We start from the raw sequence: 72,089 nt of genomic DNA, 5'->3' as shown, positions 1-72,089 counted from the left end.
AGCACAACGGCGTGGTGACGGTGTTGGTGAAGAACAATCTCTGCAGGGCTTCGCCTAAGCACCACGGAAACTATGACGAAGGATAAACTAGATGGGACGGGGTTGCCGGCACATGGCTTGGTGTTTCTTGATGTGTCTTTGGTGCTAGCCCTGCCCCTCTATTTATATGTTGAGCCTTGGGGTCGAAACTTGGAGTAAAAACCTCCACAAAGTCGGTTTCACCCAAAAGGCAAGAGTCCTTCTCGGACTCCAGGGCCAGACGCCAGGGTTCCCAGTGTCTGGACCCAGACGCTAGGGACCCTGGCGTCTGGCCTGTTGGGGATCGTAGCAGAAATTTAAAATTTTCTACGCATCACCAAGATCAATCTATGGAGTAATCTAGCAACGAGGGGAAGGGGAGTGCATCTACATACCCTTGTAGATCGCTAAGCGGAAGCGTTACAAGAACGCGAATGAAGGAGTCATACTCGTAGCGATTCAGATCGTGGTTGATTCCGATCTAAGCGCCGAACAACGGCGCCTCCGCGTTCAACACACGTGCAGCCCGATGACGTCTCCCGTGCCTTGATCTAGCAAGGGGAGAGGGAGAGGTTGGGGAAGACTTCGTCCAGCAGCAGCACGACAGCGTGGTGGTGGTGGAGGAGCATGGCACTCCAGCAGGGCTTCGCCAAGCACCGCAAGAGATGAGGAGGGAGAGGGGTAGGGCTGCGCCAAGAGGGAGATGTTCTCATGTGTATGGCAGCCCCAAACCCCCACTATATATAGGGGAAAGGGAGGGGCTGCGCCCCCACCTAGGTTTCCACCCCTAGGGGTGGCGGCCAGCCCTAGATCTGATCTAGGGGGGAGGCCAAGGGGGAGAGACGGGGGGCGCACCACTAGGTGGGCCTTAGGCCCATCTGAGCCTAGGGTTTCCCCCTTTTCCCTTCTCTCTTCGCCTTGGGCCCTGGTGGGGGGGGGGGTGCACCAGCCCACCTGGGGCTGGTCCCCTCCCACACTTGGCCCACGCAGCCCTCTGGGGCCGGTGGCCTCACCTGGTGGACCCCCGGGACCCTCCCGGTGGTCCCGGTACGTTACCGATAGCACCAGAAACTTTTCCGGTGACCAAAACATGACTTCCCATATATAAATCTTTACCGCAGGACCATTCCGGAACTCCTCGTGACGTCCAGGATCTCATCCGGGACTTTGAACAACATTCGGTAACCACGTATATCTATTCCCTATAACCCTAGCGTCATCGAACCTTAAGTGTGTAGACCCTACGGGTTCGGGAACCATGCAGACATGACCGAGACAACTTTCCGGCCAATAACCACCAGCGGGATCTGGATACCCATGTTGGCTCCCACATGTTCCACGATGATCTCATCGGATGAACCACGATGTCAAGGATTCAATCAATCCCGTATACAATTCCCTTTGTCTACCGGTATAGTACTTGCCCGAGATTTGATCGTCGGTATCCCGATAACTTGTTCAATCTCGTTACCGACAAGTCTCTTTACTCATTCCGTAACACATCATCCTGCGATCAACTCCTTGATCACATTGTGCACATTATGATGATGTCCTACCGAGTGGGCCCAGAGATACCTCTCCGTCACACGGAGTGACAAATCCCAGTCTCGATTCGTCCAACCCAATAGACACTTTCGGAGATACCCGTAGTGCACCTTTATAGCCACCCAGTTATGTTGTGACGTTTGGTACGCCCAAAGCATTCCTACGGTATCCGGGAGTTGCACAATCTCATGGTCTAAGGAAAAGATACTTGACATTTAGAAAAGCTTTAGCATACGAACTACACGATCTTGTGCTAGGCTTAGGATTGGGTCTTGTCCATCACATCATTCTCCTAATGATGTGATCCCGTTATCAACGACATCCAATGTCCATAGTCAGGAAACCGTAACCATCTATTGATCAACGAGCTAGTCAACTTGAGGCTTACTAGGGACATGGTGTTGTCTATGTATCCACACATGTATCTGAGTTTCCTATCAATACATTCTAGCATGGATAATAAACGATTATCATCAATAAGGAAATATAATAATAATAACTAATTTATTATTGCCTCTAGGGCATATTTCCAACAGTCTCCCACTTGCACTAGAGTCAATAATCTAGTTCACATCACCATGTGATTAACACTCATAGGTCACATCGCCATGTGACTAACATCCAAAGAGTTTACTAGAGTCAACAATCTAGTTCACATCACTATGTGATTAACACTCAATGAGTTCTGGGTTTCATCATGTTATGCTTGTGAGAGAGGCTGTAGTCAACGGGCCTGCAACATTCAGATCCCTATGTATTTCGCAAAACTTTATGTCATATCGTAGATGATGCTACCACGTTCCACTTGGAGCTATTCCAAATTGTTGCTCGATTATACGTATCCAGTATCTCTACTCAGAGCTATCCGGATAGGTGTTAAGCTTGCATCGATGTAACTCTTTACGTCGAACTCTTTATCACCTCCATAACCGAGAAACATTTCCTTATTCCTCGAAGGATAATTTTGACCGCTATCTAGTGATCCACTCCTGGATCACCTTTGTACCCTCTTGCCAGACATGTGACAAAAGCATATGGGACGACCTTCGTCCTTCCTCTTTCTTCTGCCGTGGTCAAGCTTTGAGTCTTACTCAACTTCACACCTTACAACTCAGGTAAGAATCCCTTCTTTGACTGATCTATTTTGAACTCCTTCAAAATCATGTCCAGGTGTGCGTTCTTTGAAAGTATCATCAGGCGTCTTGATCTATCTCTATAGATCTTGATGCCCAATATGTAAGTAGCTTTATCCAGGTGTTACTTTGAAAATAATTCTTCAAACAACCGTTTATGCTTTCCAGAAATTCTACATTATTTCGGATCAACAATATGTCATCCACATATACTTATCAGAAATGTTGTAGCGCTCCCACTCACTTTCTTGTAAATACAAGTTTCTAGCAAACATTGTATAAACCTAAAAGCTTTGATCACTCCATCAAAGCATATATTCCGACTCTGAGATGCTTGCTCTAGTCCATAGAAGGATCGCTGGAGCTAGCATACCTTTTAGCATCCTTAGGATCGACAAAACCTTTCTGATTATATCACATACAACCTTTCCTTATGAAAACTGGTAAGGAAACTTGTTTTGACATCCATCTGCCATATTTCATAAATGCAGCTAATGCCAGATTTCATAAATGCCAGATTTCATAAATACGAAAACTGGTAAGGAAACATGATTCCGACGGACTTAAGCATCGCTACGGATGAGAAAATCTCATCGTAGTCAACTCCTTGAACTTGTGAAAAACTCTTCGCCACAAGTTGAGCTTCATAGACAATGACATTACCGTCCACGTCCGTATTCTTCTTAAAGATCCATTTATCTCAATGGCTTGCCGATCATCGGGCAAGTCCACCAAAGTCCATACTTTGTTTTGATACATGGATCCTAACTCGCATTTCTCGAATTCTAACCATTTGTCAGATTACGGGCCCACCATCGCTTCTCCATAGTTCGTAGGTTCATTGTTGTCCAACAACATGACCTATAAGACAGGATCACCATACCACTCAGGAGTAGTACATATCCTTGTCGACCTACGAGGTTCGATAGCAACTTGATCCGAAGCTTCATGATCAATATCATTAGTTTCCTCTTCAACAATCGTAGGTTCCACAGAAACATCTTTCTGTGTTGCACTACTCTCCGGTTGAAGTGAGGGTTCGACAACCTCATCAAGTTCTATCTTCCTCCCACTCAATTCTTTCGAGAGAAACTCCTTCTCGAGAAAGGACCCGTTCTTAGCGACAAACACTTTGCCCTCGGATCTGAGATAGAAGGTATACCCAACTATTACCTTTGGTTATCCTATGAAGGTGTAATTGTCCGCTTTGGGTTCGAGCTTTTCCGGCTGAAGCCTTAAGCATCGCAACACCAAATATTAAGAAAACGACAACTTTGGTTTCTTGCCAAACCAATGTTCATACGACGTCGTCTCAACAGACTTAGATGGTGCCCTATCTAAAGTAAATGCAGCTGTCTCTAATGCATAACCTCAAAATAATAGCGGTAGATCGGCAAGAGACATCATAGATCGCACCATATCTCATAAGGTTCGATTACGACGTCCGGACACACCATTACGCTGTGGTCTTCCAGGTGGCTTCAACTGCGAAACAATTCCACAATGTCTTAAGTGATTGCCAAACTCATAACTCAGAAAATCTCCCCTTGATCAGATTGTAGGAACATGATCTTCTTGTTATGATGATTCTTAACTTCACTCTGAAATTGCTTGAACCTTTTCAAACGTTTCAGACTTTCGCTTCATTAAGTAAATATACCCATATCTACTCAAATCGTCAGTGAAGATGAGAAAATAACGATATCCACCACACGCCTTAATTCTCATTGGATCACACACATCAGCCTGTATGATTTCCAACAAGTCACTTGCCCATTTCATTGTACCTGAAAACAGGATCTTAGTCATCCTGCCCATCAGGCATGGCTCGCATATGTCAAGCGATTCAAAATCAAGTGACTCCAAACACCCATCAGCATGGAGTTTCTTCATGCATTTTATGCCAAAATGACCTAAGCGGCAGTGCCACAAGAAAGTGGTACTATTATTATCAACTCTACATCTTTTGGTGTTAATATTATTATCATGTGTATTACTATGATCGAGATTCAATAAACCATTGGGTGCATGACCATAAAGGTATTATTCATGTAAACAGAATAACCATTATTCTCTAACTTAAATGAATAACCGTATTGCAATGAACATGATCTAATCATATTCATGCTCAACGTAGACACCTGATAACATTTATCTAGGTTCAACACTAACCCCGAAGGTAGAGGGAGCGTGCGATGGTGATCTTATCAACCCTGGAAACACTTTCAGCACACATCGTCACCTCGCCCTTATCTAGTCTCCGTTTAGTCTGTAGCTTTTGCTTCAAGTCACTAATAATAGCAACTAAACCGGTATCCAATACCCAGGTACTACTAGGAGTACTAGTAAGGTACACATCAATAACACGTATATCAAATATACTTGCCAGCTTTCTTATCTACCATGTATTTGGGGTAGTTCCGCTACCATGTGACCGTTCCCCTTACAATAGAAGCACTTAGTCTCGAGGTTTGGGTTCAACCTTGGGTTCCTTCATTAGAGCGACAACTGGTTTGCCATTCATGAAGTTTCCCTTCTAGCCCTTGACCCTTTTGAAACCAGTGGTCTTGATAAACCATCAACACTTGATGCTCCTTCTTGATTTCTACTTTTGCGGTTTTAAGCACCGCTAATAGCTCCGGGATCATCTTCATCTCATAGTTCATCACGAAGTTCTAGTAGCTTGGTGATAGTGTCTAGAGAATTCCGTCAACCACTATCTCATCTGGAAGATTAACTCCCACTTGGTTCAAGTGATCTTAGCACCCAGACATTCTGAGCATGCTCACTAGTTGAGCTATTCTCCTCCATCTTGTAGGCAAAGAACTTGTCAGAGGTCTCATACCTCTCAACACGGGCATGAGCCTGGAATCCCAATTTCAGCTCTTGGAACATCTCATATGTTCTATGGCATTCAAAACGTCATTGGAATTCCGATTCTAAGCCGTAAAGTATGGTGCACTTAACTATCAAGTAGTCATCAGGACGTATCTGTCAGATGTTCATAACATCCACAGACGACGCTGGAGGGGTTGGCACACCGAGCGGTGCATCAAAGACATCTGTGTAGCAGTGAGGACACTCCTCGGACTAGGGACCCAGTCCGCATCATTGCTTACAATATCTTTCAACTTAGTCTTTCTCTACGAACGTATTGAAACAGGGAGCTATAACACGAGCTATTGATCTACAACCTATTTTGAAAAGACAACTTAGACTATTGTTCATGATAAATAAGTTCATCTAATCAAATTATATAATGAACTCCCACTCAGATAGACATCCCTCTAGTCATCTAAGTGATACATGATCCGAGTCAACTAGGCCATGTCCGATCATCACGTGAGACAGACTAGTTATCAACGGTGAACATCTTTATGTTGATCATATCTTCTATACGACTCATGTTCGACCTTTCCGTCTTCCGTGTTCCGAGGCCATGTCTGTACATGCTAGGCTCGTCAAGTCAACCTAAGTGTATTGCGTGTGTAAATCTGGCTTACACCCGTTGTATCCGAACATTAGAACCTATCACACCCGATCATCACGTGGTGCTTCGGAACAACGAACCGTAGCAATGGTGCACAGTTAGGGGAAACACAATTCTTGAAATTTTAGTGAGAGATCATCTTATTTACTACCGTCGTTCTAAGCAAATAAGATGTAAAACATGATAAACATCACATGCAATCGAATAGTGACATGATATGGCCAATATCATTCTGATCCTTCTGATCTTCATCTTCGGGACTCCATGATCATCATCGTCATCGGCATGACACCATAATCTCCATCATCGTGTCTTCATGAAGTCATCTCGCCAAACATTACTTCTACTACTATGGCTAACGGTTAGCAATAAAGTAAAGTAATTACATGGCGTTTTCAGTGACACGTAGGTCATACAATAAAATAAGACAACTCCTATGGCTCCTGCCGGTTGTCATACTCATCGACATGCAAGTCGTGATTCCTATTACAAGAACATGATCAATCTCATACATCACATATATATCATTCATCACATCCTTTTGGCCATATCATCTGACATGGCATATGCTGCAAAAACAAGTTAGGCGTCCTCTAATTGTTGTTGTAAATTTTTTACGTGGCTGCTATAGGTTTCTTAGCAAGAGCGTTTCTTACCTACGCCAAAACCACAACGTGATATGCCAATTTCTATTTACCCTTCATAAGGACCCTTTTCATCGAATCCGATCCGACTAAAGTGGGAGAGACAGACACCCGCTAGCCACCTTATGCAACTAGTGCATGTCAGTCGGTGGAACCTGTCTCATGTAAGAGTACGTGTAAGGTCGGTCCGGGCCGCTTCATCCCACGATGCCGCCGAATCAAGATAAGACTAGTAACGGCAAGTAAATTGACAAAATCGACGCCCACAACAACTTGTGTTCTACTCGTGCATAGAAACTACGCATAGACCTAGCTGTGATACCACTGTTGGGGATCGTAGCAGAAATTTAAAATTTTCTACGCATCACCAAGATCAATCTATGGAGTAATCTAGCACCGAGGGGAAGGGGAGTGCATCTACCTACCCTTGTAGATCGCTAAGCGGAAGCATTACAAGAACGCGGATGAAGGAGTCATACTCGTAGCGATTTAGATCGTGGTTGATTCCGATCTAAGCGCCGAACAACGGCGCCTCCGCGTTCAACACATGTGCAGCCCGATGACGTCTCCCGTGCCTTGATCCAGCAAGGGGAGAGGGAGAGGTTGGGGAAGACTCCGTCCAGCAGCAGCACGACGGCGTGGTGGTGGTGGAGGAGCGTGGCACTCCAGCAGGGCTTCGCCAAGCATCGCAAGAGACGAGGAGGGAGAGGGGTAGGGCTGCGCCAAGCAGGGCTTCACCACGATGTCAAGGATTCAATCAATCCCGTAGACAATTCCCTTTGTCTACCGGTATAGTACTTGCCCGAGATTCGATCGTCGGTATCCCGATACCTTGTTCAATCTCGTTACCGACAAGTCTCTTTACTCGTTCCGTAACACATCATTCCGTGATCAACTCCTTCATCACATTGTGCACATTATGATGATGTCCTACCGAGTGGGCCCAGAGATACCTCTCCGTCACACGGAGTGACAAATCCCAGTCTCGATTCGTGCCAACCCAACAGACACTTTCGGAGATACCCGTAGTGCACCTTATAGCCACCCAGTTACGTTGTGACGTTTGGTACACCCAAAGCATTCATACGGTATCCGGCAGTTGCATAATCTCATGGTCTAAGGAAAAGATACTTGACATTTAGAAAAGCTTTAGCATACGAACTACACGATCTTGTGCTAGGCTTAGGATTGGGTCTTGTCCATCACATCATTCTCCTAATGATGTGATCCTGTTATCAACGACATCCAATGTCCATGGTCAGGAAACTGTAACCATCTATTGATCAACGAGCTAGTCAACTAGAGGCTTACTAGGGACATGGTGTTGTCTATGTATCCCACATGTATCAGAGTTTCCTATCAATACAATTCTAGCATGGATAATAAACGATTATCATGAATAAGGAAATATGATAATAATAACTAATTTATTATTGCCTCTAGGGCATATTTCCAACATGGCCCGTGGACTCCACAAAACATCCTTTTGCGCTTTCCAAAAACCTTGTGGGCTTTCCCCTTTGGCCCAAATAATGTGTTCTCCGAAACATTTCGGGAAACATCCGGAACCCCTTCTGGTGAATTCCGGAACCCTTCCGGAGACCAAACCACATTATCCCATATATTAAACTTCATCTCCGGACCATTCCGGAGTTCCTCGTCATGTCCGTGCTCTCATTCGAGACTCTGAACAACATTCGGTCACCAACATACATAACTCATGTAATACTATATCGTCAATGAACGTTAAGCGTGCGGACCCTATGGGTTCGAGAACTATGTAGACATGACCGAGAAATTTATCTTGTCAATAACCAATAGCGGAACCTGGATGCCCATATTGGATCCTACATATTCTATGAAGATCTTTATCGTTCGAACCGCATAACAACATACATTTGTTCCCTTTATCATCGGTATGTTACTTGCCCGAGATTCGATCGTCGGTATCTCAATACCTAGTTCAATCTCGTTACTGGCAAGTCTCTTTACTCGTTATGTAATGCATCATCCCGCAACTAACTCATTAGTCACATTGCTTGCAAGGCTTATAGTGATGTGCATTACCGAGAGGGCCTAGAGATACCTCTCCGACAATCGGAGTGACAAATCCTAATCTTGAAATACGCCAACTCAACAAGTACCTTCAGAGACACCTGTAGAGAACCTTTATAATCACCCAGTTACGTTGTGACATTTGGTAGCACACAAAGTGTTCCTCCGGTAAACGGGAGTTGCATAATCTCATAGTCATAGGAACATGTATAAGTCATGAAGAAAGCAATAGCAACATACTAAACGATCAAGTGATAAGCTAACGGAATGGGTCAAGTCAATCACATCATTCTCCTAATGATGTGATCCCGTTAATCAAATGACAACTCATGTCTATGGCTAGGAAACTCAACCATCTTTGATCAACGAGCTAGTCAAGTAGAGGCATACTAGTGACATTATGTTTGTCTATGTATTCACACATGTATTACGTTTCCGGTTAATAAAATTCTAGCATGAATAATAAACATTTATCATGAAATAAGGAAATAAATAATAACTTTATTATTGCCTCCAGGGCATATTTCCTTCAGTCTCCCACTTGCACTAGAGTCAATAATCTAGTTCACATCACCATGTGATTTAACACCAATATTCACATTTGTATGTGATTAATACCCATAGTTCACATCATCATGTGATCAACACCCAAAGGGTTTACTAGAGTTAATAATCTAGTTCACATCATTATGTGATTAACACCCAAAGAGTACTAAGGTATGATCATGTTTTGCTCGTGAGAGAAGTTTAGTCAACGGGTCTGTTACATTCAAAGCCGTATGTATTTTGCAAATATTCTATGTCTACAATACTCTGCACGGAGCTACTCTAGCTAATTGCTCCCACTTTCAATATGTATCCAAATTGAGGCTTAGAGTCATCTGTATCGGTCTTGCACCGATGTAACTCTTTACGACGGGCTCTTTTATCCCCTCCATAATAGAGAAATATTTCCTTAGTCCTCACTAAGGATATTCTTGACCGCTGTCCAGTGATCTACTCTTAGATCAAAATTGTACTCCCTTGGCAAACTCAGAACAAAGTATACAATAGGTTTGGTACACAACATAGCATACTTTATAGAACCTATGACTGTGGCATAGGGAATGACTTTTCATTCTCTTTCTATTTTCTGCCATGGTCAGGTTTTGAGTCTTACTCAACTTCACACATTGCAACACAGGAAAGAACTCCTTCTTTGACTTTTCCATTTTGAACTACTTCAAAAACTTATCAAGATATGTACTGATTGAAAAATCTTATCAAGCGTCTTGATCTATCTCTATAGATCTTGATGCTCAATGTGTAAGCAGCTTCACCGAGGTCTTTCATTGAAAAACTTTTATTCAAGTATCCTTTTATGCTATCCAGAAATTCTATATCATTTCCAATAAACAATATGTCGTCCAGATATAATATCAGAAATGCTACAGAGCTCCCACTCACTTTCTTGTAATTACAGGCTTCTCCAGAAGTCTGTATAAAACCATATGCTTATCAAAGCGTTTATTCCAACTCTGAGAGGCTTGCATCAGTCCATAAATGGATCGCTGGAGCTTGCACACTTTCTTAGCACCTTTAGGATCGACAAAACCTTCTGGTTGCATCATATACAACTCTTCTTCCAGAACTCCATTCAGGAATGCAGTTTTGACATCCATTTGCCAAATTTCATAATCATAAAATGCGGCAATTGCTAACATGATTCAGATAGACTTAAGCATCGCTACGGGTGATAAGGTCTCATCGTAGTCAACCCCTTGAACTTGTCGAAAACCTTTCGCAACAAGTCTAGCTTTGTATATAGTAACACTACTATCAGTGTTCGTCTTCCTCTTGAAGATCCATTTGTTCTCTATGGCTTACCGATCATCGGGCAAGTCCACCAAAGTCCACACTTTGTTCTCATACATGGATCCCATCTCAGATTTCATGGCCTCAAACCATTTCATGGAATCTGGGCTCAACATCGCTTCCGCATAGTTCGTAGGTTTATCATGGTCTAGTAACATGACTTCCAGAATAGGATTACTGTAGCACTCTGGTGCGGATAGTAACTTGATTTGAAGTTTCATGATCATCATCATTAGCTTCCTCACTAATTGGTGTAGGCATCACTGGAACTGATTTCAGTGATAAACTATTTTCCAATTCGGGAGAAGGTACTATTACCTCATCAAGTTCTACTTTTCTCCCACTCACTTCTTTCGAGAGAAACTCCTTATCTAGAAAGGATCCATTAGCAACAAATATACTGCCTTCGGATCTGTGATTAGAAGGTGTACCCAACAGTCTCCTTTGGGTACCCTATGAAGATGCGTTTCTCCGATTTGGGTTTGAGCTTATCAGGTTGAAACTTTTTCACATAAGCATCGCAACTCCAAACTTTAAGAAACGACAGCTTAGGTTTATTGCTAAACCATAGTTCATACGGTGTCGTCTCAACGGATTTAGATGGTGCCCTATTTAACGTGAATGCAACTATCTCTAATGCATAACCCCAAAACGATATTGGTAAATCGGTAAGAGACATCATTGATCGCACCATATCAAATAAAGTGCAGTTATGACGTTCGGACACACTGTTACACTGTGGTGTTCCAGGTGGCATGAGTTTGTGAAACTATTCCACATTATTTTAACTGAAGGCCAAACTCATAACTCAAATATTCATCTCCACGATCAGATTGCAGAAACTTTATTTTCTTGTTACAATGATTTTCCACTTCACTCTGAAATTCTTTGAACCTTTCAACTGTTTCAGACTTATGTTTCATCAAGTACATATACCCATATCTGCTCAAATCATCTGTGAAGGTCAGAAAATAATGATACCCGCCACGAGCCTTAATACTCATTGGTCTGCATACATCAGCATGTATTATTTCCAACAAGTCAGTAGCTCATTCCATTGTTCCAGAGAACGGAGTTTTAGTCATCTAGCCCAAAAGGCACGGTTCGCAAGCATCAAATGATTCATAACCAAGTGATTCTGAAAATCAATCTTTATGGAGTTTCTTCATGCGCTTTACACCGATATGACCTAAACGGCAGTTCCAAAAATGAGTTGCACTATCATTATTAACTCTGCATCTTTTGGCATCAACATTATGAATGTGTGTATAACTACGATCGAGATCCAACAAACTATTTTCATTGGGTGTATGACCATTGAAGGTTTTATTCACGTAAACAGAACACCAATTATTCTCTGACTTTAAATGAATAACCATATTGCAATAAACATGATCAAATCATATTCATGCTCAACGCAAGCGCCAAATAACATTTATTTAGGTTTAACACTAATCCCGAAAGTATAGGGAGTGTCTGATAATGATCATATCAATCTTGGAACTACTTCCAACACTCATCGTCACTTCCCCCTCAACTAGTCTCTGTTTATTCTGTAACTCATGCTTCGAGTTACTAAGCTTAGCAACCGAACAAGTATCAAATACTCAGGGGCTACTATAAACACTAGTAAGGCACACATCAATAATCAAATATACCCTTGTTCACATTGCCATCCTTCTTATCAACCAAATATTCAGGGCATTTTCGCTTCCAGTGACCATTTCCTTTGCAGTGTAAGCACTAAGTTTCAGGCTTTGGTACAGCTTTGGTCTTCTTCGCGGGAGTGACAACTTGCTTGTCATTCTACTTGAAGTTCCCTTTCTTTCCCTTTGCCCTTTTCTTGAAACTAGTGGTCTTGCCAATCATCAACCCTTGATGTTCTTTTCTTGATTTCTACCTTCGTTGATTTTAACTTCATGAAGAGCTCGGGAATCGTTTTCGTCATCCCTTGCATACTATAGTTCTAGTAACTTGGTGATGGTGACTAGAGAACTCTGTCAATCACTATCTTATCTGGATGATTAACTCCCACTTGATTCAAGCGATTGTAGTACCCAGACAATCTGAGCACATGCTCACTAGTTGAGCAATTCTCGTCCATCTTTTAGCTATAGAACTTGTTGGAGACTTCATATCTCTCAACTCGGGTATTTTCTTGAAATATTAACTTCAACTTTTGGAACATCTCATATGGTCCATGACGTTCAAAACGCCTTTGAAGTTCCGATTCTAAGCCGTTAAGCATGGTGCACTAAACTATCAAGTAGTCATCATATTGAGCCAGCCAAACGTTCATAACGTCTGCATCTGCTCCTGCAATAGGTCTATCACCTAGCGGTGCATCAATGACATAATTCTTTTGTGCAACAATGAGGATAAACCTCAGATCACGGATCTAATCCACATCATTGCTACTAACATCTTTCAACATAGTTTTTCTCTAGGAACATATCAAAAATAAACATAGGGAAGCAACAACGCGAGCTATTGATCTACAACATAATTTGCAAAATACTATCAAGACTAAGTTCATGATAAATTAAAGTTCAATTAATCATATTACTTAAGAAATCCCACTTAGATAGACATCCATCTAATCATCTAAGTGATCACGTGATCCAAATCAACTAAACCATGTCCGATCATCACGTGAGATGGAGTAGTTTTCAATGGTGAACATAACTATGTTGATCATATCTACTATATGATTCACGCTCGACCTTTCAGTCTCAGTGTCCGAGGCCATATATGTATATGCAAGGCTCGTCAAGTTTAACCTGAGTATTCCGCGTGTGCAACTGTTTTGCACCCGTTGTATTTGAACATAGAGCCTATCACATCCAATCATCACGTGGTGTCTCAGCACGAAGAACTTTCGCAACGGTGCATACTCAGGGAGACACTTATACCTTGAAATTTAGTGAGAGATCATCTTATAATGCTACCGTCAATCAAAGCAAAATAAGATGCATAAAGGATAAACATCACATGCAATCAATATAAGTGATATGATATGGCCATCATCATCTTGTGCTTGTGATCACCATCTTCGAAGCACCATCATGATCACCATCGTCACCGGTGCGACACCTTGATCTTCATCGTAGCATCGTTGTCGTTTCGCCACCTGTCGATGTCAAAACTGGCGGATCTCGAGTAGGGGGTCCCGAACTGTGCGTCTAGGCGGATGGTAACAGGAGACGAGGGACACGATGTTTTTACCCAGGTTCGGGCCCTCTTGATGGAGGTAAAACCCTACGTCCTGCTTGATTAATATTGATGATGTGGGTTACAAGAGTAGATCTACCACGAGATCAAGGAGGCTAAACCCTAGAAGCTAGCCTATGGTATGATTGTTGTTCGTCCTATGGACTAAGGCCATCCGGTTTATATAGACACCGGAGAGGGCTAGGGTTACACAGAGTCGGTTACAAAGGTAGGAGATCTACATATCCGTATCGCCAAGCTTGCCTTCCACGCCAAGGAAAGTCCCATCCGGACACGGGACGAAGTCTTCAATCTTGTATCTTCATAGTCTTGGAGTCCGGCCGATGATGATAGTTCGGCTATCCGGACACCCCCTAGTCCGGGACTCCCTCAGTAGCCCCTGAACCAGGCTTCAATGACGACGAGTCCGGCGCGCATGTTGTCTTCGGCATTGCAAGGCGGGTTCCTCCTCCAAATAATTTATAGAAGATTGTGACCACCAGGATAGTGTCCGGCTCTGCAAAATAAATTCCACATACAACCGTAGAGAGAATAGTATTACACAAGTTCAATCTGCTGACGTATTTTGTGGCGTAACGTCACACCACTACCAAGCCTTCAAATTGTTTTTATTGTTCCATCTCAGCGCGTTTAGCGAGGCGGTTTCTTTGGCACGTCTTGTCGAAGCAAAGATCGTGTTCCCCTTATTCCGGGATTCCCATCAATACAGACGTGGGTAACCCAACCGCGCCATTGATTGCGGCGCTTGGGAGATAAGCGAGTTTTATCAGGCCGGCGGGGATGCATGTTTCCATCCGCCCATATAAGGGGATAAAGATCCAACCTTTTTACCTGCGCCTTCTTCCTCCTTGGCTTATCCATCTCTGCGAACTCGAGCTCTAACGCCCAAGCCCGCACATCTCACCTCAACCTTCTCCCAATAGGTCCGGAGCGGGAGGCAAGTGGATGGCCTCCTCCATCACGGAGGGGCATATCCAGAAGCTGCGCAGCGCCGGATACTTGTCCAGCGACATCGCGCATCGGCTTCCCGACGAGGGAGAGCTCATCCCCACCCCTAGGCCCCATGAGAGGGTAGTATTCCTTCCCCATTTCCTCCGCGGACTGGGCTTCCCACTTCATCCCTTTGTCCGGGGGCTCATGTTCTACTACGGCCTAGATTTCCATGATCTGGCCCCGAATTTTATCCTCAACATCTCGGCATTTATCGTCGTGTGTGAGGCCTTCCTCTGCATCCAGCCCCACTTCGGCTTGTGGCTCAAGACCTTCAGTGTCAAGCCGAAGGTTGTGAAGGGCAGCCAAGCGGAGGCGCCATGGTGGGTAGGATGTCCCACGTTACGTGGCTGGAGGGTACTTTCATGGAAACCATTAAGGGGTGGCAATCGGGGTGGTTCTACATCACCGAGCCGCGTGACCCTGATTTGGCAGCGGCCCCCGAATTCAGATCCGGTATCCCTACACGGCTCACCTCCTGGAAAGAGAGTGGCCGGATCTGGGGGGATTCGGAGGAGCTGACCGGACTCCAAGCCTGTATCCAGAAGCTGGTGGACAAGAAGCTCAAGCTTGTCAACATAGTCCAGGTCATGCTCATCCGCCGGATTCTCTCGTGCCAACGACGGGGCTTCAACATGTGGGAGTTCGATCCAGCGCAGCACCAGACTTTGAATGGGCTCTTCGACACTACATACGAAGAGGTCTGGAAGGTGCTGTTCAAGGGTGCCGAGGCTCCCGCATCCGCTACCGAAGATCGCGGATTCAGCTCGCAGCGTCCAGTTGACGATGTAAGTGATATTGTCCTTTACGGGACGCTTGTTATTCATGGTTTGACTCTATGCGGGATCTAAACTCCCTTTCCTTTGATAGGACTGGCTGAAGAAGGGCGCACATGCTATCTGTCCAACCCCATTGCCAGAGGACCCAGCTGACGCCCGTCTAACGGGGCTGCTGGCTCCGGCACCCCACGTGGTGCCAGAGAAGAAGGCCAAGAAGAAGGCCACGGGAACTCGGAAGAGTTCCTGTTTTCAGGTGCTATCGGACGATGAATCCGAGGCCGACTCCTCCCACCAAGGCGAGGAGGAGAAGAAGAAAGCCTCTCCCCCAGCGGGGGGAGGGAAGAAAAGGAAGGCCTCCCCAACAAGGGAGGCCGAAGGGTCCAAGAGGGGAAAAACTCTTCCCCCGGACTGTTCCGCCAACGCCAGTGACGACGACGAGGACTGGCCTCCAAGGGCCAAGCCTCTGGCGAGATCGTAAGTATCCGGACTCCCGAATAACTTCAAGGTTTTCATTTTCCGCCACATTATGCCTTTCTAATGCCGCATACAACCCTGCAGTCCGCCTAAGGATGATCTCCCCACTTCGCCGAGCGGGTCCTTAGGGGCGTCGGATATGGATTCTCTTCCGACTGCCTCCACCCCCCGTGATGCGGACGATGCCGAGGTGGGATCCCAGGAAGGGACCCGCCAGGAGGAGAGGGCCCCGGAGGTGTCGCAGGACAACCTCCCGAACTTTGCACCGAACTCAGCCCCGGAACCCATAGTGGCTCCTGAGTCCGGCGGGCGACCCCTTCGTAAGAAGGGCAAGACCGCGACACTGGCTACCTCCGTCCAACCGGAGGTGCCGAATAATTTGCTAGAGGCGCTCAATAGCGCCTCTATTGAAGAGGAACACCGCACTGTTATGAGTGCGGTGATTCAGAAAGTTCAGCTCGCCAAGAACGGGCTGACCGAAGCCTGCAGCAGCCTTCTAACAGGCTTTGAGGTAAGAATTTCAATATATGTAAAATGGTACCGCATAGACAGTAGCGCCTGATGCTCGGTTCGGTGTTCGGAAAGAAAAGCCGGACTGAGGATCTTTAGAAAGATAAACGCAGGAGTCATGAAAATATGTCAATATGGGATTGCAGGCTGTGCTGCTGACCTCTGCCGCACTGACTGCGGAGGTCAAAACTTTGAAGGAAAACCTCCAGCGGTCCGAGAACGAGCTCGGCCATGCCAAGAAGCAGCTCGAGGAAAAAGAAGGAGAGTAATACCTTATGAAAATTGTACCTTACAGAAAAGGATTTGGTTGCAAGAAAAATGACAAGGATAACTGGGGTATTGCAGGGGCCACTAACGAGGTGGCGACCCTGAAGGAGGCGGTGGCCGCGGCCGAACGCAATGCGGCTGCGGAGCGCACCGAGCGAGAGAAACAGGAGGCGCGGGTGGCGGAGGTACAGCAAGAGCTCCAGGATCTCGTGAGGAAACATGAGAGCCTAGAGCGTGACTCGAAGACTCGAGAGTCTGAGCTTGCAACGGCTCTTGAGAGTGCCAAAGCCGCTAAGGCCGAAGCCTACAAGGCCCTCCAGGAGATCGAGGCGGTAAAGAAAATAGCAGCGAGTAAGGCATTTTTCATGCAAAGTAAGCATGTGAGTGTTAATTACCTGTTGCTTACCCGAATTCAGAGCTCTCCAGGAGCGTTCGCAGATCTTCCTCGCAGCGTGTCCGATGCTGCCGCATTCTACCGGGCCGAGGAGGGGAGCTCAACGGAGAAGGTCTTCTGGTCTCAGTATGCTGAGGCCGAACATCCGGTGCCCCTTAGCGACCAGCTGAAGCAGCTGGTCGAGCTCCACAAGGCGGCCGAACAAGCCATGAAGGGCCTCATAGTTCGGCTGTGGCCTAAGGAGGCCATGCTTGGGAGCTACTTCGGCCTGGTGCGGCGGCTGGTGGATGCGTGCCCGTGGGTTGAAGTCATGAAGCACTCCGCCTATATTGAAGGTGCCCGTCGGGCCCTTGCCCGCGCAAAGGTGCACTGGGGCAAGATGGATGCCCAGAAGCTTGTGACGGACCCCCCACCAGAGGGCAAGGAGCATCGCACGCCCGAGATGTATTATAGGAGTGTGCTGAAGGGCGCCCGCATTATTGCGGGTGAGTGCTCCAAAGAAGAAGTTTTTGAGTAGACTCACGTTTTGTTATCCTGTGCGCCGAAAACTAAGTTCATATGCGCGAAGCAACACTTGTTAATTTAAAATATTACCTTCTGTGCGGCTGTTTATCAAATCTGAGAGATGGCAAGTCATCGGCTTCAGCCCCCATGCCACGAGTGCTGGAGTGTTCGGGATAAACTTGAGCGCTCTTGTTCCCATTTTTGGGTCCATCTAGGGAGGCGCTCAACACAACGAACAAGGCAACCGGACTTATAATGCTTGAACACTCTCACTTAGCCATAGAATTCTATAATTTTAAATTTCGGCGAAGCCCCTAGTTTTCGGAAGGCCGAATTTGGGGCGCTATCCACGGCTTGGCCGGACAGAATCCGGCTCCTTGCTCGAAGCGACATAAGTCTTTAGGGACTCACAAAGAAACTCTCGAACAGCGACTAGCTCCCACCTCATCATGACGGTCAGTTTTAGCTTTCTCCACTGAGGCGTTAACCCAGCTCAGCTGGGGCGCAATCGCAGTGGTTCTCCCAGTGCTACCGTAGCCGATAAGACGGAACGTAAGGTACCAAAACATGGGAGCCGAGAAAACCCAACTATTGACCCAAGAACATGATTCGGAGCCGATGCATATAATGCTATAAGTTCGCGGTGCCGCACTTGTGAAAGTGTTCGGACTTATCACACCATAACGCGGGAAACATAAGCCCCTGGTGTATTTAGCCGTACCAAAACGTACGGATGCAACATGTCATAGATTAACATATGTGTAAGAAAGAAATGCAATTAGAAGCAAAAATGTGCTGCATTGCTTTATTCAATAAAAAAACTGCTATAAGTGCAGGACGATACAAGTGGTGCGGTAAGCAAGGGATGGGACTATTTAACATGTCCCCCTCCAGGGGTAGGCTACGGAATAATGCATAAAACATATTTAATACTCAAGATGGAGACCACCTGGATTTTCGTTGTAGCCTTTCTCCTTCCCTGGCTGTTGCATCGTGGGTTTGGCGTGTCTGCTGCCGGACAGGGCCTCTGACGAACGGAGTCCTGTAGGTAAAAAATAAAAGGAAAAGAAAAAGAAACGACACACTTAAGAGCCCCTGGTGCGGTTGAGCCGCAGTCTGGGCTTATCGTGGTCGAGCCCCTTGCCCCATGCCCATGGTATCTTCAGGGCGTAATGGAGTACGCGAAGGGTCTGTCTTAATGTTTTACAGGGGCTGGGGTTGAGGCCGCACTACTATGCGTGCTCCGAACGTACCAGGTGGTCGTGTTGTGGGTTACTCCGGGCACGCTTAGCTGTGTCCGGCCGCTTGGCAGCCGGACTCGAGAATTGCCTTAAAAGGCTGCTTTGTACTTCTGCCGCGAGAGCCGTTGTATGTTCCTCCGTTTGGAGGGACCGTTCAGTGTTTCCGTTGACCGTGATGACTCCTCTAGGGCCTGGCATCTTGAGCTTGAGGTATGCGTAGTGCGGCACCGCGTTGAACTTTGCGAACGCGGTACGTCCGAGCAAGGCATGATAGCCGCTGCGGAACGGGGCTATGTCGAAGATTAACTCCTCGCTTCAGAAGTTATCCGGGGATCCGAAGACCACTTCCAGTGTAACTGAGCCTGTACAATTGGCTTCTACACCTGGTATGACGCCTTTAAAGGTCGTCTTGGTAGGTTTAATCCTTGAGGGGTCTATGCCCATTTTGTGCACCGTGTCCTGATAAAGCAGGTTTAGGCTGCTGCTGCCGTCCATCAGGACTCTGGTGAGATGAAATCCGTTGACGATTGGGTCTAGAACCAATGCGGCGAACCCACCATGGCGAATGCTGGTGGGGTGGTCCCTTCGGTCAAAGGTGATCGGGCAAGAGGACCATGGATTGAACTTCGGGGCAACTGGCTCCATCGCGTATACATCCCTGAGTGCATGCTTCCGCTCCCTTTTGGGTATGTGCGTGGCATATATCATGTTCACCGTCCACACCTGTGGGGGGAAACCCTTCTGTCCTCTATTGTTCGGCGGTCGGGTCTCTTCCTCGTCGTTGCTATGTAGCCCCTTGTCGCTGTTTTCGGCAATTAACTTGCCTGCCTGCTTGAACACCCAACAGTCCCTATTGGTGTGGTGAGCTGGCTTTTCAGGGGTGCCATGTATCTGGCACAAGCGGTCGAGAATTCGGTCCAAATTGGACAGACCCTGAGTTGTTCTTTTGAATGGCTTTTTCCGTTGACCAGGTTTAGAGCCTCTGAATCCAGCATTGACTGCCTTATCCTCACTGTTATTGTCGTTAATGCGGCGTTTGTTTTTGTTGCGACGCGACCTACCACTATGGTCCTTGATATCCGGACTGCCAGAATTTTTGTTGAGGTTGTTGCTGCGTGCTAGCCAGCTGTCCTCACCCGCACAGAAGCGGGTCATGAGTGATGTAAGGGCTGCCATGGATTTAGGCTTTTCCTGTCCCAGGTGCCGGGCAAGCCACTCATCGCAGATGTTATGCTTGAAGGCCGCGAGGGCCTCGGCATCCGGACAGTCGGCGATTTGGTTTTTCTTGGTTAAGAATCGTGTCCAGAATTGTCTGGCCGATTCGTCTGGCTGCTGAATTATGTGGCTTAGGTCATCTGCATCTGGTGGTCGCATGTACGTGCCTTGGAAGTTATCGAGGAATGCGGCTTCCAGGTCCTCCCAACTCCCGATTGACTCTGCTGGCAAGCTGTTAAGCCAGTGCCGGGCTGGTCCTTTAAGTTTGAGTGGGAGATGTTTGATGGCGTGGAGATCGTCTCCGCGGGCCATGTGGATGTGGAGGAGATAGTCCTCAATCCAGACCGCGGGGTCTGTTGTGCCATCATAAGATTCAATATTGACGGGTTTAAACCCTTCTGGGATTTGATGATCCATTACCTCATCTGTGAAGCACAGTGGGTGTGCGGCGCCTCTGTACTGGGCGATATCGCGACGGAGCTCAAAAGAGCTTTGTTTGTTGTGTTCGGCCCGGCCGGACTTACTGTGTCCGGGGTGACGGTGATCGTCACGTATCGTGGGGCTCCCACGTGATCCATAGATCGATCTTGATTGTCTTGCCTTATCCTCCAATATGTCTTGCAGGTCCGGAGTGTTCCCCTGTGGCCTTGTGCTTTTCGAGCGATGCCGGGGTACGGGTCTAGTGAAGGGCCTTGAGGCCTCTCTGTCGCGACCACGGGGTGGTCGATCAGCCGTATTGTCTCCTGGTGAAGCGGGATCATATGCCTCCACCTCTAATCGGGGGAGCAGCTTACGTTTGGGGTAGCTTTTGGAGGGGCGTTCGAGTTCATGCTTTTTGGCCGCGAGGACTTCGGTCCATCTGTTGGCTAGCAGATCTTGATTAGCTCTAAGCTGTTGCTGCTTTTTCTTGAGGCTGTTTGCCGTGGCCATAAGCCTGCGTTTGAAACGCTCCTGTTCGACGGGATCCTCAGGCATGACGAATTCATCGTCATCGAGGCTTGCCTCATCTCCGGAGGGAGGCATATAGTCCTCTACCTCTTCTTCGGCCGCTCTCTCATGAGGGCTGGCGTCCCCCTCCTCCTGTGCTGGACCTTGCTGGAGTGGGTTGTCTTCGGCGCTATCCGGTGTATTATTGTCTCCGGTGCCGGAATCCTCATTCTTGCTATGGCGGGATTTAGAGCGGCGCCGCTGACGCCAGCGCTTGGGCTGTTTCTTGGAGGGATCATCCTCCGCTATTCCTTCGCCGTTCCCATCCTTTGGGATATCCACCATGTATATGTCGTATGAAGAGGTGGCTTTCCAGTGCCCGGTGGGCGCTGGTTCTTGGTCGTCTCCAGCATCGTCGTCCATACCGTCGATGTCCTCAGAGTCGTAATCTAGCATGTCGGTTAGGTCGTCGACAGTGGCTACCAAGTGGGTGGTGGGTGGGCTCTGAATTTCTTCGTCATCCGCATCCCAACCGTCCTGGCCGCAGTCCGGCCAGGCCTCTCCTGATAACGAGAGGTACTTTAGCGAACTCAAGATGTCGCCCAAAGGTGAGTGTTGAAAGATGTCCGCCGCGGTGAACTCCATGATCGGCGCCCAATCGGATTCGACTAGAGGGGGCGCGGGAAGTCCGTAGTCCGGCACCTCAGAGTCACGAGCTTCATGGGGGACAAGATTGGTGTTCGGCTCTATCGCCGTAGAGGTTGCAGCCCCCGAGGTGGTGTCTAGCCATCCATCCTTGGTCTGCGCAGCCGGCTCCGAGTCGAAGATCGGAGTGGGTTCGAGTGCGGCCTCCAGGGTACTGTCCGGCTGTAGAGCTAAATCATGCCCATCGTGACAGTACGGCACGCTCGGCTGTGGCTCGAATCCGTCGAGGATCAAGTCCCCGCGGATGTCAGCCGTGAAGTTCAAACTTCCAAACCAGGGGCGTAGCCTTCGATCTGCTCCAGCTGGCCAAGTGAATTGGCCCGCAGTGCGAAGCCACCGAATACGAAGATCTGTCTGGGGAGGAAGGTCTCACCCTGGACTGCATCGTCGTTGATGATCGAAGAAGCCATCTAGCCTATCGGTGACGACACAGAGGAACTCTTAATGAAAGCACCAATGTCGGTGTCAAAACCGGCGGATCTCGGGTAGGGGGTCCCGAACTGTGCGTCTAGGCGGATGGTAACAGGAGACGAGGGACACGATGTTTTTACCCAGGTTCGGGCCCTCTTGATGGAGGTAAAACCCTATGTCCTGCTTGATTAATATTGATGATGTGGGTTACAAGAGTAGATCTACCACGAGATCAAGGAGGCTAAACCCTAGAAGCTAGCCTATGGTATGATTGTTGTTCGTCCTATGGACTAAGGCCATCCGGTTTATATAGACACCGGAGAGGGCTAGGGTTACACAGAGTCGGTTACAAAGGTAGGAGATCTACATATCCGTATCGCTAAGCTTGCCTTCCACGCCAAGGAAAGTCCCATCCGGACACGGGACGAAGTCTTCAATCTTGTATCTTCATAGTCTTGGAGTCCGACCAATGATGATAGTTCGGCTATCCGGACACCCCCTAGTCCGGGACTCCCTCACCACCTATTGCCTCTACGACTATCGCTACCTCTTAGTGATAAAGTAAAGCAATTACAGGGCTATTGCATTGCATACAATAAAGCGACAACCATATGGCTCCTGCTAGTTGCCGATAACTTTGTTACAAAACATGATCATCTCATACAATAAAATTTATCATCAGGGCTAGCACCAAATACACATCAAGAAACACCAATCCGTGTGTCGGCAACCCCGCCCCCTCTAGTTTATCCCCCGTCATAGTTTCTGTGGTGCTTAGGCGAAGCCCTGCGGAGATTGTTCTTCACCAACACCGTCACCACGCTATCGTGCTGCCGGACCTCATCTACTACTTCGCTTGTCTTGCTGGATCGAGAAGGCGAGGACGTCATCGAGTTGAACGTGTGCAGAACTCGGAGGTGCCATGCGTTTGGTACTTGGATCGGTCGGATCGTGAAGACGTACAACTACATCAACCGCGTTGATAAACGCTTCTGCTTAGCGATCTTCAAGGGTATGAAGATACACTCTCCCTCTCGTTGCTATGCATCACCATGATCTTGTGTGTGCGTAGGAAAATTTTGAAATTACCACGTTCCTCAACAGTGGCATCTGAGCCAGTTTTATGCGTAGATGTTATATGCACGAGTAGAACACAAGTGAGTTGTGGGCGATACATGTCATACTGCTTACCAGCATGTCATACTTTGGTTCGGCGGTATTGCTGGATGAAGCGGCCCGTAACGACATTACGCGTACACTTACGCGAGACTGGTTCTACCGACATGCTTTGCACATAGGTGGCTGGCGGGTGTCAGTTTCTCCAACTTTAGTTGAACTGAGTGTGGCTACGCCCGGTCCTTGAGAAGGTTAAAACAACACTAACTTGATGAAATATCGTTGTGGTTTTGATGCGTAGGTAAGAACGGTTTTTTCTCAGCCCATAGCAGCCATGTAAAACTTGCAACAACAAAGTAGAGGACGTCTAACTTGTTTTTGCAGGGAGTTTTACGTGGCTGCTTGATGTCTACTACACAACCTTCTTCTTCTAGACATTGTTGGGCCTGCAAGTGCACAGGTTTGTAGGATAGTAGCAAATTTCCCTCAAGTGGATGACCTAAGGTTTATCAATCCATAGGAGGCATAGGATGAAGATGGTCTCTCTCAAACAACCCTGCAACCAAATAACAAATAGTCTATTGTGTCCCCAACACACCCAATACAATGGTAGATTGTATAGGTGCACTAGTTCGGCGAAGAGATGGTGATACAAGTGCAAAATAGATAGTAGATAAAGGTAATTGTAATCTGAAATTATAAAAACAGCAAGGTAACAAGTGGTAAAAGTGAGCATAAACGGTATTGCAATGATAGGAAACAAGGCCTAGGGTTCATACTCTCACTAGTGCAAGTTCTCTCAACAATAATAACATAGATAGATCATATAACAAGCCCTCAACATGCAACAAAGAGCCATTCCAAAGCCACTGATAGCGGAGAACAAACGTAGAGATTATGGTAGGGTACGAAACCACCTCAAAGTTATTCTTTCGGATCGACATATAAAAGAGTTCGTACTAGAATAACACCTTAAGACACAAATCAACCAAAACCCTAATGTCACCTAGATACTCCATTGTCACCTCAAGTATCCGTGGGCATGATTATACGATATGCGTCACACAATCTCAAATTCATCTATTCAACCAACACAAAGTACTTCAAAGAGTGCCCCAAAGTTTCTACCGGAGAGTCAAGAACGTGTGCCAACCCCTATGCATAGGTTCATGGGCGGAACCCGCAAGTTGGTCACCAAAACATACATCAAGAGGCACATGATATCCCATTGTCACCATAGATAAGCACGGCAAGACATACATCAAGTGTTCTCATAAAAGACTCAATCCGATAAGATAACTTCATAGGGCAAACTCAATTCATCACAAGAGAGTAGAGGGGGAGAAACATCATAAGATCCAACTACAATAGCAAAGCTCGGGATACATCAAGATCGTTCCATAGAGGGAACACGAGAGAGAACACGAGAGAGAGAGAGATCAAACACATAGCTACTGGTACATACCCTCAGCCCCGAGGGTGAACTACTCCCTCCTCGTAATCGAGAGCGCCGGGATGATGAAGATGGCCACCAGTGAAGGACTCCCCCTCCGGCAGGGTGCCGGGAAGGGTTCCCAAGAGGTTTTTGGTGGATACAGAGGCTTGTGGTGGCGGAACTCCCGATTTATCTTCTCCGTGGATGTTTTTAGGGTACGTGGGACTATATAGGCGAAAGAAGTTGGTTGGGGGTGCTCGAGGGGCCCACGAGACAGGGGGCCGCCACCCTGTAAGGGGGGCGCAGCCTCCTATCTCGTGTCCTCCTCGAGGATCTTCTGACGTGGACTCCAAGTCTCCAGGATCATATTCTTCCAAAAAATCACGCTGCCAAAGGTTTCATTCCGTTTGGACTCTGTTTGATATTCCTTTTCTTCAAAATACTGAAACATGCAATAAAACAGCAATATGGGCTGGGCCTCCGGTTAATAGGTTAGTCCCAAAAGTAATATAAAAGTGTATAATAAAGCCCATAATCATTCAAAACACGTAGTAATATAGCATGAATGCTTCATAAATTATAGATACATTGGAGACGTATCAGCATCCCCAAGCTTAATTCCTACTCGTCCTTGAGTAGGTAAATGATAAAAGAAAGAACTTATGAAGTGTGAATGCTAGAATGTGCACAAGTTTGATCAATGATACTTTCAATCACCTTTACTAGCATCAATATATGTCATAAAAGTAGTTCGTCTCATAAAACTTTTCACGATAACGTAACAAGCAATTCACATGTTGAAGCATAGACCATAAACTTCTTCAAAACTAGCAAACTTCATTCTTAGTCATCAAAACAATTGCAATTCATCTTACTTTCAGGAAGAGTCTATGTCAGAGCTCTGATTTAGCAAACTTCACATACTCAACTATCATATAGTCTTTTACAATTGCTAACACTCACGCAATACTTGTGGTTATGAAGTTTTAATCAGATACAGAGAAAGATTGGGGCTTATAATATTGCCTCCAAACGTATTCACCTTTGGGTGATGTCAACAATGATAGTTCATGCTAACGTACATCCAATTGGATATATATATCAGGATCACCCTAACACAAAGTGATTGCCAAAGATAAAATGGAAAAGGGAAAGGTGAAGATCACCTTGAATCTTGCATAAAGTAAGAGACATAAAGTAAAAGATAGGCCCTTCACAGAGGGAAGCAGAGGTTGCCATGCGCTTTTAGGGTTGGATACACAAAATCTTAATGCGAAAGAACGTCACTTTATATTGCCCCTTGTATATGGAGCTTTATTATGCAGTCCGTCGCTTTTATTGCTTCCATAACAAGTTCGTACAAAGCTTATTTTCTCCACACTAATAAGTCATGCATATTTAGAGAGCAATTTTTATTGCTTGCACCGATGACAACTTACTTGAAGGATCGTACTCAATCCATAGGTAGATATGGTGGACTCTCATGGCAAAACTGGGTTTAAGGATATGGGTGCTAGGAATTTTTGGCTAGCATGAGGGGGAAAGGCAAGCTCAACATGTTTGAATGATCCATGACAATATACTTTAACTAAGATGCGAGAAAACATAACCCATTACGTTGTCTTCCTTGTCCAACATCAACTCTTTAGCATGTCATACTTAATGAGTGCTCACAATTATAAAAGATGTCTATGATAATATTTTTATATGTGAAATCTCTCTTCCTTTAATATTCTTTCATGAATTGTTCAAATGACTAAAACAATGATTGCTAACCGTTAATAAATTTACAACCTCTACTTCTTAGATGTGAAGTCATTACTCCCCATGGAGTAAGCAAATGAAACATATATAAATTCATATTTATGGCATTCAACTCATTCAACCATTTACTCATAGGATATAAGTGAAGCACATGAGTAAATGAAAAGCTACTCAAAAAAGATATAAGTGAAGAACAATGAGTAGCTAAATAATTAAGTAACTATGTGAAGACTCTCTCTCATTAAAGAATTTCAGATCTTGGTATCTTATGCAAATAGCAAGCAAACACAATAAAATAGCATTGCAAGGATAGCACAACTCATGTGAAGAAGCAAAAACTTAGGCTCAACCGATACTAACCGATAGTTGTTGAAGAAGAAAGGTGGGATGCCTAACGGGGCATCCCCAAGCTTAGATGCTTGAGACTTCTTGGAATATTATCTTGGGGCGCCTTGGGCATCCCCAAGCTTGAGCTTTTGTGTCTCCTTAATTCCTCTCATATCATGGTTTCTCTTCTTTTTATCAAAAGCTTCATTCACAACAAACTCAACAAGAACTCGTGAGATAGGTTAGTATAAACCAATGCAAAACCTTATTGTTTTCTACTGTAAAAAATTACTAAAATTATTATTCAAGATTGCATACTAAATGTCTCTGTATGTTTAACACTCCTATCCTCAAATAGAATCATTAAACAAGCAAACATAAGCAAACAATGCAACCATAACAGCAATCTGCCAAAACAGTATAGTCTGTAAAGAATGCAAGAGTATCAATACTTCCCTAACTCCAAAAAAATGAATTAAAATTCCCACTATATTGAATTTATCATAGGTAAATATGCAAAAAGATTCAATGTTATACCATTCTCTGTGTCGGTACGAGGACGACACCTATGGGATCACGAGAATCCCTACTACGGTTGCGAGGCGCGGGGTTGTGAGAAGGACGGTTCAAACAGGTAGCACACGGGTTCTTTATCCAGGTTCATGCCGCGAGGATGCGTAAAACCCTACTCCTGCTTTGATGATTTGTTTATCTGTGTTCCTGAGCTAGCAATGGGGCGTGAGGAGCTCCAAAAAGCCGAATCCCCCTCCTGGTCGCCCTGGGCCTCCTTTTATAGGGAAAAGGGGTCGCCACAGTGGCACACAGGAGGTGGAAAGGGCACCGTGATACGAGTTTATCCCTCGCATTACATGACAAGGCGCATTTAATGCATCGTGCTTAGGTGTCCCTACTTTATCGGGGACGGGGGAGAGCCCAGTCTTGTCCGTCGCTGATCCCTTTCGCATCGACACGCGCCCTGGCCAGCGGTGCCTGTGGCGCCATGTAGGCAGGCAGGTAGCTGAGGTGGCGCAGCGGTGGGCCTCCACGAAGATCTTCTTGCCGCCACGCAGGTGCTTGCCCAACTGGTTGGGTCAGCGGCCGCATGCGAACGGCGGTGGAGGTTTGGAATTGGCGTGGGCCTGACGGTGGCCCCATGGGTGTCTTTAGCAAGGGCCTCGCTGTAGCCCCGGCAAGGGTCTTGTCGGGGCCCCGACAAGGGTCTTGTCATGGCGCCTGCTATCATCCCTAGCAAGGCTCCTACCGGGGGCCTTGTGGTCCTCCTTGGCTAGAATCCTGCTAGGGGTCGTCATCTTCTACAGTGTGTATTTGATCTTGAATGTCTTCACAAAGATCTGCATGCCACCACGGGGATGTCTCCTGAATCCTTGCCCCATGGGGGCAGTGGACTCAAGGGTGGTTCGCTCCGTAGGTGTGGGGCGATCTGCCACGGCAAGGGCCTTGCCGAGTTTGCTAAAACCGCCCCCGGCAAGGATCTTGCCGGGGAGTCCGCTTCGTCCCCTTTGCTCTTTGTGGTCTTGGTCTTGGCGTCGTTCTGCTCTTTTCGAGCTTCAGCCTTTCCTTGGCTTACCTCCCTTGCCTTGCTTGGTGCGGTGGCGTCCGTGGCTCGGACTGCCCGTGCACAGTTATAGGGTTACAAAAAGTGTACCCCTCTTTTTGTACACCGACAGGAGCCGCCGGGCTTGGTCCACACGTGAGCGTAATCGCGCCGTTGGGCTAGGCCCAAAAACGATGCGCGGGCAGGCGGTGTAGTTTTCACCGCGGTAAGTTCCTTCGCGCCGCGCTTCCCCATGCCTCCCGCGTGTGGCTCAGCGTGGGGAGGCATGTGTGACATGGGCGGCATGCGTGGGGCTGAGCCCTGCGCGCATGCGTCACGTCGCAGTAAAAGGGGGCGGTTTGCACCTTCCCCATAAACGGAGGGAGGCGTGGAGGCCCGGCCCATTTACTGAACAGGGCCGGGGCATGGTCTTCAAGGCGCCCCCCCCCCCACGATTACGGGGTGGGGAGAGGTCACCTCACCCATCGCCTCGGTCCTGCATGCCCACCACGTGGTGCTCACGCGCTCAGGGTGGCGAATGGTGGAGGCGGGGAACCGGGTCGTTGCGGGCCGGGGTAGCGAGTTGGTCCCAGTTCCGTGCGCCTTCCATGTCTTGATTGGCTGAGTGGGGTGGCTGAGCCCCCATCCTGGCTCTTTATAGAGAGCCGGGGGGGGAAGGAAATGGAGTCCCGCACTCTTCCGTCTTCTTTTTTCTTTAGCTTCTACTTTTCTGCTCCCTCCCATCCGCCATGGAGAGAGGGGATCCTGGCTCTTCAACGATGGCGGCGAGGGTCGCTGCTCGACAACGCGCCCTCCCTTCCCCTTTACCCGCGGTGGAAGAGCCAGCCGTGAGGGGAAGGGGGAGGGGGCGAGGCTGCGGGCGAGGTCGAGGCGCTCAGGGAAGAGGAGAACGGGGTGGCGCGCCGGTCCCGCCTCCGCCAATAGTTCCTCCCCCCATGGAGGGCCATGTTGGAGATGAACCTTGCGAGTTCTTCGTCAGGCTGCGCCGGTCTCCTCGCCGTCGTCTTCGTCTCCCGACTCCATTCGCGAGCGAGATGGAGCTGGATCCGCTAGAGTCCTTGCAGTTGCACATGAGGGGCTGTTGGATCAGCGGTACGCGAGCTCGCGTCGACTTCCCAGCCCCTCACGTGATGTATCTTGGCCGAGGGTGGAAGACGTTCGCTCATATCCACCGCTTGACGGCGGGGCTTACCCTCCATTTTAAGTTGATGGAGGGCGGCCTCCTCTCCGTCAATGTCTTTGGGTGCTTCGGGACTCGGGCAAGGTGCTGCATGGAGAGCTCTTCTGATAGCGAAGACTCCTCTTCGGGCGGGAGTGATGAGGAGGCAGCGGCAGCGACGACGAGGGTAGCGGGCGGCAGGATGACAGGTCCGACTAGGTGTTGGGCGTCGCTCCGCGCGGCACCAGCGATCCCATCATCCGTGTCGCCGGCTTCCTGAACTTCTCGGGGTCTTCTCCTTGGGCGGCTGGCGTTGGGAGGCTGCGGAAGAGGAAGAGGGCGGGCGGCAAGGCCGTCAAATCGTAGTACGCGGGCACCGACGCCTTCGACGCATGCTGACGTCCTGCTGCCTCGTCTTCGAGCTCTGCTTCCGGTGCTGCCATCACCAACCAGCCTTCGGACGGTCACCGAGATGTTCCCTTGGTGCCTCCTGCCACCCGTAGCTCGCCTAGGCCTCCCTTTTGCCCTTTTCGCCTCTTTGACCTGCCTCCTGAGGAGAGGGACAAGAAAGGGATTACGGGCACCTTATCTCTTTTTAATTTGTAAGCCTTTAGGCTTTAGCTGAATTTAAAACTTGTAATCCCACCATTCATGTTTTTCATTCCCTATGGGCTGTACCTGAGTGGAATGTTTTTAATGAAAAAGGGATTCTTGCCAGGTCATTTGTTTGCGGGTAGAACCCACGACAAGGAGTAAATCCTTGATATCTTTAAGATAAACATTTCCTTGCCCGGCAACAGGCCCTGCCGTCTTCCCACTTCGCTCGACCCTTCTCACGCTTTCAGCGGAGGCAGGGATGAGGTGGGTTCAGGCTCCTCGTTTCATCCTTTTGCCGCCGCGACTACGACTAAACCTGGCCCCAGGAACGAGCCCTAGGGCCTAGAGTTTTTAGGAATGCACGACAACTTTGGAATAAACGAGGTTTCACATACCTCAGTCCATGAGGGAATGCATGATAAGGGCTGAAGAACTTATCTGAAGTTGTAGCCCCCGACAACTCTGGTTTGCCGTGGGAGAATCTTTGTACTTGCAGCCCCCGGCAATACTGGCTTGTCGGGGTCTGGATGCCGGTCTGTCCTTCTTTTCTTTTTCATCCTCAAGTGACCCGGCAAGGATATCTGTGAGTCCTGCGAACCAAAGAAGACAAAAGAACAGCAAAGAGACACACACTTGACCTCTAAGCTAGGGGTTAGTCGCCGCTTAAGCACTATCAACCCTAACCAAGGACGAGACTTGACCTAGCATGCATGCTATAACTTAGGGCGCCAGCGCTTCATTTATTTATGCTCAGGGTCTGCGCCTAGCTTTGTACAAAGGGTTACATGCATCATCGGCAATGCTTGTACAAAAGGTGGCTTGCCGGGGGGCCCGGCAAGCCGCGCCTCACGGGTAAAACTTGCAAAGATGCTCAATGTTCCAGGAGTTACTCACCGGAACAACATCTTCGGTCTCTAGGCGGACTGCGCCGGGCCTGGTGACTCGTATTACCCGTAAGGGCCTTCCCACTTTGGCGTCAACTTGTTGGAATTCTTGGCCGATTGAACACACCGAAGGACAAGGTCGCCTTCCTCAAGGCTCCGGGCATGAACCTTGCGGCTATGGTAGCGGCGCAAGGCTTGCTGGTAGCATGCTGCTCTTACAATCGCCCGAAGACGATCTTCCTCAAGGAGCACTGCGTCATCTTGTCGCAGTTGATCTTGCTCAAGCTTGTCATAAGCGAGCACTCGAGGTGACCCGTATATGAGTTCAGTGGGGAGAACTGCTTCTGCCCCGTATACTAGGGCAAAAGGTGTCTGGCCGGTGGCTCGATTTGGCGTCGTCCTAATGGACCAAAGAACCATCGGCAACTCATCAATCCAGTGCCTTCCACTCTTACGCAGCCTGTCAAAGGTCTTGGTCCTCAAGCCTCGCAGTACTTCAGCATTTGCCCTCTCAGCTTGACCATTGCTTCGCGGGTGAGCAACGGAAGCAAAACAAACTCTGCTGCCGAGGTCTTGGATATATTGCATGAAGGTGCGGCTCGTGAACTGGGTGCCGTTGTCGGTGATAACCCTGTTAGGTACGCCAAAACGGCACACTAGTCCCTTGAAGAACTTGACGGCTGACTGGGCTATGACCTTCCTTACTGCCTCCACCTCTGGCCACTTTGTGAACTTGTCGATTGCGACGTACAAGTACTCAAAGCCCCCGACAGCACGGGGGAAAGGGCCCAGTATGTCGAGCCCCCAGACCGAGAAGGGCCAGGAGAGAGGAATGGTTTGAAGGGCTTGGGCTGGCTGATGGAGCTTCTTTGAATGGAACTGACATGCTTCACACCTGGTGACTAGTGTCGTTGCATCCTGGAGGGCGGTGGGCCAGAAGAAGCCTTGCCGGAATGCCTTGCCGGCAAGGGCCCTTGACCCAATGTGGGATCCACAGATGCCTACATGTATCTTCGCCAACATCTCCAGTCCTTCCTCTCGAGGGATACACTTCAATTTCACACCATTCGGACTCTTTCTCTACAGGACGTCATCGACGAACTGGTACATGGTAGAGCGACGGGCTACTTTCTCGGCTCCTTCCTGCTCCATAGGAAGTTCCCCTGTTTGGAGGAATCGGACGGTATGCTGTGCCCATGCTGGAGCCTGGGGCTCGACGGCAAGGGCTAAAGGCATTTCCTCCGCTATAGGAGCGGCTGTCTCGATGGCGGGAGCTTGACGCTCCGCCAGAGCCAGTCATCCCGTGGTGGGCTCAGTATCCTCGGCAACATCCTTGCCGGCTGCTCCGGGGAGCTCGGCGGGGAAATGCTTGCCGGGCCCTGATTTCCTCTTCTTATTCTGCTATGTTGATGGACCAACGGATGGCTGAGTTAGCTGAAGCACAAAGGTACCTGGTTCCACAGGTAGCTTGAGGGCAGCATGTTTGGACAGGTAATCGGCGATATCGTTCTCCGCTCGGGGAACGTGTTCAGCCTGTATACCGTCAAAACGCTCTTCCAGCTTTCTCACTTCATCGACGTAGGCCTTCATCAATGGGCTCTGGTAATCCTTGTTGACTTGCTTGACGACGAGCTGCGAGTCCCCCCTGACGATGAGTTTCTTGATTCCGAGGTCCGCCGCGATTCTAAGACCGGCAAGTAGCCCTTCGTACTCTGCCATGTTTTTGGTTGACACCTCCCTGGGGAAGTGCATCTGGATCACGTACTTGAGGTGCTCTCCAGTGGGCGCGACAAGCAGTACGCCAGCCCCGGCGTCTTGTAAGGAGAAAGCTCGATCAAAGTACATGATCCAATCACAACTTGCTTCCTTGCCGGGGAGAGCAGTCTCTTGAGCTTCTTCGTCAGGCGTTGCGGGCCATTCTGCAATCAACTCCGCTAGGACTCGACTCTGAATTGTCGAGGTGCTTTCAAACTTGAGGCCAAAGCTGGACAGCTCCAGCGCCCATTCCACAATCCTTCCCGTCGCGTCCGGACTGTGCAATATCCACTGCAGAGGGAAGCGAGTGACGATAGTGATTTCGTGTGCCTGGAAGTAGTGGTGCAGCTTCCTCGAAGCCATAAGAAGGCCGAAGAGCAATTTTTGCACGCCGGAGTACCTCGATCTAGCCCCCTGCAAGAGGGAACTAACAAAGTAGACCGGGTGCTGCACCATTTTCTTCTTCGGCGACACGTCAACTGGCTGTGTCGTCTCTGCATTGGTGGCGTCGGGCTCTGCCGCTGCCATATCCTCGTCGTTGACCTCTCTCTGTGCCACCAGCGCGGCGCTGACCACCTGGTCTGTTGCCGCCAGGCATAGCAGCAACGACTCCTGTGGCCTAGGCGCGACTAGTATTGGCGTGGAGGAGAGGTACTTCTTAAAACCTTGCAATGATGCTTAGGCTTCTGGTGTCCACTCCATCGGGCCCGCCTTTTTCAGGATCTTGAAAAAGGGAAGGGCGCGCTCGGCGGACTTGGAAATGAACCTGCCCATGGCGGCGACACAACCAGCAAGCCGACGCACATCCTTGATTCGCTTGGGTGCCTCAATCTGCTCTATAGCTTTGATTTTGTCCGGGTTGGCCTCTATCCCATGTTGTGACACCAAGAACCCGAGAAGCTTGCCGGACGGGACGCCAAAGACGCACTTCTCAGGGTTCAGCTTGAGATTGATCTTGCGCAGGTTTGCAAATGTTTCTTGCAAATTTGGTATGAGGGTTGCCCTGTCCTTGGTTTTGACCACTATGTCATCCATATAAGCCTCCATATTTCTATGGAGCTGGGGTTCAAAACCAATCTGGACCGCCCTCGCAAACGTCGAGCCAGCACTCTTCAACCCGAAAGGCATCCGCATGGAACAATACATACCACATGGGGTGATGAATGTTGTTTCGTCTTCTCTTGTCATGAAGATCTGGTGGTAGCCGGAGTAGGCGTCGAGGAATGACAGCAGATCACACCCAGCTGTGGAGTCAACAATCTGGTCGATGCGCGGCAATGGGAAGGGGTCCTTAGGGCAAGCCTTATTGATATCTGTGTAATCAATACACAGTCTCCACTTCCCATTTGCCTTGCGCACCACGACCGGATTGGCCAACCACGTTGGATGGAGCATTCCTCTTACCAAACCCGCTGCTTCCAGTTTCCGGATCTCTTCAGTAATGAACTCTTGTCGTTCCAAAGCTTGCTTTCTGACCTTCTGCTTGACGGGCCGTGCATGAGGACAGGCAGCAAGGTGGTGCTCAATCACCTCCCTGGGAATACCGGGGATGTCGGAAGCTTTCCATGCAAACACATCGACATTCGCCCGCAGGAAGGTGACGAGCGCGTCTTCCTATTTGCCGTCAAGGGTGGAGCATATGGTAAAAGCTCCTCCCGTGCCGTCCTCATTGACAGAGACCTTCTTGGTTCCCGGTGATACGGCCCTGGGCTTCTTGTTCACGTCGGTGGAGTTCTCTGGCACGTCCTCGACGGCAGCGCTACACTCTGAAGAGGTGCGCTTGCCGGAGTGGGTGTCCGAGGTCTCACCGGTCTTCTTCTTCTTCTTCCCTCCCGGGGTCCCGGTGGCAGGAGCAAGTGCCCTAGTGGAGGCAGCTGCTGCAACTGCTTGCTGGTATAGTTGGTCAGCGCAAACCAACGCATCCTTCTTGTCGGAGGGGATGGTGATGATCGTCATAGGCCCAGGCATCTTTAGGGTGTTGTAGGCGTAGTGTGACACCGCCATGAACTTGGCCAGCGCTGGGCGGCCAAGGATCCCGTTGTAGGGCAAGGGGATCCTGGCAACATCGAACACAATCCTGTTGGAAATATGCCCTAGAGGCAATAATAAAAGCATTATTATTATATTTCCTTGTTCATGATAATTGTCTTTTATTCATGCTATAATTGTATTATCCGGAAATCGTAATACACGTGTGAATACATAGACCATAACATGTCCCTAGTGAGCCTCTAGTTGACTAGCTCGTTGGTCAACAGATAGTCATGGTTTCCTGATTATGGACATTAGATGTCATTGACAACGGGATCACATCATTAGGAGAATGATGTGATGGACAAGACCCAATCCTAAGCATAGCACAAGATCGTGTAGTTCGTTTTGCTAGAGCTTTTTCAATGTCAAGTATCTCTTCCTTAGACCATGAGATCGTGTAACTCCCGGATACCGTAGGAGTGCTTTGGGTGTGCCAAACGTCACAACGTAACTGGGTGAGTATAAAGGTGCACTACAGGTATCTCCGAAAGTGTCTGTTGGGTTGACACGGATCGAGACTGGGATTTGTCACTCCGTATGATGGAGAGGTATCTCTGGGCCCACTCGGTAATGCATCATCATAATGAGCTCAAAGTGACCAAGTGTTTGGTCACGGGATCATGCATTACGGTACGAGTAAAGTGACTTGCCGGTAACGAGACTGAACGAGGTATTGGGATACCGACGATCGAGTCTCGGGCATGTAACGTATCAAATGACAAAGGGAATTGTATACGGGGTTGTTCGAATCCTCGACATCGTGGTTCATCCGATGAGATCATCGAGGAGCATGTGGGAGCCAACATGGGTATCCAGATCCCGCTGTTGGTTATTGCCCGAGAGCCATCTCGGTCATGTCTACGTGTCTCCCGAACCCGTAGGGTCTACACACTTAAGGTTCGGTGACGCTAGGGTTGTATGAATATGAGTATGCAGTATACCGAATGTTGTTCGGAGTCCCGGATGAGATCCCGGACGTCACGAGGAGTTTCGGAATGGTCCGGAGGTAAAGAATTATATATAGGAAGTGGTATTTCGGCCACCGGGAAAGTTTCGGGGTCACCTGGTATTGTACCGGGACCACCGGAAGGGTCCCGGGGGTCCACCGGGTGGGGCCACCCATCCCAGAGGGCCCCATGGGCTGAAGTGGGAGGGGAGCCATCCCATAGTGGGCTGGTGCGCCCCCCTATGCCCACCCCCTGCGCCTAGGGTTGAAACCCTAGGGTGGGGGGGGGGGCGCACCACATGCCTTGGGGGGCACTCCTCCCCCTTGGCCGCCGCCCCCTTGGGAGATTGAATCTCCCAGGGCCGGCGCCCCCCCTGGGGGCCTATATAAAGGGAGGGGGGAGAGGGGCAGCCGCACCCTGAAGTCCTGGCGCCCCCCTCCCCTGCTACACCTCTTCCTCCTCCGTCACGCGCTTGGCGAAGCCCTGCCGGAGTGCTGCTGCTCCACCACCACCACGGCGTTGTGCTGCTGCTGGAGCCATCATTATCAACCTCTCCTTCCCCCTTGCTGTATCAAAAAGGAGGAGACGTCATCCGCTCCGTATGTGTGTTGAACGCGGAGGTGCCGTCCGTTCGGCGCTAGGATCTCCGGTGATAGGATCACGACGAGAACGACTACTTCAACCCCGTTCTTTTGAATGCTTCCGCTCGCGATCTACAAAGTGGTATGTAGATGCATCTCCCTTGACTCGTTTCCTAGATGAACTCATAGATGGATCTTGGTGAAACCATAGGAAAAATTTTAATTTTCTGCAATGTTCCCCAACAGATCCTCTCCGTCTTGAAATTCAGGTCGCTTCCAAAAGTCACGGGCAGCGTGACCTTTCCCTTGGGTTGGCTTCTTCCCGGGTTGACCCCCTGAAACGTGCCTGTCTCTTCGAGGTCTCCATCAGGAATCTGCAGTTTCTCGATCACGGCAGGCGAGATCAAGTTCAGACCGGCCCCGCCATCGACTAGCATCTTCGTCAACTTGAGGTTACATATTGTTGGTGAAACCAACAATAGCAAGCACCTGACCGCAGTAGTGCGATCAGGGTGGTCCTCAGTGTCGAAAATGATAGGTGTGCTGGACCACTTCAGCGGACTTTGGGCATCAAACGACGGCTCTGCCGCTGTAATCTCTCGCGCTCACTGTTTAAACCGGCGGTGAGAAGTATGCAGCGAGGCGCCGCCGTCGATGCACATGGCCTCTGTAGCTTTCTAAAACTCTTGGTCGCCGAATTCGTCATCCTCTTCGTGATCATCGTCTTATGGCTTTCTGTCACGGCCCCGGGCGGGCCTCTCCTGTTGCTTATCCTTTCTGCGACGGCCCGCTTGGCTGTCACGCTTCTTGCCGGACCCCTCAGCACCATCTGGGCCCTTCTCCTTGTCCCACCTCTCATACTCAGCCCTCTGCTTCTCAACGAGGAGCTCAACCTGTCGGCAATCTTGGAGAGCATGGCCCTTGGTGCGATGGATCTTGTAGTATCGCTTGTCGGAGTTTCCCGGCTTCTCGGCAGCCGCCAAGGCCTGGCATGCGACACACCCAGCAACCTCCTTGCCGGGGTCATCTGCCTTGGTTTTCTTGGTGGAGCCGGCGTCTTTGGATCCCTCGACGGCAAGCACGGCCTTTCCTTTGTGCTTCCTATTGCGGCGCCGGCCTTTCTTCGCCGGGGCGGCGGTATCCTCATCTGAGGAGTCGGTTTCCACGCCGGCATCTTCTCCGGGGTGCTTCCTTCCCTCTTCGGCTCGGGCACATTTGTCAGCAAGAACATAGAGTTCTGCCACATCCCTCACCTTGTTCATTGCCAGCTCTTCGGGCATCTTGCGGTTACGCACATTCTGGTGGAACGCGCTGATGATGGCGGCAGGGTGAACATCAGGGGTATTGTACTGTACCCGGCTGAACCTCTGAATATACTTGCGGAGACTCTCGCCTCCGTTCTGGGGAATGATGTGCAGGTCGCTTGCCTGGCCATGGGCTTGGTGGCCTCCAGTAAAGGCGCCCACGAACTCATGGGACAAATCCGACCAGGAGGAAATAGAGTCTACCGGCAAGTGCATCAACCATGACATGGCATTGGGTTTAAGAGCCAACGGAAAGTAATTCGCAAGCACCTTATCGTCGCGGGCTCCGGCGGCTTGCATCACGATGGTGTAGATGCTGAGGAACTCGGACGGATGGGTCTTGCCACTGTACTTTTCACCCACATCAGGTTTGAAGGTGCGGTGAGTGGGCCACTGGAACTGCCGTAGCTCACGGGTAAAAGCCGGACAGCCTACCTCATAAGGTAGGCCTCCAGGGCTCCCCGGTGCCGGGTGGCTCACAGCAGGCCCTGCTCGCCTGTCTGATTGGTGGCATGCCCCGCGCCGGCGCTCGATAGTGGTTCGAGCGTCTTCATGTTCTCGTTCCCGAAGAACTTGACGCTGGTCACAGTGGGCCCGCGGGTCGGATGATGCTACGGAGATCTCGTCGCCCGTGACGCCGCGACGGGCTGGCGTCCGAGGTACCGGGCGAGGAGGAGGCGAGTGCATCGTGGTCGCGGCACCGCCGGCTCTTCTGCCACTGGTGCTGTTGGGGAACGTAGTAATTTCAAAAAATTTCCTACGCACACGCAAGATCATGGTGATGGCATAGCAACGAGAGGGGAGAGTGTTCGTCCACGTACCCTCGTAGACCGTAAGCGGAAGCGTTATGACAACGCGGTTGATGTAGTCGTACGTCTTCACGATCCGACCGATCCAAGTATGAAACGTACGGCACCTTCGAGTTCAGCACACGTTCAGCTCGATGACGATCCCCGGGCTCCGATCCAGCAAAGCTTCGGGGATGAGTTCCGTCAGCACGATGGCGTGGTGACGATGATGATGCTCTACCGGCGCAGGGCTTCGCCTAAACTCTGCGACGATATGACCGAGGTGGAATATGGTGGAGGGGGGCACCGCACATGGCTAAGGAACGATCTGTAGATCAACTTGTGTTGTTGTGCCTAGAGGTGCCCCCCTGCCTCCGTATATAAAGGAGCAAGGGGGAAGGGGGCGGCCGGCCTAGAAGGGGGCGCGCCAAGGGGAGTCCTACTCCCACCGGGAGTAGGACTCCCTCCTTCCTTGTTGGAGTAGGAGAAGGGGGGAAAGAGGGGGAGAGGAGGAAGGAAAGGGGGGCCACACCCCTTGTCCAATTCGGACCAGAGGGGGGCTGCGCGCCTCCTTCCTTTCGGCCTCTTTCCTCTATTCCCGTATGGCCCAATAAGGCCCATATACTCCCCGGCGAATTCCCGTAACTCTCCGGTACTCCGAAAAATACCCGAATCACTCGGAACCTTCCGGAACTCCGAATATAGTCGTCCAATATATCGATCTTTATGTCTCAACCATTTCGAGACTACTCGTCATGTCCCCGATCTCATCCGGGACTCCGAACTCCTTAGGTACATCAAAACTCATAAACTCATAATATAACTGTCATCGAAACCTTAAGCGTGCAGACCCTACGGGTTCGAGAACAATGTAGACATGACCGAGACATGTCTCCGGTTAATAACCAATAGCGGAACCTGGATGCTCATATTGGCTCCTACATATTCTACGAAGATCTTTATCGGTCAGACCGCATAACAACATACGTTGTTCCCTTTGTCATCGGTATGTTACTTGCCCGAGATTCGATCGTCGGTATCTCAATACCTAGTTCAATCTCGTTACCGGCAAGTCTCTTTACTCGTTCCGTAATACATCATCTCGCAACTAACTCATTAGTTGCAATGCTTGCAAGGCTTATGTGATGTGCATTACCGAGAGGGCCCTGAGATACCTCTCCGACAATCGGAGTGACAAATCCTAATCTCGAAATACGCCAACCCAACATGTACCTTTGGAGACACCTATAGAGCTCCTTTATAATCACCCAGTTACGTTGTGACGTTTGGTAGCACACAAAGTGTTCCTCCGGCAAACGGGAGTTGCATAATCTCATAGTCATAGGAACATGTATAAGTCATGAAGAAAGCAGTAGCAACATACTAAACGATCGTGTGCTAAGCTAACGGAATGGGTCATGTCAATCACATCATTCTCCTAATGATGTGATCCCATTAATCAAATGACAACTCTTTTGTCCATGGCTAGGAAACATAACCATCTTTGATAAACGAGCTAGTCAAGCAGAGGCATACTAGTGACACTATGTTTGTCTATGTATTCACACATGTATTATGTTTCCGGTTAATACAATTCTAGCATGAATAATAAACATTTATCATGAAATAAGGAAATAAATAATAACTTTATTATTGCCTCTAGGGCATATTTCATTCAGTCTCCCACTTGCACTAGAGTCAATAATCTAGTTCACATCGCTATGTGATTTAACACCAATATTCACATCTGCATGTGATTAATACCCATAGTTCACATCATCATGTGATCAACACCCAAAGGGTTTACTAGAGTCAATAATCTAGTTCACATTGCTATGTGATTAACACCCAAAAGAGTACTAAGGTATGATCATGTTTTGCTCGTGAGAGAAGCTTTAGTCAACGGGTCTGTCATATTCAGAGCCGTATGTATTTCGCAAATATTCTATGTCCACAATGCTCTGCACGGAGCTACTCTAGCTAATTGCTCCCACTTTCAATATGTATCCAGATTGAGACTTAGAGTCATCTGGATTGGTGTAAAAGCTTGCATTGTTGTAACTTTTACGACGGGCTCTTTTATCACCTCCATAATCGAGAAACATCTCCTTAGTCCTCACTAAGGATATTCTTGACCCATGTCCAGTGATCTACTTATTAGATCAAAATTGTATTCCTTTGCCAAACACAGAGCAAGGTATACAATAGGTCTGGTTCACAGCATAGCATACTTTATAGAACCTATGACTGAGGCATAGGGAATGACTTTTCATTCTCTTTCTATTTTCTGCAATGGTCGGGTCTTGAGTCTTACTCAACTTCACACCTTGTAACACAGGCAAGAACTCCTTCTTTGACTGTTCCATTTTGAACTATTTCAAAAATTTATCAAGGTATGTACTCATTGAAAAATCTTATCAAGCGTCTTGATCTATCTATATAGATCTTGATGCTCAATGTGTAAGCAGCTTCACCGAGGTCTTGCTTTGAAAAACTCTTATTCAAGTATCCTTTCATGCTATCCAGAATTTCCATATCATTTCCAATTAACAATATGTCATCCACATATAATATTAGAAATGCTACGGAGCTCCCACTCACTTTCTTGTAAATACAGGCTTCTTCAAAAGTCTGTATAAAACCATATGCTTTGATCAACTCATCAAAGCGTATATTCCAACTCCGAGATGCTTGCACCAGTCCATTGATGGATTGCTGGAGCTTGCACACTTTGTTAGCATCTTTAGGATTGATAAAAACTTTCTGGTTGCATCATATACAACTCTTCTTTAATAAATCCATTAAGGAATGCAGTTTTGACATCCATTTGCCAGATTTCATAAAATGTGGCAATTGCTAACATGATTCAGATAGACTTAAGCTTCGATACGAGTGAGAAAATCTCATCGTATTCAACACCTTGAACTTGTTGAAAACATTTCGCAACAAGTTGAGCTTAGTAGATAGTAACACTACTATCAATGTCCGTCTTCCTCTTCAAGATCCATTTATTTAACATCGCTTGCTGATCATCGAGCAAGTCAATCAAAGTCCATACTTTGTTCTCATACATGGATCATATCTTAGATTTTTATGGCCTCAAGCCATTTCGTGGAATCTGGGCTCATCATCGCTTCCTCATAGTTCGTAGGTTCATCATGGTCTAGTAACATGACTTCCAGAACAGGATTACCATACTACTCTGGTGCGGATCTTACTCTGGAAGACCGACGAGGTTCTGTAGTAACTTAATTTGAAGTTTCATGATCATCATCATTAACTTCCTCACTAATTGGTGTAGTAGTCACAGGAACAGATTTCTGTGATGAACTACTTTCCAATAAGGGAGCAGGTACAGTTACCTTATCAAGTTCTACTTTCCTCCCACTCACTTCTTTCGAGAGAAACTCCTTCTCTAGAAAGGATCCATTCTTAGCAATGAATAACTTGCCTTCCGATCTGTGATAGAAGGTGTGCCCAATAGTTAACTTTGGGTATTCTATGAAGACGCACTTCTCCGATTTGGGTTTGAGCTTATCAGGTTGAAACTTTTTTCATGTAAGCATCGCAACTCCAAACTTTAAGAAATGACAGCTTAGGTTTACTGCTAAACCATAGTTCATACGGTGTCGTCTCAACGGATTTAGATGGTGCCCTTTTAAACGTGAATGCAGCTGTCTCTAATGCACAACCCCAAAACGATAGTGGTAAAACCGATAAGAGACATCATAGATCGCACCATATCCAATAAAGTGCGGTTATGACGTTCGGACACACCATAATGTTGTGGTGTTCCAGGTGGCGTGAGCTGTGAAACTATTCCACATTGTTTTAACTGAAGACCAAACTCGTAACTCAAATATTCGTCTCCGTGATCAGATCGTAGAAACTTTATTTTCTTGTTACGATGATTTTTCCACTTCACTCTGAAATTCTTTGAACCTTTCAATTATTTCAGACTTATGTTTCATCAAGTAGATATACCCATATCTGCTCAAATCATTTTGTGAAGGTCAGAAAATAACGATACTTGCCACGAGCATCAACACTCATTGGATCGCATACATCGGTATGTATTATTTCCAATAAGTCAGTAGCTTGTTCCATTGTTTCGGAGAACGGAGTTTTTAGTCATCTTGCCCAAAAGGCACGGTTCACAAGCGTCAAATGATTCATAACCAAGTGATTCCGAAAATCCATCTTTATGGAGTTTCTTCATGCGCTTTACACCGATATGACCCAAACGGCAGTGCCACAAATAAGTTGCACTATCATTATTAACTTTTCATCTTTTGGCATCAATATTATGAATATGTGTATCACTACGATCGAGATCCAACAAACTATGTTCATTGGGTGTATGACCATCGAAGGTCTTATTCATGTAAACAGAACAACAATTATTCTCTGACTTTAAATGAATAACCGTATTGCAATAAACATGATCAAATCATATTCATGCTCAACGCAAACACCAAATAACATTTATTTAGGTTCAACACTAATCCCAAAAGTATAGGGAGTGTGCGATGATGATCATATCAATCTTGGAACCACTTCCAACACACATCGTCACATCACCCTTAACTAGTTTCTGTTTATTCTGTAACTCCTGCTTCGAGTTACTAATCTTAGCAACCGAACAAGTATCAAATACTCAGGGGTTACTATAAACACTAGTAAGGTACACATCAATAACATGTATATCAAATATAGCCTTCTTCACCTTTCCATCCTTCTTATCCACCAAATATTCAAGGCATTTCCGCTTCTAGTGACCATTTCCTTTGCAGTATAATCACTCAGTTTCAGGCTTTGGTCTAGCTTTGGGCTTCTTCGCGGGACTGACAACTTGCTTGTCATTCTACTTGAAGTTCCCTTTCTTTCCCTTTGCCCTTTTCTTCAAACTAGTGGTCTTGTCAATCATCAACACTTGATGCTCTTTCTTGATTTCTACCTTCGTTGATTTCAACATCACGAAGAGCTCGGAATCGTTTTCGTCATCCCTTGCATACTACAGTTCATCACAAAGTTCTACTAACTTGGTGATGGTGACTAGAGAATTCTGTCAATCACTATCTTATCTGGAAGATTAACTCCCACTTGATTCAAGCGATTGAAGTACTCAGACAATCTGAGCACATGCTCACTAGTTGAGCGATTCTCCTCCATCTTTTAGCAATAGAACTTGTTGGAGACTTCATATCTCTCAACTCGGGTATTTGCTTGAAATATTAACTTCAATTCCTGGAACATCTCATATGGTCCATGACGTTCAAAACATCTTTGAAGTCCCGATTCTAAGCCGTTAAGCATGGTGCACTAAACTATCAAGTAGTCGGCATTTTGAGCTAGCCAAACATTCATAACGTCTACATCTGCTCCTGCAATAGGTCTGTCACCTAGAGGTGCATCAAGGACATAATTCTTCTGTGTAGCAATGAGGATAAACCTCAGATCACGGACCAAGTCCGCATCATTGCTACTAACATTTTTCAACATAGTTTTCTCTAGGAACACATATAAAAACATAGGGAAGCAAAAACATAGGGAAGCAACAACGCGAGCTATTGATCTATAACACAATTTGCAAAATACTACCAGGACTAAGTTCATGATAAATTCAAGTTCAATTAATCATATTACTTAAGAACTCCCACTTAGATAGACATCCCTCTAATCCTCTAAGTGATTACGTGATCCATATCAACTAAACCATAACCGATCATCACGTGAGATGGAGTAGTTTTCAATGGTGAACATCACTATGTTGATCATATCTAGTATATGATTCATGCTCGACCTTTCGGTCTCCGTGTTCCGAGGCCATATCTGCATATGCTAGGCTCGTCAAGTTTAACCTAAGTATTCTGCGTGTGCAAAACTGGCTTGCACCTGTTGTAGATGGACGTAGAGCTTATCACACCCGATCATCACGTGGTGTCTGGGCACGACGAACTTTGGCAACGGTGCATACTCAGGGAGAACACTTCTTGATAATTTTTAGTGAGAGATCATCTTAAAATGCTACCGTCAATCAAAGCAAGATAAGATGCATAAAGGATAAACATCACATGCAATCAATATAAGTGATATGATATGGCCATCATCATCTTGTGCTTGTGATCTCCATCTTCGAAGCACCGTCGTGATCACCATCGTCACCAGCGCGACATCTTGATCTCCATCGTAGCATCGTTGTCGTTACGCCATCTATTGCTTCTACGACTATCGCTACCGCTTAGTGATAAAGTAAAGCAATTACAGGGCGTTTGCATTTCATACAATAAAGCGACAACCATATGGCTCCTGCCAGTTGCCGATAACTTCAGTTACAAAACATGATCATCTCATACAATAAAATATAGCATCACGTCTTGACCATATCACATCAGAACATGCCCTGCAAAAACAAGTTAGACGTCCTCTACTTTGTTGTTGCAAGTTTTACGTGGCTGCTACGGGCTGAGCAAGAACCGTTCTTACCTACGCATCAAAACCACAACGATAGTTCGTCAAGTTGGTGTTGTTTTAACCTTCGCAAGGACCGGGCGTAGCCACACTCGATTCAGCTAAAGTGAGAGAGACAGACACCCGCCATCCACCTTTAAGCACGAGTGCTCGCAACGGTGAAACCAGTCTCGCGTAAGCGTACGCGTAATGTCGGTCCGGGCCGCTTCATCTCACAATACCGCCAAACCAAAGTATGACATGCTGGTAAGCAGTATGACTTGTATCGCCCACAACTCACTTGTGTTCTACTCGTGCATATAACATCAACGCATAAAACCTGGCTCGGATGCCACTGTTGGGGAACGTAGTAATTTCAAAAAAATTCCTACGCACACGCAAGATCATGGTGATGGCATAGAAACGAGAGGGGAGAGTGTTCTTCCATGTACCCTCGTAGACCGTAAGCGGAAGCGTTATGACAACGCGGTTGATGTAGTCGTACGTCTTCACGATCCGATCGATCCAAGTACCGAACGTACGGCACAAGTGCAGCTCGATGACGATCCCCGGGCTCCGATCCAGCAAAGCTTCGGGGATGAGTTCCGTCAGCACAACGGCATGGTGACGATGATGATGCTCTACCGGCGCAGGGCTTCGCCTAAACTCCGCGACGATATGACCGAGGTGGAATATGGTGGAGGGGGGCACCGCACACGGCTAAGGAACGATCCGTAGATCAACTTGTGTTGTTGTGCCTAGAGGTGCCCCCCTGCCCCCGTATATAAAGGAGCAAGGGGGGAGGGGGCGGCCGGCCTAGAAGGGGGCGCGCCAAGGGGAGTCCTACTCCCACCGGGAGTAGGACTCCCTCCTTCCTTGTTGGAGTAGGAGAAGGGGGGAAAGAGGGGGAGAGGAGGAAGGAAAGGGGGGCCGCACCCCTTGTCCAATTCGGACCAGAGAGGGGCTGCGCGCCTCCTTCCTTTCGGGCTCTTTCCTCTATTCCCGTATGGCCCAATAAGGCCCATATACTCCCCGGCGAATTCCCGTAACTCTCCGGTACTCCGAAAAATACCCGAATCACTGGGAACCTTTCTGAACTCCGAATATAGTCGTCCAATATATCGATCTTTACGTCTTGACCATTTCGAGACTCCTCGTCATGTCCCCGATCTCATCCGGGACTCCGAACTCCTTCGGTACATCAAAACTCATAAACTCATAATATAACTGTCATCGAAACCTTAAGCGTGCGGACCCTACGGCTTCGAGAACATTGTAGACATGACCGAGACATGTCTCCGGTCAATAACCAATAGCGGAACCTGGATGCTCATATTGGCTCCTACATATTCTACGAAGATCTTTATCGGTCAGACCGCATAACAACATACGTTGTTCCCTTTGTCATCGGTATGTTACTTGCCCGAGATTCGATCGTCGGTATCTCAATACCTAGTTCAATCTCATTACCGGCAAGTCTCTTTACTCGTTCTATAATACATCATCTCGCAACTAACTCATTAGTTGCAATGCTTGCAAGGCTTATGTGATGTGCATTACCGAGAGGGCCCAGAGATACCTCTCCGACAATCGGAGTGACAAATCCTAATCTCGAAATACGCCAACCCAACATGTACCTTTGGAGACACCTGTAGAGCTCCTTTATAATCACCCAGTTACGTTGTGACGTTTGGTAGCACACAAAGTGTTCCTCCGGCAAACGGGAGTTGCATAATCTCATAGTCATAGGAACATGTATAAGTCATGAAGAAAGCAGTAGCAACATACTAAACGATCGTGTGCTAAGCTAACGGAATGGGTCATGTCAATCACATCATTCTCCTAATGATGTGATCCCATTAGTCAAATGACAACTCTTTTGTCCATGGCTAGGAAACATAACCATCTTTGATAAACGAGCTAGTCAAGTAGAGGCATACTAGTGACACTATGTTTGTCTATGTATTCACACATGTATTATGTTTCCGGTTAATACAATTCTAGCATGAATAATAAACATTTATCATGAAATAAGGAAATAAATAATAACTTTATTATTGCCTCCAGGGCATATTTCCTTCAGGTGCGTGGGACTCCGTCGGAGCGGTTCGTCTTTGTTGGCCATCACAACAAGACTTCGGATAGTGGCTCTCCATTCATCGTGTTTCCCCGTGATGGGGGGAAATCGAGGAGCAACTGCGCGCGTGCCAGGGCTTCTGCTGGTGTTGGTGGCAGCGAAACCTGCATGGATCGCGACGCGCTTCGACTTCTGACTATGTCAGAAGGAGTTCTATCACGACCCCGCGGTCGCATGCCATCTTCACCAGCGCCTCAACGGGCGGGCAGGTCTTCCAAATCCCGGGAGCGGCGCTCAGGGCTCTTTCCGCGGCGATGCCCGGGGTCCTCGGTGTGATCACGCCGTTCGTCGCGCGCCGCTTGAGAAGAGCGCGCCGTCGGTGTCAACGTGGGAGTCTTGGAAGCCCTCGCGTCGCCTTCGGGCGGGGTGGCAGCGATCCTGGAAGGTCCCGTGCCACCCGCGGAGGGCCTTGCTCCATCTTTGGATTTGGCGGCGTGCTGCCCGTTACCAGGCGCACGAACATCGCTGCCTCCCAAACTTCGGCTGCTGGGACGGTGTTGGTGTTCTTGAACGGTGCCCCGGGTCCTTTCTGCGACCGGTCCGCTGCTCGCCCGCGTCGGGACGGAATGTCCGGCTCCCGACGGGCCAACCGCCACCGTCATCTTCTTCTTGGGTGCCATGACGATGAAGAAGCGTCGAACTAACTACTAGAGCCGATTCTCACAACTGCGCCCCCTACCTGGCGCGCCAAAGATGTCGGTGCAAGGACGACACCTATGGGATCACGAGAATCCCTACTACGGTTGCGAGGCGCGGGGTTGTGAGAAGGGCGGATCAAACAGGTAGCACACGGGTTCTTTATCCAGGTTCAGGCCGCGAGGATGCGTAAAACCCTACTCCTGCTTTGATGATTTGTTTATCTGTGTTCCTGAGCTAGCAATGGGGCGTGAGGAGCTCCAAATAGCCGAATCCCCCTCCTAGTCGCCCTGGGCCTCCTTTTATAGGGAAAAGGGGTCGCCACAGTGGCACACAAGAGGTGGAAAGGGCAAAGTGATACGAGTTTATCCCTCGCATTACATGACAAGGCGCATTTAATGCGTCGTGCTTAAGTGTCCCTACTTTATCGGGGACGGGGGAGAGCCCAGTCTTGTCCGTCGCCGATCCCTTTCGCATCGACACGCGCCCTGGCCAGCGGTGCCCGTGGCGCCATGTAGGTAGGCAGGTAGCCGAGGTGGCACAGCGGTGGGCCTCCACGAAGATCTGCTTGCCGCCACGCAGGTTCTTGCCCAACTGGTTGGGTCAACGGCCGCATGTGAACGGCGGTGGAGGTTTGGAATTGGCGTGGGCCTAACGGTGGCCCCATGGGTGTCTTTAGCAAGGGCCTCGCCGTAGCCCCGGCAAGGGTCTTGCTGGGGCCCCGGCAAGGGTATTGTCGTGGCGCCTGCTATCATCGTCGGCAAGGCTCCTGCCGGGGGCCTTGTGGTCCTCCTTGGCTGGAATCCCGCCAGGGGTCGTCATCTTCTACAGTGTGTATTTGATCTTGAATGTCTTCACAAAGATCTGCATGCCACCACGGGGATGTCTCCCGAATCCTTTCCCCATGGGGGCAGTGGACACAAGGGTGGTTCGCTCCATAGGTGTGGGGCGAGCTGCCACGGCAAGGGCCTTGCTGGGTTTGCTAAAACCGCCCCCCGACAAGGATCTTGCCGGGGGAGTCCGCTTCGTCCCCTTTGCTCTTTGTGGTCTTGGTCTTGGCATTGTTCTGCTCTTTTCGAGCTTCAGCCTTTCCTTGGCTTACCTCCCTTGCCTTGCTTGGTGTGGTGGCGTCCGTGGCTTGGACTGCCCATGCACAATTATAGGGGTACAAAAAGTGTACCCCTCTTTTTGTACACCGACACTCTGACTTTTCTAGGGAATTTTTTGCAATAGCGGTAAGCTTTCTGTTTTCAAACAGCAACATGTATACTTAGCAAAATAAGCATGGCAAAGGCTATCCTTGACTTTTTTTATTGAAACTAACGATGCAAAACATTAGTCTAACTAACAGCAAGCAAAAAATAACAAAAGAAAATGACGCTCCAAGCAAAACACATATCATGTGGTGAATAAAAATATAGCTCCAAGTAAAGTTACCGATGAATGAAGACGAAAGAGGGGATGCCTTTCGGGGCATCCCCAAGCTTAGGATCTTGGTTGTCCTTGAATATTACCTTGGGGTGCCTTGGGCATCCCCAAGCTTAGACTCTTGCCACTCCTTATTCCATAGTCCATCGAATTCTTACCCAAAACTTGAAAACTTCAACCACATAAAACTCAGAACAAAACTCGTAAGCTCCATTAGTATAAGAAAATAAATCACCACCTAGGTACTGTAATTAACTCATTCTAAATTCATATTGGTGTAAAACATACTGTATTCTAACTTCTCTATGGTTCATATCACTTAATACTAGCCATAGATTCATCAAAATAAGCAAACATCACATAGAAAACAGAATCTGTCAAAAACAGAACAGTCTGTAGTAATATTTATCAAACGTATACTTATGGACCTCCAAAAATTATGAAATAAATTTCTGGACCGGAGTAATTTGTCTATTAATTATATTCCAAAATAATCAACCTAAAATCACTCTCCAGTAAAAAATGGCAGCTATTCTTGTGAGCGCAAAAGTTTCTGTTTTTTTTACAGCAAGATCACATAAACTTCACCCAAGTCTTCCCAAAGGTTCTACTTGGCACTTTATTGAAACAAAAGCTATAAAACATGATTACTACAGTAGAATAATCATGTGGACACACAAAAACAGTAAGGATAAATATTGTGTTGTCTCCCAACAAGCGCTTTTCTTTAATGCCTTTCTAGCTAGGCATGATGATGACAATGATGCTCACATAAAAGATAAGAATTGAAACATAAATAGAGCATCATGAAAAATATGACTAGCACATTTAAGCCTAACCAACTTCCTATGCATAGGTATTTTGTGAGAAAACAACTTATGGTAACAATAATCAACTAGCATAGGAAGGTAAAACAAGCATAGCTTCAAAACTTTAAACACATAGAGAGAAAACTTGACATTATTGCAACTCCTACAAGCATATGTTCCTCCCTCATAATAATTTTCAGTAGCATCATGAATGAATTCAACAATATAACCAGCACCTAAAGCATTCTTTTCATGATCTACAAACATAGAAAATTTACTACTCTCCACATAAGCAAAATTCTTCTCATGAATAATAGTGGGAGTATCATAAGAGACTTGAACACTAAAAATTGTTTCCACATTAAAAGAGTAACGTTCAGAAAAAGGGTAATCATAATCATGACAAGATTTGTAAATATAATCATCACTACTTTTTATAGCATAAGTTTCATCACAATAATCATCATAAGTAGCAACTTCATTCTCATCATAATCGATTGAAACCTCTCCCAAGATAGTGGAATCACTAAATAAAGTTGACACTCTTCCAAATCCACTTTCATATTCATCACAATAAAATTCAACATCCTCCAAAATAGTGGGATCACTATTTCCTAAAGTTGACACTCTTCCGAACCCACTTTCATCAATATAATCATCATAGGTACAAGGCATGCTATCATCATAACAACTTTGCATATCAAAACTTGGGATGCTAAAAATATCATCTTCATTAAACATAGCATCCCCAAGCTTGGGACAAACATCAATTTCAGCAAATATATTCTCAAATATTTCATCCTCATCAAACATAGCTTCCCCAAGCTTGGGCTCTTTCATATCATAAGCATAATCACTCTCATAATTAAAAGTATGGATAGCACCAATAGTAAAGCAATTATCATCATCACAATGAGTAGTAGGAGCAACATCATTTGGGAGGGATACCTTTGTACCTTTGTTGCTCCTTCTTTTCTTTTTCTTCTTCACATTATGTGTAGGTTCAACCTTCCTCTTTGAGCTCCTTATTGATGAGATTGGTTGAATAGAAAGCTCCTCCTCGTCACCCGATTCATCATAAGAAATAATAGGAGGATATTGGGAAGTCTCTTCCCTTTCATTAGTATTCTCATCATCTTCTATTTGCTTTATTTTCTTTAGGTAATTGGCAATATAAGGATTTTCAATGCAATTCTCCACGCAAAACAAATAAATCTTTTCTAGATAAATATCAAGGAATTTCTTATGGGCAAATTCTGGAAGGTCCTTAAGTAAACGTTTCAACTCTTCATAACCCAAAAGCAAACTAAGTTCATTATAATGTGCAGGGGAGATCAAATCATCACAATTTTTGGAGACGATTCGATCATGAAACAATTTGCATTGGAGATGTAAATGACCACGTTCATTGAAAAGTTCACAAGTACGGCAAAGGAATTTTAAAATTTCAGCACTCACATCTAGCCTTTCTAGCAACCATTTAGTTTCTAAATGCTTATGCCTCTTACAATAAATATCTTCTCTATTAGGTGTGTTCATGCAAACATGCACTCCACAAAAATTGACATGCTCATAAGAGATATTTTCATCATGACTAGAGCAATCATCATTAATACTATGGATATTCAAGGAGTTCATACTAACAACATTACAATCATGCTCATCATTCAAAGATTTAGTATCAAGCATTCTAATGCATTCTTCTTCTAGCACTTGAGCACAATTTTCCTTTCCATCAAACTCACGAAAGATATTAAAAATACGAAGCGTATGAGACAAACTTAACTCCATTTTTTTGTAGTTTTCTTTTTATAAACTAAACTAGTGATAAAACAAGAAACAAAAAGATTTGATTGCAAGATCTAAAGATATACCTTCAAGCGCTAACCTCCCCGGCAATGGCGCCAGAAAAGAGCTTGATGTCTACTACACAACCTTCTTCTTGTAGACGTTGTTGGGCCTACAAGTGCACAAGTTTGTAGGACAGTAGCAAATTTCCCTCAAGTGTATGACCTAAGGTTTATCAATCCGTAGGAGGCGTAGGATGAAGATGGTCTCTCTCAAACAACCCTGCAACCAAATAACAAAGAGTCTTTTGTGTCCCCAACACACCCAATACAATGGTAGATTGTATAGGTGCACTAGTTCGGCGAAGAGATGGTGATACAAGTGCAAAATAGATAGTAGATAAAGGTAATTGTAATCTGAAATTATAAAAACAGCAAGGTAACAAGTGGTAAAAGTGAGCGTAAACAGTATTGCAACGATAGGAAACAAGGCCTAGAGTTCATACTTTAACTAGTGCGAGTTCTCTCAACAATAATAACATAGATAGATCATATAACAAGCCCTCAACATGAAACAAAGAGCCACTCCAAAGCCACTGATAGCGGAGAACAAACATAGAGATTATGGTAGGGTACGAAACCACCTCAAAGTTATTCTTTCAGATCGATCTATAAAAGAGTTCGTACTAGAATAACACCTTAAGACACAAATCAACCAAAACCCTAATGTCACCTAGATACTCCATTGTCACCTCAAGTATCCGTGGGAATGATTATACGATATCCATCACACAATCTCAGATTCATCTATTCAACCAACACAAAGTACTTCAAAGAGTGCCCCAAAGTGTCAGGACCCCGATCCTAAGTCACATCGATCTAGCATGTAACACCTCATATCACTTTGCGGCCTCACGCACGGTATTCCCACAGTTGTCGCCTTACCATGCCCGGGACCGTTTGCGCCTTTTGGCACACGTATATGATAGTGTCGCTAGCATCCATATGACAGAGAACCCGGGCTGACATGGCTAGTCGTGAACCCAAAGTGGCACTAACTTACAGGGACAGGCATCCATGACCCAGCATCGAACGTGTCGGTCATTAGTGAGTGAATCCAGGCTGTAGCACTGGGCTAACAGGACTCCGGTGAACCGGGCTGTAGCGGGCTTAACAGGACTCCGGTATTCATCGCGTGATATTTCCCCGAAGGGACAGACACAGGAACGAAGAAGGACACATGCCGGCCAGCCTAAGTGTTCCGGAGCAGTAGCAAGCTACCAGGGCTCAGTGGAAGCACTAGGAGACATTTCCCGGTAAGAGAGGCTACTAAGGATAAACAACTAGATAGTCAGATCCCACACATAGCAATACACATTACACGTACGCAAAACATGCAAGTATGTGTTGTACAACATGGCATCACAACATAACTCAACAACTCATATAGATAAGGCTCAAAGAGCCACCATAGCATTTATTGCAAACAGGGGTCATAGGACCCATCATACAGAGCATACAAGCAACAAGCGGAAGCATTACATGTCTGAGTACAGACATCTATAAATGAAAAAGGCTAAAGAGCTTGACTATCTACAACATCCGATCAAGCTCGTAGCTGAGGTACAAGCTACTCGTCGAAGTCCACGAGAACACTAGTAAGACCGAAGTCTCCGCTGCAAAAACATAAATAAAGCAACATGAGTACAAAGGTACTCAGCAAGACTTACATCAGATCCTATCATACATGCATTTGTATCAAGAGGGTAATATGGGGTTTAGTTGCAGCAAGCCAGCTTTGACTCTATGGCTATCCTGTTCTACGACTACCAGAAACTCTTGAGGTGATATGGCGCACACGAGTCCACTAATCACCACACAATACACTACTATGGATTCATCCCCGTCTCCCTATGAGAAGGCCATCCATATCACTCACACTTGTCTTGAGCATTTTAGAGTATCCACTTCAAGTTGTCTATGTACCATGTAAGCATCCAAGAAGTCCATAACCGCGAACCCGGCTATTCGAATAGATCATGTTAACCCTGCAGGGGTGTACTTCTTCACACACGCTCTCGCCACTTACCGCCATGTACACGTCATGTATCTCGGCAACCTTCAAGCGGAAGCCTGGCGAGGGTGTCGGCCATGACCTGACTACCCACACAAGACTCTAGTCCAGGTTTATCGCCTATTCGGGTTCCATCCGCAAGGAGATCCGGCCGGGGTGTCGCTCACGGCCCCAAACGATGTGAGCAGGGTTCCCAAGCCCACCATCCGGGTGCCACTTGGTACACCGTGCCACCTGTGCCTAGTCTGTCCCAAGCCCACCCTGCCGGGTGCCACTCGGTAGAAAAACAACACTACCTACAAACACCAGAAACTAGTTGCGACTCCTGGACAGAGATCAAGTCGGTTAATAAGTCGAGAGGGCTTGGAGCGCTCGGAGCCCAATGTGTGGTAGTATCGAGTCATTGGACAACATACATAGAACTCAGTGCTTAAGGACGGTTCCAGTGAGACAACCCACCATGTACTCCTACATGGCCTCTCACCGCTACCTTTACCAAATCGTGTTCACACACTTAACTCTCAGCATCAGAACATATCGTAACACTCCAATTCATTCCCAATGAATCAGACCTGACACAACTCTAAGCAATAGCAGGCATAGCATGGTAGGAACACAACAATGGCTTCAATCAAGTCCTACACATGCTAGTGGGTTTCAACTATTTACTGTAGCAATGACAGGTCATGCAAAGGAATGGGTTCAACTACCGCAGCACAAAGTAGCAGATGATTCGTTGTTGTCCTAATGCAATAACTGAGAGCAGGAGCGAGAGAGTAGGATTGTATCGGAATGAACAAGGGGGTTTGCTTGCCTGGTAGATCAATAAGGGAGGCACTGCTTCAAAGACAGGTACTCTGGAACGGTCTCCGGAGCAGGACCTATCGAGAAGGAACGGTGCCAACAATCAATACACAAGCATATGCAACAATATGATGCATGAACATGGCATGAAGATGTGATGCTGTTTGAGCTAATGCAACTAGCTGTTATTTGGATGGAGTCCATTTGAACCAAAGATTCAAATGCAACTCCAAGTAAGCTCTTTATAAATGCCCTTTTTAGTGTTTCACTTATACAGTAGGTATAAGTTGGTTTGTCAAGCATGAAACTAGTACAGATGGATAGATTGCATTTTTCTGATAATTTTTCATATATAAATTATTTCAATCTGAGCTACGGTTGAATTTCTATGAATTTTTGAAGTTTGGGCATTTTCTGGAAATTCCTGAAAAAGAATAAATCCAGAAAATTGCATTACTGCGTCAGCATTGAGTAAGCATGACGTCAGCAAGTCAACTGCGGCTGACTGGGGTCAAACCTGACGTGTGGGGTCCACACGTCAGTGACACGGGGTTAAACAGGGGGTTATTTGCTTAATTAAAAGGATTAGGGGGCCGGGGCCCACTGGTCAGTGTCAGTGGTTAATTAGGCGGTGATTAGCACTAAGCCAATCACCTGGCCGATAGGGCCCACCCGTCAGGCCGGCGAGGTCATCGGCGGCGACCTCAGGACGCGGCGGCGTCCGCGTTACAGGCCACGGGGGCGGCGGCTAAGGGCACTGGGGCGTAGCCTGGGCTCGTCCGCATCCAGGGGAGCAGACGAGAAGCCGCGGGGGCGCCGGTGCTCGCCGGAGAGGGGCTCGCGGCGGCGGCCGGAGCTCGGCTCAAGCGGGCGCGCGGCTACGGCGCATGGGGAGGCAGGAGAGGAGGGGAACCGACGCGGGAGGGCTCACAGGGGACCGGAAGAGACGACAGCGAGCTCAGGGGAGGCGCTGACGGCGGCGAGCGGCGACGGAGATCCACGGCGGCCGGCGGTTGGAAAAGGCGTCGAGGACGGCGTTGCAGGGCGCTACAGCTTGTTTGGCTCGTCAGAGAGGACGAGGGAGACGCAGTGGAGCTTCTGGGCACGATGGAGGGGCGAGGGGACGACAATGGCTGCAATGGTGCTCGTCGGCGGCGACGGGTGGCGTTTGGCCGTGCGCGTGGGAGAGAGACCAGGGGAGGGGGAGGAATGAGAGAGAGGGAGAGAGGTGCGGGGCATCGCGTGGCGTTGTCCAGGTCATCCAGAGCGACGAGGGGGAAGCAGGAGGTGGCCGGGCGCGTGGCCGCGGCCGGCTGCGGCGCGGGCACGCAGCTGCTTGGGCGAGGGGGAGGAAGACGACAGAGGAGGAGGCGGGCTGGGCTGCTGCTGGGCTGCACAGTAATGGGCTACACAGGGAGGTAAGCGCTAGGTAGGTTCCCTTATCCTATTCCTTTTTCTATTTTCTGACATTTGTTTGGTTTAATAAAAATACTAAACCATTTTATTTTCTTATGCCAATTTTTATAGAAGCTAGTTATATTATTCCAGAGCTCCTTAATAAATGGCATAGTTTTTGGACAATATTTTATATATAACAATATATATCCAAAGAAAATAATTACTGTATTAATTCCAAATGCCCAAAATAAATACTTATGAGATCCTAAAAATATTGGTTTGATTTTTATCTCTGTCCAATATTTTCAGGGAGCAACATGAGCATTTTCTTGGACCTTTTTGGAGCAAATTTTTTATTTGGGTCATTTCCATAAATGATTCTGAGGGTTTCACAAATCCTCGTTTCAGAATTAAATGAAATTTAAACATGATGCACACATGACTAGCTAGTCTAGGTCATACCAGACTAGGGATGTGACAACTCGCCCCCACTTGAAAAAATCTCGTCCCGAGATTCAGGGGTCGACGGAAAGAAAGTGGGGTACTCCAGTCGAAGACGATCTTCTCGCTCCTAAGTAGATTCTCTCTCAGAATGATGAGACCACTAAACCTTGAGAAACTTGATGTTATGACGTCGAGTGACACGCTCTGCTTGATCAAGAATGCGAACCGGATACTCTCAATATGTGAGGTTATCTTGGAGATCAAGCGTTTCGTGGTCCACTCCGTGGATAGGATCCGAGAAGCAACGCCTGAGTTGAGAGACGTGGAAGACATCGTGCACTCTGGAAAGATGTTGGGGTAGTTCCAATTGGTAGGCAACCTCTCCTCGTTTAGCGAGAATGCGAAAAGGACCAATGTAACGAGGAGCCAACTTGCCCTTGATACCGAAGCGATGGGTACCCTTCAAAGGAGTGACCCGAAGGTAAGCTTTGCCGCCAATTTCATAGGTCATATCCCTATGATGACGATCATACTGGCTCTTTTGACGAGACTGGGCTGTTTTCAAATTCTCACGAATGATGCGAACTTGCTCTTCTGCCTCCTGGATCATGTCCGGTCCAAAGAATTGTCTTTCACCGGTTTCTGACCAGTTCAAAGGTGTTCGACATCTTCGTCCATAGAAAACCTCAAAAGGAGCTTTTTTGAGGCTGGATTGATAGCTATTGTTATAAGCAAACTCGACGAAAGGAAGACATTTCTCCCAATCCATACCGAATGAGATAACGCAAGCTCTAAGCATGTCTTCGAGAATTTGGTTGACCCTTTCCACCTGACCACTCGACTGAGGGTGGAAAGCGGTACTGAAGGAAAGATGGGTTCCCATGGCAGTCTGGAAACTCTCCCAGAAATGAGAAGTGAAAAGACTACCACGGTCTGAATTGATCTCTAGTGGAACACCATGAAGTGACACTATTCGAGAAATATATAAGTCAGCGAGCTGACTAGCGGTGATACTCTCTCGAACAGGTAGGAAGTGCGCCACTTTGGAGAGACGATCAATGACTACGAAGATAGCATTATTCCCTCTCTTGGTCCTGGGAAAGCCGGTGATGAAGTCCATACCAACTTTATCCCATTTCCATTCAGGAATAGCTAAAGGCTGAAGGGTGTCAGTAGGCCTTTGATGCTCTGCCTTAACGTGACGACAAACGTCACAGTTGGCAATGAACTGAGCAATTTCTCTCTTCATCCTAGTCCACCAGAACCTCTGGCGTAGGTCCTGATACATCTTAGTACTACCGGGATGAATCGTGAGAGGAGATTCATGCGCCTCCTTAAGAATCAATTGTCGCAGATGTTGATTCTTGGGAACCACCAAGCGATTCTCAAAGAAAACAACACCACGATCATCCATAGAGAAACATCCACCAACTCCCTTCTTAATGTTTCTCTTGATCCGAGAAATTCCTGTGTCTTGCTTTTGAGCAGCGACAATCCGATCTTCAAGATCAGGTTTCGCCACCAAGGTAGAAAGGAATCCGTGAGGAGCAATGTGAAGATTAAGCTTACAGAATTCCTCATGGAGAAGTGGTTGGCCTTGCTGCAACATGAGATTGTTGCAATACGGAGCCAGTCATCTGCATTGAGTGGCTCGATGGAATGATGAAAGGTGGGTGGGTGCAAGCGAATGAAGTCATGAATGGTCGCAGACTTATTGGACTGATGTGCGGTGTTCTCCTCGATACGTGCCAACAAGCGGTTAGACTCACGCTTGTTCCTCTCCATTTCTAACATGAACTCTGTCAACGAAGGCGGGTCGGGAGGATCCTCGTCCCTACCATCTCCGTGGTTCTGGCTACGAACAATAGAACTTGATGACATCCTGAGAAAACGAAACCAGGGACGGAATCAGCATCAATTATAGGCTATAGAATGTAGGACAAGGAAATTAGTAACTCTCGAACTCCTAGGGCAATTCCGGCAGCATAACGGCAGTAAAATGCTCAAAATGAGACATCCTGCCAACAATGGGGTAGTACAACAACTCAACATCACCACTCATGGTTCTGGGATAGTACCAAACAGACTACACCGGAAGTACTCGAAACTATGATATGACTCTGATCAACCAATCCTATGGGACTATGGAGTAGTAACACGTGATCCTGATAGACGGAAGAGAAAGCCTAGTTCCTTTACCCCGTTAGGAAAGATAGGATGACTCAGATCAGAAGGCCATGAGGTAAAGGAGTAAAAAGAGCCTTACGTTCCTTCCCACAATCAATTCCCTTACATAACTAAAGAATTTCTAGACTCAACTTCGACCAGTTTGGCTTGGTAATCCTACAGGCAGTCAGGCTCTGATACCAAAGCTCTCAGGACCCCGATCCGAAGTCACATCGATCTAGCATGTAACACCTCATATCACTTTGCGGCCTCACGCACGGTATTCCCACGGTTGTCGCCTTACCATGCCCGGGACCGTTTGCGCCTTTTGGCACACGTATATGATAGTGTCGCTAGCATCCATATGATAGAGAACCCGGGCTGACATGGCTAGTCGTGAACCCAAAGTGGCACTAACTTACAGGGACATGCATCCATGACCCAGCATCGAACGTGTCGGTCATCAGCGAGTGAATCCAGGCTGTAGCACTGGGCTAACAGGACTCCGGTGAACCGGGCTGTAGCGGGCTTAACAGGACTCCGGTATTCATCACGTGACATTTCCCCGAAGGGACAGACACAGGAACGAAGAAGGACACATGCCGGCCAGCCTAAGTGTTCCGGAGCAGTAGCAAGCTACCAGGGCTCAGTGGAAGCACTAGGAGACATTTCCCGGTAAGAGAGGCTACTAAGGATAAACAACTAGATAGTCAGATCCCACACATAGCAATACACATTACACGTACGCAAAACATGCAAGTATGTGTTGTACAACATGGCATCACAGCATAACTCAACAACTCATATAGATAAGGCTCAAAGAGCCACCATAGCATTTATTGAAAACAGGGGTCACAGGACCCATCATACAGAGCATACAAGCAACAAGCGGAAGCATTACATGTCTGAGTACAGACATCTACAAATGAAAAAGGCTAAAGAGCCTGACTATCTACAACATCCGATCAAGATCGTAGCTGAGGTACAAGCTACTCGTCGAAGTCCATGAGAACACTAGTAAGACTGAAGTCTCCGCTGCAAAAACACAAATAAAGCAACATGAGTACAAAGGTACTCAGCAAGACTTACATCAGATCCTATCATACATGCATTTGTATCAAGAGGGTAATCTGGGGTTTAGTTGGAGCAAGCCAGCTTTGACTTTGTGGCTATCCTGTTCTACGACTACCAGAAACTCTTGAGGTGATATGGCGCACATGAGTCCACTAATCACCACACAATACATTACTATGGATTCATCCCCGTCTCCCTACGAGAAGGCCATCCATAGCACTCACACTTGTCTTGAGCATTTTAGAGTATCCACGTCAAGTTGTCTATGTACCATGTAAGCATCCAAGAAGTCCATAACCGCGAACCCGGCTATTCGAATAGATCATGTTAACCCTGCAGGGGTGTACTTCTTCACACACGCTCTCGCCACTTACCGCCATGTACACGTCATGTATCTCGGCAACCTTCAAGCGGAAGCCTGGCGAGGGTGTCGGCCACGACCTGACTAACCACACAAGACTCTAGTCCAGGTTTATCGCCTATTCGGGTTCCATCCGCAAGGAGATCCGGCCGGGGTGTCGCTCACGGCCCCAAACGATGTGAGCAGGGTTCCCAAGCCCACCATCCGGGTGCCACTTGGTACACCGTGCCACCTGTGCCTAGTCTGTCCCAAGCCCACCCTGCCGGGTGCCACTCGGTAGAAAAACAGCACTACCTACAAACACCAGAAACTAGTTGCGACTCCTGGACAGAGATCAAGTCGGTTAATAAGTCGAGAGGGCTTGGAGCGCCCGGAGCCCAATGTGTGGTAGTATCGAGTCATTGGACAACATACATAGAACTTAGTGCTTAAGGACGGTTCCAGTGAGACAACCCACCATGTACTCCTACATGGCCTCTCACCGCTACCTTTACCAAATCGTGTTCACACACTTAACTCTCAGCATCAGAACATATCGTAACACTCCAATTCATTCCCAATGAATCAGACCTGACACAACTCTAAGCAATAGCAGGCATAGCATGGTAGGAACACAACAATGGCTTCAATCAAGTCCTACACATGCTAGTGGGTTTCAACTATTTACTGAAGCAATGACAGGTCATGCAAAGGAATGGGTTCAACTACCGCAGCACAAAGTAGCAGATGATTCGTTGTTGTCCTAATGCAATAACTGAGAGCAGGAGCGAGAGAGTAGGATTGTATCGGAATGAACAAGGGGGTTTGCTTGCCTGGTAGATCAATAAGGGAGGCACTGCTTCACAGACAGGTACTCTGGAATGGTCTTCGGAGCAGGACCTATCGAGAAGGAACGGTGCCAACAATCAATACACAAACATATGCAACAATATGATGCATGAACATGGCATGAAGATGTGATGCTGTTTGAGCTAATGCAACTAGCTGTTATTTGGATGGAGTCCATTTGAACCAAAGATTCAAATGCAACTCCAAGTAAGCTCTTTATAAATGCCCTTTTTAGTGTTTCACTTATACAGTAGGTATAAGTTAGTTTGTCATGCATGAAACTAGTACAGATGGATAGATTGCATTTTTCTAATAATTTTTCATATATAAATTATTTCAATCTGAGCTACGGTTGAATTTCTATGAATTTTTAAAGTTTGGGCATTTTCTGGAAATTCCTGAAATAGAATAAATCCAGAAAATTGCATTACTGCGTCAGCATTGAGTAAGCATGACGTCAGCAAGTCAACTGCGGCTGACTGGGGTCAAACCTGACGTGTGGGGTCCACACGTCAGTGACACGGGGTTAAACAGGGGGTTATTTGCTTAGTTAAAAGGATTAGGGGGGCAGGGCCCACTGGTCAGTGTTAGTGGTTAATTAGGCGGTGATTAGCACTACAGGCCCACCCGTCAGGCTGGCGAGGTCGGCGGCAGCGACCTCAGGACGCGGCGGCATTCGCGTTACAGGCCACGGGGGCGGCGGCTAAGGGCACCGGGGCGTAGCCCGGGCTCGTTCGCATCCAGGGGAGCAGACGGGAAGCCGCGGGGGCGCCGGAGCTCGCCGGAGCGGGGCTCGCGGCGGCGGCCGGAGCTCGGCTCAAGCGGGCGCGCGGCTACGGCGCACGGGGAGGCAGGAGAGGAGGGGAACTGACGCGGGAGGGCTCATAGGGGACCGGAAGAGACGACAGCGAGCTCGGGGGAGGCGCTGATGGCGGCGAGCGGCGACGGAGATCCACGGCGGCCGGCGGTTGGAAAAGGCGTCGAGGACGGCGTTGCAGGGTGCTACATCTTGTTTGGCTTGTCGGGGAGGACGAGGGAGACGCAGCGGAGCTTCTGGGCACGACGGAGGGGCGAGGGGACGGCAATGGCCGCGATGGTGCTCGTCGGCGGCGACGGGTGGCGTTTGGCCGTGCGCGTGGGAGAGAGACCAGGGGAGGGGGAGGAATGAGAGAGAGGGAGAGAGGTGCGGGCGTCGCGTGGCGTTGTCCGGGTCATCCAGAGCGACGAGGGGGAAGCAGGAGGTGGCCGGGCGCGTGGCCGTGGCCGGCTGCGGCGCGGGCACGCAGCTGCTTGGGCGAGGGGGAGGAAGACGACAGAGGAGGAGGCGGGCTGGGCTGCTGCTGGGCTGCACAGTAATGGGCTACACAGGGAGGTAAGCGCTAGGTAGGTTCCCTTATCCTATTTCTTTTTCTATTTTCTATTATTTGTTTGGTTTAATAAAAATACTAAACCATTTTATTTTCTTATGCCAATTTTTATAGAAGCTAGTTATATTATTCCAGAGCTCCTTAATAAATGGCATAGATTTTGGACAATATTATATATATATATATATAACAATATATATCCAAAGAAAATAATTACTGTATTAATTCCAAATGCCCAAAATAAATACTTATGAGATCCTAAAAATATTGGTTTGATTTTTATCTCTGTCCAATATTTTCAGGGAGCAACATGAGCATTTTCTTGGACCTTTTTGGAGCATTTTTTTATTTGGGTCATTTCCAGAAATGATTCTGAGGGTTTCACAAATCCTCATTTCAGAATTAAATGAAATTTAAACATGATGCACATATGACTAGCTAGTCTAGGTCATACCAGACTAGGGATGTGACACAATGTTTCTACCGGAGAGTCAAGAACGTGTGCCAACACCTATGCATAGGTTCATGGGCGGAACCCGCAAGTTGGTCACCAAAACGTACATCAAGAGGCACATGATATCCCATTGTCACCACAGATAAGCACGGCAAGACATACATCAAGTGTTCTCATAAAAGATTCAATCCGATAAGATAACTTCAAAGGTGAAACTCAATTCATCACAAGAGAGTAGAGGGGAGAAACATCATAAGAACCAACTCCAATAGCAAAGCTCGGGATACATCAAGATCGTGCCATAGAGGGAACACGAGAGAGAACACGAGAGAGAGAGAGAGAGAGAGAGAGATCAAACACATAGCTACTGGTACATACCCTCAGCCCCGAGGGTGAACTACTCCATCCTCGTCATCGAGAGCGCCGGGATGATGAAGATGGCCACCGGTGAAGGATTCCCCCTCCGGTAGGGTGCCGGGAAGGGCTCCCGATAGGTTTTTGGTGGTTACAAAGGCTTGCAGCGGCGGAACTCCCGATCTATCTTCTCCGTGGATGTTTTTAGGGTACGTGGGACTATATAGGCGAAAGAAGTCGGTTGGGGGGTGCTCGAGGGGCCCACGAGACAGGGGGCCGCCACCCTGTAAGGGGGGCGCGGCCTCCTATCTCGTGGCCTCCTCGAGGATCTTTTGACATGGACTCCAAGTCTCCAGGATCATATTCTTCCAAAAAATCACGCTGCCGAAGGTTTCATTCCGTTTGGACTCCGTTTGATATTCCTTTTCTTTGAAATACTGAAACAGGCAATAAAACAGCAATATGGGCTGGGCCTCCGGTTAATAGGTTAGTCCCAAAAGTAATATAAAAGTGTATAATAAAGCCCATAATCATTCAAAACACATAGTAATATAGCATGAATGCTTCATAAATTATAGATACGTTGGAGACGTATCACTGCTACGGGCTGAGCAAAAACCGTTCTTACCTACGCATCAAAACCACAACGATATTTCCTCAAGTTAGTGTTGTTTTAACCTTCTCAAGGAACGGGCATAGCCACACTCAGTTCAACTAAAGTTGGAGAAACTAACACCCGCTAGCCACCTATGTGCAAAGCACGTCGGTAGAACTAGTCTCGCGTAAGCGTATGCGTAATGTCGGTCCGGGCCACTTCATCCAACAATACCGCTGAACCAAAGTATGACATGCTGGTAAGCAGCATGACTTGTATCGCCCACAACTCACTTGTGTTCTACTCGTGCATATAACATCTATGCATAAAACTGGCTCAGATGCCACTGTTGAGGAACGTGGTAATTTCAAAAATTTCCTACGCACACGCAAGATCATGGTGATGCATAGCAACAAGAGGGAGAGTGTATCTTCATACCCTTGAAGATCGCTAAGCGGAAGCATTTATCAACGCGGTTGATGTAGTCGTACGTCTTCACGATCCGACCGATCCAAGTATAGAACGCACAACACCTCCGAGTTCTGCACACGTTCAGCTCAATGACGTCCTCGCCTTCTCGATCCAGCAAGACGAGCGAAGTAGTAGATGAGGTCCGGCAGCACGACAGCATGGTGACGGTGTTGGTGAAGAACAATCTCCGCAGGGCTTCACCTAAGCACCACAGAAACTATGACGGAGGATAAACTAGAGGGGATGGGGTTGCCGGCACACGGCTTGGTGTTTCTTGATGTGTGTTTGGTGCTAGCCCTGCCCCTCTATTTATATGTTGAGCCTTGGGGTCGAAACTTGGAGTAAAAACCTCCACAAAGTCGGTTTCACCTAAAAGGCAAGAGTCCTTCTCGGACTCCAGGGCCAGACGCTAGGGTTCCCGGCGTCTGGACCCAAACACCAGGGACCCTGGCGTCTGGCCCCTGGACTCTGCAAAACTTCCTTTTGCGCTTTCCAAAAACCTTGTGGGCTTTCCCCTTTGGCCCAAATAACCTATTCTCGTACCCAAACATTTCGGCAAACATCCGGAACCCCTTCCGGTGAATTCCGGAACCCTTCCGAAGACCAAACAACATTATCTCATATATTAAACTTCATCTCCGGACCATTCCAGAGTTCCTCGTCATGTCCGTGATCTCATCCGGGACTCCGAACAACATTCCGTCACCAACATACATAACTCATATAATACTATATCGTCAACGAACGTTAAGTGTGCGGACCCTACGGGTTCGAGAACTATGTAGACATGACCAAGACATTTCTCCGATCAATAACCAATAGCGGAACCTGGATGCCCATATTGGCTCCTACATATTCTACGAAGATCTTTATCGGTCGAACCGCATAACAGCATACGTTTGTTCCCTTTATCATCGGTATGTTACTTGCCCGAGATTCGATCGTCAGTATCTCAATACCTAGTTCAATGTCGTTACCGGAAAGTCTCTTTACTCGTTATGTAATGCATCATCCGGCAACTAACTCATTAATCACATTGCTTGCAAGGCTTATAGTGATGTGCATTACCGAGAGGGTCCGGAGATACCTCTCCGACAATCGGAGTGACAAATCCTAATCTCGAAATACGCCAACTCAACAAGTACCTTCGGAGACACCTGTAGAGCACCTTTATAATCACCCAGTTACGTTGTGACGTTTGGTAGCACACAAAGTGTTCCTCCGGTAAACGGGAGTTGCATAATCACATAGTCATAGGAACATGTATTAGTCATGAAGAAAGCAATAGCAACATACTAAATGATTAAGTGCTAAGCTAACGGAATGGGTCAAGTCAATCACATCATTCTCCTAATGATGTGATCCCGTTAATAAAATGACAACTCATGTCTATGGCTAGGAAACTCAACCATCTTTGATCAACGAGCTAGTCAAGTAGAGGCATACTAGTGACATTATGTTTGTCTATGTATTCACACATGTATTATGTTTCCGGTTAATACAATTCTAGCATGAATAATAAACATTTATCATGAAATAAGGAAATGAATAATAACTTTATTATTGCCTCTAGGGCATATTTCCTTCAGTGTGTATGTGGTAAATCTGAACACTGGTTGTTATGCTCGAAAGAGACAAACTTTTGATCCATAGTGTACAAAATAGGAAACCCAATTGCATATATTAGTTTTTGGCATAACCCCATGACCAAATATTTTTTTGACGGTGAACCCCGTCACCAAATATTGAAGTTCTGATGAACAATGATTGAAGGAAGTACTTCAGAGTTATGATTCGGAAGGACTAGTGGGTGTTCATGAAATACTTGAGCACTATGTTCTCTTCTAACTAAAACCCCTTGGTTGAATTTGTGTATGAAAAAGTGATACGTCTCCAACGTATCTATAAGTTTTGATTGTTCCATGCTGTTAAATTATTATTCTTGGTTTTACAATCATTTTATAGCAACTTCATATCATTTTTTGGGACTAACGTATTGACATAGTGCCCAGTGCCAGTTGTTGTTTTTTGCTTGTTTTTTACTTTGCAGAATATTAGTACCAAACGGAGTCCAAATGCAGCGAACCTTGTTGGAGATTTTTTGGGACCAAAAGACACGTTGGGGGCAAAGAGAGCACCTGGGAGGAGGCCCGTGGGGACCACAAGACACCAGGGCGCACCTAGGAGCCCAAGCGCGCCCTGGTGTGTTGTGGGGCCCATAGGGGTCTCCTGCATCGCCTCTTCGCCCTATGAATTCCCAAATATTCCAGAAACCCTAGGGGAGTCGACGAAACACAATTCCAGGCACTGCAAGCACTACACAAAAAAGACACATCCATGACATTTTGGCTCGAACGAAATTTTTTTGGTCATGCTTATGACACTTCTATGACGATAATTGTGACAAAACCCCGTATCATCATAGATGTGGTGGGCTCCTACTTCTATGACAAAAAATCATGACAGAAAATGGGCTTTTCGTCCAGGCCGGGCCAGAGATGCAGCTGCATGACATTCTTTGGGCCGTCCATGACGGAAAAAATCATGGTAGAAGCGAGGGCGAGGAAAATTTTGGGGAGTTCCCAGTTACGGTGGGTGGTCGGGGCAGAGCGATGCATGGAGGTTTGCGTGTTTCTCTCATACACGTCGCATGTATGTGCGAGGCATTGGGCGAGGCTTTCACTTACTGAACCCGAGCGATTGCAGTAGCTACATTACTGAACCCGAGCAATCGATCCCTTTGCTGCTAACTGAACCCGACCGACTCCTTCGCTTCTAACTGAACCCGATCGATCGCTGCTGCTGCTTACTGAAGCCGATCTAACCTACTGCCTCTTGATGAATGGTGAACGTGGGGTTGGTTGAATGAGTCGAGACGTACGTGGTTGGGGTTGGATGAACAGTTCCCGGTGGGGGTTGGATGAACAGTTCCTGGTGGGGGTTGGATGGACAGAACCCCGTGGGGGTTGGACGTTGTGTTTGCCGCTGGATGAACATGACCCCGAGACGAGGCCGCCACAGCCGAGGCGTTGGGGGTGGATGAACAGGACCCCGTGGAGGGCTGGTTGAACAGTAGCCGGTGGAAGGATGGTAGGATGAACAGGACCCCGTGGAGGGCTGGAGGAACAGTAGCCGGTGGAGGCATAGGAAGACGCGGTGGATGAACAGTGCAGGTGGAGGCTGGAGGAAGTCGACGGTGGGTGAATAGTACCCCCGTGGTGTCCTGTTTTGTGGTACGCCACACCCCTCCCGATGAACAGGACCCCCGTTTCGACCGTAACGCTCCAACTCAAGTCCGTTCCCTCCGTTTTGCGGTACGCTAGACTCCTCCCGATGAACAGGATCATGTTTCGACCGTAGCCGATCGAGCAGAAGGCCGTTTCCTCCGTTTTGTGGTACGCCAAACCCTTCCCGATGAACAGGACCCCGTTTCGACCATACACACTCTAGCAGAAGGCCGTTTCCCTCCGTTTTGCAGTACGCCGCACCAGGTTTCGATTGTTCCGTCCAAGCCGGTTGTCTCCCGATGAACACGACGTTGTTTCTCCGTCCCAACCCTGCCGATTGGCTGCCGATGAACACGACGATGTTGCTGCAGTACGTATGCGCGAGTAAGCATTCGAGACTCCGCTTGTATGTACGTACATGGCCATGTTTTTGGCCCCGTGGCTGTACGTACATGTACACGGTTTTGAAGGGACTGCCTGAACTGCTACGCCGGGGGCTCTACTACTAAACGTGTCGCTGCTTTCTCGGCCACGGTTCATCGTTGCGGAGATACTGATCGACCAGTATGTACGTACACGTTCACGACCTGAATGACAATGCTACGTACGCTTCGACCAGGTGGGTCCTGACTGTCAGGGAGGATAAGGAGGCACTTCCTTGCATCAAAGTTATTGATGGTGGGTCCGAACTGTCAGGGGGGCATTCATTTTTTCGCACCTAATATGGAGATACTTTCCTTGCGTCCGAAGATATAGCTAGTGGGCCTGAGCTATCAGGGGGAAAACAATTTTTTTGCAAAATACAACTAAGCCAAAATACAGAGCCCTTCCGGTAGGTCCCCGCTTGTTAGGTGGAGGAATCATTATTTTGCGCATAATAAGGAGGCACTTCCTTGCTGCACCCGTGGACCCAACTGTCAGTCTCTCCACATACAGTCCTCTTCTGATGTAAGTTACTCTTGACCACGTTGAACAGAGGTTGTCGCCGTCGGAGAATAAAAGCAGGTCTGGGTGAGTACAGGGATGGGAGTAGGGTGGGGCGGTTAGGCCTACCCGGCAACAGAGCCGACCATGGGAGGCAGGAGCAGGCGGCACGACCGGTGCTGGTTTGGGTGGCTAGAGCAAGAAGACCAGAGGTTCAAGAAGCACTATGGCCGTTGGATGGACATCGTACGGTCACTGGAGCTAGAATCATTCATATTGACTAAGTTGACAGAGCCCTCCATCCGTGTCAACTTAGTAGGCCCACAAGTCAGCCTCCAACTACGGTGGGTCCTAGATAGCAGGGGCAATATTAATTTTTTCTGCATAATAAGGAGGCAGTTCCTTGCGTGCGAAGATAGAGCTAGTGGGTCCGAGCTGTCAGAGGGACGAACAATTTTTTCATGAAATACAGAGGCCCTTCCGGTGGGTCCCTGCTGTCAGGTGGAGGAATCATTTATCTTGTGTGTAATAAGGTGGCACTTCCTTGCATGCGGTTGTGGACCCAGCTGTCAGCCTCTCCACGTACAGTCCTCTTCTGACGGATGTCGTTTGCTGACCATGCTGACCACGTTGCGCCGAGAGCACCAGGGTGGTGGACGATGGCGAGGCCTAGGAAGGGAATGACCAGGAGCCGAGGAAGAATCGACAGTTGTTTCCCACGCGAAGGGGAGTACGAGGGTTTACTGCTTCGGCTGCAGTGTGAGTCTGCCGTCTCCGGAGAATAACAGGAGGTCTGGGTGAGTGGACGGATGGCTATGCCCGCGATGGGAGTATGGTGGGGCGGTGAGGCCTGCGCGGCAGCACAGCCGGCCGTGGGAGGAGGGAGCAGGCAGTCCCGCTGGCGCTTGTTTGAGCGGCTGGAGCAGGAAGAGAAGAGATTGATGAAGCACGACGGCCGTTGGATGGACATCCAACAGTCACTACTCTTGTGTGTTGACTAAGTTGACATGGTGTTTCGTGCGCGTCAACCTTTTTTTTAGGAAAGCATACGCGTCAACCTATAGTAGTCGCACAAGTCAACCTCAAATCTGTGGAAAATAGCATACAACATCATCTGACAATTTTTCTAATAATTTTCAGCCCATCTGCTAATTCTTAATGATTTTTCTAGAGCCTGTATTATTTTTGTTAGCATTACAGCCCATATTGTGGCCACGGTTAAAATATATAGGAAATTGTGCATATTTCGATGCTGTCGGAACTGTTTTTAATCCCGAAATTTCGAGTCGCATTCAAACTAATTTGAAAAATAAATTCATATCAATATAAAATCCAAATAATTGTACACGCATAAAAATCAACGGAATTTAAAATCTCAAAATTGAAAAAAAAATTGAAACTAATTGCCGGTTTGATGTGTTTTAAAAATGTACAACCTATTTCTCATTACTGGTAGCCCATTTTCTGGGCAAGCCAAATGAAGCTCTCCATGTTGAAAGATTTGCAGCCCAGCAGGGGACAAAGCAAGTAAGCCTCGGTCGGGTATTCTACAAAAGAACAAAAAAACTGGGCTAGCCATTTTTAGAAAGAAAAAAACTACCGGGCTGGTCTTGTGGTAAACATAAAAGAAAAGGCTGGCTAGATAGGCCAGAGTGCCCCGCACAACCCAGTTGACACCCTGCTTCCATCTCAAAAACAAAAATAACTGGGCAAGCTGCTGGGTCCCTGGTGCCAGCCGCTCGTTGTGCAATTCTCTCGTTTGTTGACTACGTTGACAATGGCATGGGACCCACATGTCAGAAATCCATTAGGAGGAACCAATTTTTTTGGCCTGAAATAAGGAGGCACTTGCTTGCGTACTGCCATGACCCAGGTGGGTCCCTGCTGTCATTCTCTCCATGTACAATCATCTCCTGATTGTGTACGCATCAACCTAGTAGGCCCACAAGTCATCCTTTAAACCTGTGGCGGACAAATACAACCTAGTAGTATATGCGTGATCCGCTATTTATTCGTGTAGGATCGAGCAGGTCGGATAGTGTATGTGTAGGATCGCATTAGCTGATGAACATTCGCTGGGAGATAAGGCATTTGCGAATGTTTTTGCTGGCAGTATCTTCAGATTCATGGCATTTTCTTTAGAACTGCTTGTCAGTTCCTTCAGAGGTAGGCATTTTTATTCAAAAAACTGTCACCTTTGGATCTTGCGTCACAAGAAAAACTGCCAGGAGCGTATTGGTAGGCTAGCTAGTGATCGATAAGTAACTTCTAAACACTGAGAGAACAGAAGTAATGAACTTCTAGTAACTTTTAAACACTGAGCACAGAGAAATAAGGATCATGTTGTGCACACTAAAAGAGCGGATCCATTCGAATTGTTCACCCGAGACTCACAGGGCTGGCTTGTATTATGGTCCCATTAATATCCCAAATTCACAACCAACTAGTACCATTCCCATCCATAAGATCAACATGTTAATGCATCTCAATGATTCACAGATCATATACAATATGTAGCTCCTAAATCAAAGATCAAGAAAAACATTTGTTCTTGCTACTGACATGGATGCTTCTCTGGGCCAACATTCAGTACAAAGTAAAAGACAAATCTGATTGTGAATTTTACATTTCTACTTGCAAATGTAAGTGGTTTCACCAACAGATGGAACCATAAGAGTGAACCACACATGATGGAGGAACATCCACTGAAATCGAGCATCCAATCATTGAGTCGTGTCTAGCACCTCCAATGTAGGTCCACCCTGCTAATAAATTCACATGCAAACCACTAATATTACGATCTAATGACAGTACAAAAATAGTAGCAAATCATGTACCTTCGTAATGAACAACTCATAGTGCCATCAATTGGATATAACGGTTTGGAAGAAAACATGCTGATAATGTTGAACCATTTGGACTTTTTGTGCAGTTCCACTAAAATCGAGCATCCCTATTTGCACAGATATTGAAAGTGTGATTACTATAAAAGTGGCACTAGTTGAAGCATAGACTCACAAATATAAGCATTCCAATTCCTTAATGGGAAAAGGTAGCAAGATTGTTTCTAACCACCTGTCTGAAGGAATAAATAAGGCAACAACGGCTAATGTTAGGAAGGCATACATAGTATTTTTTGAAAAACTAAACCATTCCTGACCTTTCCTCTTCTTTTAAGCATATCGTGTGCAGTTCAACTAAAATAAAATGCCATCACCGCCTTGACAATTTAGTGACACTGTACAAAAAGAAATGAATTACCATTACATCATGATGCCAGGTATGTAATCGATGGGCATTAGAGACAAACATGTAGACCTCCTCCGATAACATAATGAACATTAATTTTAACAAAGGTGTGACTAGCTTTACTAGCAGTATTTGAGTGAACTCTACACCCTCTGTACCAATGCTGAAACTTGTTGCACAACTAGTATACCAATGCTGAAACTTGTTGCTCAGGGAAAGCTCGCCACACCTTATATATGTCCATACACTAATGCAACACCATTCGAATAGTACAAATATACACTAATCGAGTGGCTAGTGCAACAGTAGAGTAGTTTTTTTATCACGGGGTACAGTATAATGGTTTTACTGAACTGATCTCCATAAGCTAGCACTGGAAGAATTCTATAAGCATTAAC

This window comes from Triticum dicoccoides, chromosome 4B (assembly GCF_002162155.2).
Source record: "Triticum dicoccoides isolate Atlit2015 ecotype Zavitan chromosome 4B, WEW_v2.0, whole genome shotgun sequence".
Lineage (NCBI taxonomy): Eukaryota > Viridiplantae > Streptophyta > Magnoliopsida > Poales > Poaceae > Triticum > Triticum dicoccoides.
The sequence above is the reverse complement of the archived record's forward strand: the minus strand, read 5'-3'. Positions refer to the sequence as shown.